Source organism: Trichoplusia ni, chromosome 7 (assembly GCF_003590095.1).
Source record: "Trichoplusia ni isolate ovarian cell line Hi5 chromosome 7, tn1, whole genome shotgun sequence".
NCBI lineage: Eukaryota > Metazoa > Arthropoda > Insecta > Lepidoptera > Noctuidae > Trichoplusia > Trichoplusia ni.
Genome location: NC_039484.1, coordinates 838051 through 910139, shown reverse-complemented (window position 1 = coordinate 910139; position 72089 = coordinate 838051). Strand labels below are relative to the sequence as shown.

Below are 72089 nucleotides of genomic sequence, written 5' to 3'. Positions count from 1 at the left end.
AGATAATAAATAATAAATGCGGACAACATCACATACATTGTTCTGAACCCAAAGTAAGTTGCTTAAGCACTTGTTTAATGGAATTCAGATACAACGAAGGTACCAGAAACACCCAGACCCGAGACAATGTGGAAAATAAATGTGATTTTTTACATTGACCCGATCGGGGATCGAACCCAGGACCTCAGAGCTAGTGACATCTTGAAATCGGCGCGTACGCCACTCGACCACGGAGGTCGGCAGATCAATGTGAACTACGTGCAACTTTGGGTTGAGTGGTAATAGGAATGTTTTAATCTTGAAGTAGCATTGCCAACATTACCGAGTTAAAAATATATACCTATCGTTAATAAATACAAAATCAGTATAAAGGCATTTCACGATTGAACTTGAGTATTTTAGTACATAAATAAAAATAATTTAAAAATAAGTTTCTTTGTTTCAAGAATGTATCGATTACGAAGTAACAATTGCATCCAAAAATAAATTATAAAAGAATTAATAGTTTATGTTTCTTTTATTTTACTTGTGAAATAGTCGCGCTAGGCCTATATATTAGACTTTAAAGAGAATGAAATGACTGATTTTGTGAAAATGATTTACTTTCGAAAAAATATATTATTGCTCTGCCAAAAGTCTTAAGATAAATACCGTGATGTTTTTTTGTGTTAATTGATGACCGTACTGCCCATTTCTAAATGGGCTGAAAAAACACCTCATAATTGTATTACACGATGTTACGGGTGGGTCCAAAACTTTAAAACGTTACTGCTCATGCCCCCCCAATGGTAGCGTTATGGTTTTTGCACACATGTTGTATCTTGCGTTCGATAATGTTCTTGCAAAATTTGAACGAAATATATTCAGTAGTTTATGAGATAATTTGATATTTGTTGATAGATATAAAAGGCTTCTGCTCATCCCCTATAATGCATAGCGAGATAATAAGTAAAAAATATGTTGACCCGACCTTTTGTAGATATTTTCTGAAAATTTGAATTAAATCCATCCAGTACTTTCCGAGATCTTTCCGGACATACATACAGACAAACAGACAAACAGACAAAAATTCTAAAAATTATATTTTCGGCTTCGGAATCGTTCGTAGACCACCCAGCAATTATTCTTTAAAAAAAATATTCAATGTACAGTTTTCACTTTTCTACAATTTTATTATATGTATAGATAAGAATTTTAGATCTACATAAATTAAAGTTCCAAATAATACCAAAAAAACTATCAAAAACATTATATAAAACAACTATTGAAAATGACAAAAAAAATAATTAAAGTACCCAAATAAATTGTCTTCGACTGGTCGTGACTATTGTGCACCTTTTTTGATTTGCAAAAAAAAAAAAATATAAATTAATTAATTAATTATCTTAGAAATTTATTAATTTTGTTGCAAATAATACATACATTTCTAAAATATACAAACTAAACCAGGAAAAAAATGCAGACGCTTGGTGTTGAAAAAAAACGCAGCGTCGTCCTCGTCAGAGGTCCCCCACGATGCGCACTACTCGCGTATACGTTTCGAAGGGGAACAATATGCGTGATGAGTTCCCTTGTTTTCCACACCGCACAAAAGATAACCTACATCACCAGCTGTATGGAGCCATTTTGAACAAGTACACGACCATACTACAGCTCTCTAATGTATTCGTGATAGAAACATCATCAAGTCTCTAAAATATTATTAATGTTAAAAAAAATCATCGTATTAAATGGAAGAAATATTTCAGAAAGCATTTGTCACGAACAAACTACGTTTCATTAAAAGCAGTGTTTCAGAAATAATATTTTGAACATCGTGTTTTAAGCTGTCCAAACAGCTACGATCGTAGCATTGTGCTACGGTATGCTACGCGTGCTACGCTGCTACGAAATTAAAAATACGGAGATAATTTATGTTTTCAAATTCATTCGGATATTAATTCAATCTTATTTAGGTTTGTTGGAGGATTCTATATGGAATATATTTAGGGAAGACCCTCATATAATACAGCGATCTACGTGTAGTATGTTATTATCAACGACGTTCATGCATATGAAAATATATAATGTTCTCTATCTTATATGCCTTTGTATGTACATCTAACATAATTACATCTTATGTTAATTTCCTGCTGTTCGATTAGCATCCGGAACTAAATTAGTATGACAATAGGCATACACCTGATAACACAAAGCACAAATATACATATGTACCATACTCAAATGACCAGCGTAATTTGACACGTAACAACTTAATTAAAGCGAACACATTCAAATAGCTCAGGGCTCAATTTTTACTGGTTACTTAGCTAATTTGCATAGAGTATGGTTACTATCTGTATCTGTTATACAAGCACAACGCATACTATACTTAAATGACCACTTTAACGTGACACGTAATAACTCCATTAAAGCGAACACAGTCAATAACATTTAAAGGTCAATTTGTACTGGTCAATCAACTTAATTAACGCTAATTAATTTTGTAAATACGCTATTATTTGCACGGTAAGCACAATGTATTCAAAGCATGACTTAACACAATAGAGGCTTTGACCCCTATATAATGTGAGCTAATTAGCCGACAATCAGTAATGATAAGACGGGCATAATTAACACAGAACCCGTTTACAATAACATAATCATTATGCAAATGATTTTGCACATCACATTTCCCTCTTTAAATTTATATGACTGCACGCATATCCTAATAGTAAAGGTCGCCACGCCTAGCCCACTGTGCGCGACATTTCGCGGTTTCGATCCCCGGGTAACATTTGTGTGATCCACGAATGCTTGTTCTGAATCTGGATGCCTTTGTGCATCAGACTTGAAGGTTTGAAAATCCGAAATTGAATCGTTTAAAAAAGGATTTGGTGCAAATTACAAATACTATGAAAAACGTAATTATCCAATAAAGTTACAGGGCTAACTTAATTAAGTATTTACTTGATATTTTGTTTTTTTTTACGAGCATATTCAAATTCAACAAGTATTATTTCAAGTAGGCCTGTTTAAGGCGCTATTGAAACGAGGCGATTTGCCTTCTAATGTTTTACTAAAATAAGAAAGAATAGTCAATTAATCAAGTTATTCAATGGGTCAAATGATTTCTAGATAGTTGAACAATATAATTGGAAACTTTAAATCTAGAAAAAAGAGCCAGCGAAATTCTTGAGGCGTCTTGAAAACCAGTCTCGGCTCTCATTAGAAACTTCAATTAAAGAGAATACACCTGATCGAGATAGCTTAATTGTTCTGGCTTTCTCCAGATCTATTCTAAAAAAGGCTTTGTTTTTTATTTTAAAGACGTAACAAGAAGCAGAGGTTTTCTCGAAATAATGAGATACTTTTCAATGATATTTCTATTTAAATTTAAATAAAATAAATGCGGACAATATCACATACATTGTTCTGAACCCAAAGTAAGTTGCTAAAGCACTTGTGTTATGGAATTCAGATACAACGAAGGTACCACAAACACCCAGACCCGAGACAATGTAAAAATGTGAATTTAAACATTGACCCGACCGGGGATCGAACCCGGGATCTCAGAGCTAGCGACACCTTGAAACCGGTGCGTACGCCACTCGACCACGGAGTTCGTCAGTATAGGAATTAAAAACTTAAGTAAAATGGCTCTACGGTGTAATGCGAGTATCCCAGATTGGAGATGATGATCAACATCAGAGCATATAAAATTGTCAAACTACTTATGAAAACTAGTTTTTGTACGCGTTATGACAGTGTAGAGGCTCTCAATACATGCCTTTGGTCCATGATAGGAAATACATATACGCTCAAAATCCCGACACTCAACTATTTATATTTAATTATATGCCTGGAATATTTAACAAAGTTAATTACACAAATTTATAGCTTATGTGATTTATAGCAACTTATATTTCTGTTCTGTGACGTTAAGTGCTTGTCGGTATGTCGCGTGTAGCACGGACTACGGCCGATAAAATGTGAGTAGATAACAATCGCTGCCGGTTTTTTGATGTTCCTAAATATTTCGTGTTAATGTTTGAAATGATTGTAATAATTACAAAATTGAAACAGATTTTTGTAGGATTATTGGTATTATACAAACTGGAACTGACTCTGGCTGAGTCGATAAGCAATTGTTATATTACCATATTTAATTGTTACTTTGTGTTCCTGACTGGCCTACTTGGTGGTTCCTGGTGGGCCACCAACTACTAGACCAGCCAAAAACTTCAGTCAAAAACTCTAAAATATTCAGTCCCACACAATTTATCATTGTGTGGGATAATTGATGGGTAATTTATCATAATATATTATGTATGTATTTAGAAATATGCGAGGGGACTATGCCCTCCATATTAGTATAGTATAAATATCTCCTTATATAAATAGTATAGTATAGTAATAGTATTACAGAGTCTAGTACTTGCTCATAACACAAACTTTGCATAATTTGAGACTAGATGGCATTGTGTGAAGTCTAATCATATTATTTTATTCATTAGTCAGGATTATCTTCATCAAATACTCGTTATTTTTACAGTAAGGGTTAAGACCTTAGCTGGCAGGGCGTCACGCGTCGCGCCAGGCCGTCGCCTCTGAAGGACGAGCGGCGCCATCACGCCGGCTCCCCGCAGCCTGCCATCATAATGACAGACAAACTAATTTTACTTAAGAACCAATAGCAAGATTAGCCTATTTATCTAGACATTCAAGACCTAAAGTTGATGAAAATTGACATCTAATTTCACGATGGGTGGGTAATATTGAGTACTGGCTGTTGCCCGCGACTTCGTCCGCGTGGTTAGAAGATATAATAAGTTCGCAATTTTTGAACGGAAGCCCTCGAAAATGAATAATCTTCCCTGTTTTTTCCACATTTTCCATTGTTTCTTCGCTCCTAGTAGTCGCAGCGTGATAGTATATAGCCGAAAACCTTACTCGGTGAGTGGTCTATTCAACACAAAAATATGTTTTCAATTTTAACCAGTAGTTCCTGAGATTAGCGCGTTCACACAAACAAACTCTTTAGCTTTATATATTGGTATAGAAGTATAGATGTATAGAATTAATAAAAAAAATACGTCTTCGTGGGTAATTCTGACTCTACCGAAGACTAAAGAAAACGCACTTACGCGAAGAAAACATTTTGATATTATTAAGGAAATATCTGTTTTCCATCTACTTAATATCTATGAAATCTTATCTACAAATGAAACAGAAGATTAACCTTTGCCAAAATCCCTTTTTTCTATTTCTTTAATTTCTCAACAACTTGCACCTATACAACACTACCTACTTCCAATGCCCTCGCCGAGATCAGTCACAAAAAAAACAATTTGTTGATTAATTTAATAAAAAATAAACAATTTAATTTTTCCACACGTATCTCCGAAGAGATATAAAAGTTAGAGATCACAGCGTCCCTGGTGTTGGCGTCAGTCTGCCGCGCGCCGGCCAAGGACACGAGGCGCCGGCCGGTCTGGACCAGGGAAACAAAGATATGAAGCCGCCATGATGGTGGGCGTAAATATGTATATTTGGGGTAATTTCGATTATTAGAAAAAGTCGAGATAATGTTCATTTAGAATTGAGATAACGAGTAAGGTAGGGCTTGGCTGGGACTCTGGATTTGAATAGTCTGAATTTGGAATTACATACAAATACTATAGGGGAAAACTATGAACCTTGTATGTCTGGATTTCTAGGATTCAGAAAGCAAAGGATAAAACTGGAACACTATTACTGAAGGAATGCTGGCTGCCCTTCTGTACGCCTGTCCCTTAAGTCTGGCTGTATATCTTAAGCTGTGATAGCTATATAGCTATAACGATTTGAGAGATACAAATAAAGTCAGAGATAACTCAGCAAATACAAAAAAATAAAGACCAAGATATTTTAAGTATATTCACTGTGTTAACTCAGTGTTAATTCTATAAGATATGGCGTGTAATAAACACAAGATTAATTATTAAATAAGTATAGACCCAAAGTTCTACCACTTCTTGAAGTTATATATTATGCTGGAAGCATCTCTTCCATACCCGTAATAATATTACTTTAACCTCCATATAGTACACCATAATGCACTAGACACTTACTTGAAAAAAACGAAATTACCGAAATTTTTACTGTCTGTTGTATCACTTAAGTATATTACTAAAATAAACTCGCATCTAGGCAAAAAAGAAAAATCAAATTTCATTAGCCAATGGAATCATAAAGACCCAATCTAAAATTCAGAAAATAAAACTTGGGAAAACATTCAAGTCTTAAAAATCTTGGTTTATTGATAGCCAGGAGTGGCTTTAAGTGGGCAGAGGTTGAGTGGGTTTAGTCGGCGCCTCTATGTCTGAGCCCTGAGAAACACTTGTGAGATAGCGTGGGAGTGTTGATATTATGAATTAGTTAGCTTTGTAAAAATGTATGAAAAATCGGTGGTCTAAAATGATGTTTCTCTCATTTTAGATCGTGCGCGTTAATTTTTAATATTTTGGTAAAGGGAGTTTTAAAAAATTGCGGAGTTTGTGTCTAAATATCTAAACTATTAATAATAACCTGTTAATTGTTAGTGCGAAAATAATCAAAGTAAAAATCAGAAAGGTTTTCCTAAAATAGCTCTCTTCTTGCGAAAACGATGAGAGCCACCAAAAAATGTAATTAATTTTTTTATTTAACTTATAGAAAAATAAACTTTTTCAAGTAAATCCAAAAAACTTAAATATGTATAACCTACTTTCTTTATTATTCCTTGCATCTAACGCACCTATTTATCTGAGTGTCAAACAGAACGAAACGCATTAAACCGTAAATAAACAAAACACGGTCTCGTATTTCAATCCTCTAAACCTAAATAAACGATACGGGGTCATATTTAAAGGGAAGCATTGCATAACTATCTGTTTGTTGGGTCGTTTCATTTGCAAGACGAGTAGATGGCTCTCGACAGGTTCAAGTACGTAAAATGAAAAGAAAACACGCCATGTTGCGCTTGCCGACTCAACGCTCACAAATATAATAGTCTTAGTGAATTTATTTTCGAATTAAATTACAGTGTCGTGCTTTTCTTCAGTTTATACTATTTTGTCATGAGAAAAGAGTTGCTGAGCGAATGTTTAAAAATTACTTTTGTTAAGATTTTCAAGAAATAGTGAAAAGATTTCACCATTTTACACGATAATTTTGAAGCAGTTTGGATTTTGTTATAAAATTAAATGAAAGTAACGCGTATTTTATATGTACTAATGAAATTAGGATAAAAGGGGAAACAAGACCTAAAACTTAAATAGAAATAATTAATTTTTTAGTAACTCAATTGCGTACCTGGAAGCATACTTACTCGTATTATTATTTACTTTACTAAGACAAGTATGCTACCGGATTGCATTAGGTACTATAGGTCTACCTTTCCCGTTTCCTTAATTTTCCTAAGAGGCAATATTCGCGAAATATATTTCTCAGCATGTATCTCATAAAATTTATTGTTGTTAAACTTCAGAGTTATGTAAATTAACGTAAGGAACATCTCGCGTTATTAATGAAACAAAAATTGCCTCAATTTTTCGCCGGTAGCTACCTTCATTTTGGTATATTAATCCACGGGGAAATTTCCAACGAAATACGCGTTATAATGGCAAGCTTGACGCCTGTTGAATCTAAATCTGTTATACTCAACAAATATTTATTTTAATTGACAAAAATGTGATTTACAAACTTATGTACGCAATTAAACCTCGTGTTTAGGTAATCTCCATCAGTAGGCTGAACACATCCGGAATCCCACATCTGGAAATCTGACAGCGTACTTAACCGTCTGAAAAAATTGTCTCTTTCATTATAAAACTCCAATAAGATTAAGCACTTTGTAAGTGTTCAACATTTCTACTGAAAGTTTACAAAAAAACAACAGCTTGCACTCCAGGAGTGCCGGCAGAAGTGAAAACCATGAATATCTCGAGTTGTGCATTTTTGATATTTTAGAATGATTAGGGAATAATTTTGCACGAATTTCTTTTATTATAAACTAGCTGTTGCCCGCGACTTCGTCCCCGTGGGTATAAGATATAAGTTATGATTTATACCTGCCCTTTTTTTTCACATTTTCCTTTGTATCTTCGCTCCTATTAGTCGTAGCGATGGTTTATAGCCAAAAGCCTTCCTCGATGAATGGTCTATTCAACACAAAAAGATTTTTTCAATTTAGACCAGTAGTTCCTGAGATTAGCGCGTTCAAACAAACAAACAAACAGACTCTTCAGCTTTATAGATTAGTATAGATATAGATTTAAAAGTAGGAACCACAGTATTTAATTTATTGCACTATCGTACACAAAGATCACTGTTTCTATTATATTAAAAAGTTTATCTCTTTTGTTTTCATACATTTGTTTCGATCAAGTCAAGTGTCCTTGACTCCACTCGAGCTTATTTCTTTTTACCCATTACAAGAACAGTCTAAAACTTCAAAAACAAAAGAATGATTGGTAGCATTAAAATGATTTCTTTGTTCATGCACTTACTAAAGTCTCATGTGTATGAAACATAATAAACTCCTTGATATTCTAGACTACAAGTATTCAAAAGACATTAAAGTGTAAGAGTACAGTGGTCGTTAAAATATTTACGGTTTATTGAATAAAACTTACTTTGACGAATAGAATTTATTTACAAAAGTAACGGACGTTTCAAATAGATTCCATTAAACTCTGCACCGTCATCAAGGTATGCACACATATGTACAGAATGCCTTGTGCAAAATGGCTGCCGCTTCCACCCTTTTTAGGCAACTGAATGATAAATATCGTATATGTAAGGTAAGGCCGGGGGAGATTCGGTAAAACTTATATCACTGATCGATGGCGAAGATTTTTTGCGAGCCCACGTTTTATGTAAATTACTTGTTTTTCTTGTTGGTTGTATTCTCATTTTTCGAACGCAAAGTTGTTATATTTATACAGAATGGAAATTCAATTACTTAATCTAAATGTATTTCTATTTTTAGTGTTCTTTACCTAAAGGATAAAAATGCCTTAATAATATTTCTTCTAGATTTTTTTTACGATCACTGTACGAAGATTTCTAAAAATAGAAACTCTCTGATAGGATAACTATGATCTTTTATAAAATGAAAACTTTAGAGCAAACAGCTCAGCGAACTTAGGTGTCTTAAAAGTGACACAAAACTTTACAGATAATCAATCTAAGCGTGTTTCAATTTTAGCGTGCCGTACCCAAAGGGTAAAAATGGAACCCTACTAACTGAGGCACCGCTTTCAGTCGGTCTGTCACCAAGCTGTATCTCATGAACCCTGTCAGTTATACAGTTTTTTTCCTCACTGATTATTGCCACTAACAATGACACAATGCTGACAAATAAATTTATTTGTACTCTCCACTTTACTTGTCGCCCCTCATTTGTTTTCTTTCAGCTGTTTGTGCAGAACCTTCAGTGTCGTCCGATTTGCACTGGAACGTTCATGCGATGTATGATGATGAACATAGTTTTGTTTTCCATATCTGTAAATTTATCAGTTAAAATTTCCTATTAAACAAAATCTAATCTTTCCTTAACCCAATTCTTACTGGAACGTCTGTTCCCAAAAATCAAAACAACAGTCAGAAACGTGCCGACAATAAAATACCCATTTTGTCTTTATGAACCTATAACCCGTTTCTGGCAACATTAAAACATTTACCGCCGAAGATGTAAGTCTGAATTATTCATGGATCACGGCTGGCTTCAGTGATGACGTCATCTAGGCCGGCTATTGTGGTGAGCTCAGCTTTGGGCCTATATTGACATTGTTGGGTCACTTAAATAGCCTCTTCGTATATCCTTTATCATGCGTAGAGGTTATACAAACTTTTATTAAAGGATTTTGAAATAAGGTTTTACTGCAGTGTTCAAAAATGGAATGTGGTTAACTGTTTTAAATGACTATTTGTCTCTACATTCGATTTAAGAATATCAATGACAGTCTGACTAACGCCGATGTTTTGTTCAGTGTCGTTATAGAATACGGCTGTTTATGATTGGCATTTCGAGATATTGTATTTTTTAGACAAGTACTAGTGTGGCGAGTCTCAAACACACAGTCCTCTGAACATTTTTCGTAAAAAGTATATTTAACTATCAAGTATGTACCTAATGAGAAAAGATAAGAACATAAGGATACAGCTTGCTGCAATCCTAAGCGTCGTATAAGAAAAGGGTCTTCTTTTTGTTCAAACCTCGTGGTTCAAAGGTTCTTCCCAATTTAGGAGTCTTAATTAGTAGGACGGTATAAATAGACGAAAAAAGTAGGACCGATAAATACTGACCATTACCAATGTCGGGAACAATATATTTTAGTAGAGAAAAACGTTTGACCTATACAATTCAATAATCAGTTCTAAACCGGTTTACTCACGCGTATTTATCGGGGTAGCCCGACTAGTTTCGGACCCAACCGGAGTCCTTAATCATGAGCAGACGCGGCGGGATCGCGAGTCGAACTGACGTCAGCGGCCGCGCATCTCGCTGCGTAGCGCCGCGCCCGCGCCGTGAGCGGCGGTGGGGCCGGCGCCGCCGGTGGCGCGGGTGGGGGGTCTGCTGTCGTCATTGGCATCGTCCGTGCTCCCGTACTGGCTGAGTCAGTGCATACTATGCTGACCGCGTCGCTCTCCAGGCTTGGCTTCATATGACATAACGCAGCATTCAGTGCTGGTTTCCACGCTGCCGGCAGTGTCCATCCACGGTCTCTGTTGAAATTCGGGTGACGGCTGATTTCTATAGCCTCCCGTACTTTTCGCGGCACGAAGTATTTCTCCTTCGCTAGTATGCTATAGAAATATATATGGCTATAGAAATCAGCCGTCACCCGAATTTCAACAGAGACCGTGGATGGACACTGCCGGCAGCGTGGAAACCAGCACTGAATGCTGCGTTATGTCATATGAAGCCAAGCCTGGAGAGCGACGCGGTCAGCATAGTATGCACTGACTCAGCCAGTACGGGAGCACGGACGATGCCAATGACGACAGCAGACCCCCCACCCGCGCCACCGGCGGCGCCGGCCCCACCGCCGCTCACGGCGCGGGCGCGGCGCTACGCAGCGAGATGCGCGGCCGCTGACGTCAGTTCGACTCGCGATCCCGCCGCGTCTGCTCATGATTAAGGACTCCGGTTGGGTCCGAAACTAGTCGGGCTACCCCGATAAATACGCGTGAGTAAACCGTTACATCATTTAATAATGAATCAGTCTCACGATAGTTATTATAAAAATACAGTTCTAAACCGTTCGTACAAGGCGTGAACCGACGACTAGTGTCTGTGTTTCTTACCAAAACCTATGTGGTGTTTATTATGTTAACAACTAATTTAATCAACGTGTCACTAGAACGAAGACATCAAGATGCTGAAAACCGATACGTGGATCACACACACTTTACTTTGCAGTGATCGAACCTGCGACACGTCGCGCATACTGAGTTTTTCGTGTCTTAGTCGAGGCCCCGGTTCTGCTAATTACATTGAGCGCTGTATGAATGACAATTGGATTATATTTTAAACCTACTCTCTTAAGCATTTTGCCAAAACAATAATTTTAAATTCATTATGTTCACTGTGAGTGTTTCGCCTCGCACATAATTTCTAATTATTCTGTTGGAAAAATGATTAAAATAATGCGAATAGTGCCAATTTAATCCTATTTTATAATAATCATATTTTATAGTAAATATTTAGCATTTCAAACGTATTTATGTCCATTTAACAACGTTAAAGTTTGTTGTTACGTACTATGTTGTAAATATGTTTACGTTTAATTATTGTTCATAAACAAAGCTTCAAATAAGCGGGTAAAATTTGGTTGAATAGTTTCAATGACGTAATTTAGGCGTTATATTTTAATAGATGGTATATTATTCGTAGCACAGTTGACCTCATAATTAATTTGATAAGCATAGATATTTGCTGAATGTCCTCTCACGGTATATCTATAGATAAGAAATCGGCTTCTAAAAATTTCTCAAAAATATTTATTTATAAAATAATACCAGCCTTATACGTCCCACTGCTGAGTACAGGCCACTTCCTACATAGGAAGGTTGGATCGATTTCAGATTAAGAAACTTGTAAATTATGTTTGCATACGATGTTTTCCTTCACTATTTATCAGAATCATTAAGAAACGGCAGGTGCCAGTGTTATGTCCATACATTATACCGCAAGGCTATCTATCAGAACTACAAAACATGTCAATAACTCGAAACAAAAAAAGCCGTCTCTCTGCAATAAAAATTCCCAAAATAAGACTCTGTTCGTCTCGCAAAGTAAATCACCTTATCTTTCTAAAACATATATTTCGGCAAGAACACAGCTCATGAGAGTATTTTCACCGAGGTCGGGGAACCAATAACCTAATCCTTGCCTAACCCTGTCAATCAATTTGTTACGACGATATTTCAGAAAATATTACATTTTTGTTGCTTTGTTATTTAGGGGCGCATGAATGGCGCATTGAAAACTCTTTTGGTACTGATTTCAAAGAAAGTACTGCAGCAAATATATATAACAGTAATTATAACATTTTCGGACTTCACTGGAAACTTGTTATTAGTAAAATAATTTAAGGAGGTCTACCACCTCTTAAGGTAATACTAAGTCTTCCACGCGGCTTCATCGTGGTAATGAAGCTAAGGTGTTAAAAAAAAACTGATTATTAATTTTGGAGTGTGCGCATCTCGTTCCCGTTTTGTAATGTACTTTATTACGGCTCTGCTCCAATTAGTCATAGCGTGATGGTAAATATCCTATAGTCTTATACAGAAATATATTTTGAAATCGAGAAAAAGTTTCAGAGATTAGATAAAAAATAATTTATTGCAATTATTGCCTACGGTCTACGCCGTATAGATATCACGCTTCCATAATCGAAGTAATATAACTTTCGAGGCCCTTTTAAAATAACTTTAAGACACTATTGACAATAAATTGAAGAAACTAAAACATTTTGTCAAAGACATAATTTGTTCTCTACATCAGCGCATTCAATAAATAGGTTAGTTAAAAAGAACATGATAAATGCAATTCAGTACTTATGCTTAACGATGCTAAACGCTTTTGCCTGCAGTACATTTTTTGCTTTAATTCCTCTTTCGCCAGCATCGAAACAAGACTTTGTAGAGCGAAACCGATAAAACTCCAGGCGTTTTTATTGTATTAACATTCGAAAGTATAAAAAGAACTAATAGTAGTAATTAGTATTAGGTGCTATACGATATGTGTCGTAAGATTACTGTAACTATCTGGGCTTTGTCATGTATTTGACTAGAATAAGCGTTTAAAAATAAAGGGCAGCAGCGATAGCCAGTCTTCTCCGAAACAAAAGAAAACATACAAACTGAAAAACAATTGATTATAACATAATTCTGTAAGAATAAAACTGGTCAAGTTAGACTCGGACTCACAGCACTAAGGGTTCCATACAACAGGCAAATGACAAATCGGTTCATACCCACCCTCAAATTGATTTTTCACTCACCAACAAGTTGATTCCCGTAGTTGTTTAACAAGAATTACTTACGTACATCGTCTGTGAAAAATTAATTTGTCTTTGCTCTTGAAATACAGCCCGTTGACAGACAGACAGTAGTAGGGTTCCGATCTTACCTAAAGAAGTACCTCAATAAAGACAAAAGAACGTCGGATCGCCAAGCATTTGCATACAATGTAAGGGTAAAGTAAATCAAGATATTATTTTTAGATTCACCTCTCTCGTTCTTGTAACGTGATGTCACGACGAAGCCTTGACAAGGGTACGCCTGTTCACTACACGCGAATTATGTTCCCAATATGACATGTAACCAAATAAGTGGATAGCTTTGTTATTCTGTAAATCCTTTTCCTGTTTGAATTCGGTTTTTGTATGACTCCGATGAATTGTTGGGGTAAATAGATGCAGAAATGTTGTATCATCCGATGTCTTGGGAATTTAGTTTTAAAATGCTTTAACAAATAATTCAAGTGGCATAATGTAACAAACTATGGAATTTTTGGATTGAGAGGTACCATTGATCATATCACTTTTCTTATTATTTAATGTGATCCATTATTAGTATAAGATTGACAATTTAAACAATAAGCTGTAGAACATAAATTTCAGAGAGATTTCTTAAGAAATAAGCAGTACCCTTGTACATCATTTATATTTATGTATGTTACTTTTAAGAACTCTTGTGTGTGTACATAAATTATTAAATAAATAAAATAAATAAATAAATAAATTAGATTTTTTTTTCTCACTATTTTTTTATCCAGGGTCAATGTTTTGCGGAAAATAAGCAAAATAAACCCAATTGGCTTCACCAGGTAATCGAATTTAAGACACGCTGTACACAATTGTGTTTGTGACTACTCAAGCGTGGTGGCAATCGATAATTCTATTGTTTACCCTTTGAGGTCTATTTTTAACTACTTTGAAAAGAGCGGACGTTCTGAATTCATGATTTAATTTCATTCATTCTGATCCTCAATTTAATAGCTGATATTTGGTCCCATAAAAAATAAGAGTTTAGCAATAGAGTTTTCGTTTTTTATGAGTATTAAATTGTTAATTCAAGCGAAGAATTTTAAAATTACTTTTAAAGTCATTCGTTCATGTGCACTGTTGTCTTTCAGATTATTCGATTAAAATTTAAATGACATAAAATAACAAAAATTATGTCAAGACCCAAAAAAAATATAACCACATCTGAATATTTCAGGCTTTGTACTAGTATATTAAAAGCAACCATATTCCAAAGACGGAATATGAATCCCAAGGTTTACGAAGAAAACGTTAGCGATAAAACAGGCATAAATATTCATAAAAGTAAATTAACTAAATATTAACGATCGTATTTATGGCTGTATCGTTTTAATATTTATTTAACAAATTATGTTACACAAAGAAAACTAATTAAATTATTCGAAATGTTAATATAGATTTTTTTTCTAACCAAAATAGAGATACACAGCACGATACATTGAGTAAAACAAGTTAAAAATAATACCTTGAAACTAAGAAGCTTATAGCTGAAATTCAAAAGAAAATTCATATTTTTTTGCCTTCACGAATTCAATTCGTAAGCGAGATCTTTACATGAAATGTTCAGCGATAAAGCTTGCAGAACTATCAATAATGCTCATTATACTTACTAATTTATACATAAAAAATATGTTGTATGACTGCGAAGCCTGGAGGTAGATGGTGTAATGCCCTAATTTGCGGGGAGCCTAACCTTAACATAATGCCTGTGTCAGGGAGATCCCAATGCTGGGCAAAAGCCTCCCTATTTTTTCTTCCAGACTAGGTATTTTGCGAGTGTACGTTAAAATCAATGTACCCCTATTGATAATTTCATTTCGTAAGGTGAAATCAAATAATTAAGGATGAGAAAGATGTTTTTTTTAACAACAAATATATACAACCGACTTCAAATGAAAACTACTAAGACAAACCTGATGAATAATTTATGGGACCAAACGACAGATATTCCATTTTTCATATCAGTCCGAAGTTTTGAGACAAGGTACATGTGAAAAATGCAGACAAATTGAAAATTATTTTTGAAATTTGTTGAAATTCAAATTTATTTAAAAGATAAAAGATAAAGATAAAAGATATTTTTATTTGTAAAACATGAGTATACATACATAGTGTGCATGCAGGGTGTTAAAAAGAAAAATAAAAGTAACAGTCATGTTTAGCCATTACAGCATACAAATATAAAGAAAGAAAAAATAATCTTATTATTTTGAAATAAACATTTTAAACCTCTCCAAATTAACAATTATACTTAAGTATTTATTAGTTTTAAGTTAATACAACAAAAAATATTAACAATACCAACAACACTATAATTATATAATTCTAGCACATAGTTGCTCTACCACTAATAAAGTTATAATTGTAAAACAAAGAAATACAATTAGAATAGAAAGTATGGAGCAGTAAATCAGCTGTTATATTTTATCCTGCAGGAACTCTTCAATAGAATAATAAGATTTATCAGTTAAGAATTTAGTTAATTGCTTTTTGAAAATTTCAATTTTTAGGTCTTTCCAGAGTGACGGTATTTTATTGTAAATTTTTGGAGCCATACAAAAAATGCTATTGTGCATCATAGTTGTTTTTGATGTTTGAATACACAATTTGCTATTATCGCGTCTATTGCGATTAATTACATCAGACATCTTTGCAAATAAATGAGGGTTTGTTTTTACAAATACGGCCGTTTCTAAAATGTACAGAGACGGAAGGGTTAATATTCTAATTTTTTTTAAATACGGTTTACAGCTATCAGTGACTGTCAGCTTGAACATAGTCCTTAAGCATCGCTTTTGAGCTTTGAAAACTAATTCTTTGTTGGTAGAGTTACCCCAAAAGATAATACCGTATCTAATAATAGAGGAAACGAGACCATGGTAAGCTGTAAGAAGAGCACACTGAAGTCATGACATAATATTAAAATATTAAAATTTCAGTATTTATTTATTTATTTAGATTTCCAAAAAAAAAACACAATACAGGCACATTTACAAAAGCATCAAACAATATTCTATGCTTTCTTATTAATTTATAGTATGTAACGTAAAATATAAAAATAACAATAGATACAAAATACCAACACATACATATTTTAATAGCCCCGTTACGGCACCCTAACTTGTTTCAGCAAATTTGGCTTTTGTTTCAAGCCCGGTTAGTGTGACAAATAATTTTAAGAGGGTCGTTAAGCCTTGGGGTCATACCTTGTATTGATACAAATAATGTTTATTTCGACATTACAGCCGTTAGAATTCAGACCTTATAAACAAGTTAAGTGGTTTATGAAAAAATAGGAAATCATTTTTATCGGAAAAGAGTAAGTTTTTGAAAATTCCTACAGTATTTTATCATAGACTGTTTTAAGGAAACCAATGGCTTGTCAAAACGACATATCTCTAAGCCACAAGACTGTCATCGACTGATTAAAATTTGGTTTTTCAGAGTTCCGTACCCAAAGGTACCTGCCCTCAAATTATTTGTCACATATGACATATGGGACAATTGGTTTCGCGCGTCCGACTCCCAATTGATCAGTGTTATGTAAGAAGAAAAATAAGAACGCTGTTTATAAAGACATTTTTCAGCGTAATTAGATTTCTCTTGATTTTCAAGATAAAATTATTTTATTATACCACATCGATGTTATTAAAAAGAAACATAAAAAAATGTAAAGTCATGATGATATCTACAAAAAATAAAGATAACGGTTAAAATCGACGTCAATACTTACAGAAAAATACTATTCTAACTTTAATATTAAATATTAAAAATTCCGACCTAAGTTTCGTAACTCAAGACCCGAGATCATTAACTTCACATCCATAATGTCATGACTTCAGTGTATTTCCACTTCATTCGAAGCTTGCCGAAGTTATTTACAAAACGGCAATGTCACTGCGCCACCCAAATTCATTTACCGGGATGAATGAATCTGCCAGTCATGCGGCCCACAGTCTCAGTAATCTATTGGAAAATGAGTAGAACGAACATTTTTTAATCATGATATTTTGCCTCACTTTTTTAGTCGTCAAAAGGAAAAATTTGTATGTCTTTTCTAATTATTTTTTTTGAAAAAGAAGTTCAATTTACGTTATTTGCATTTTATTAATATTTTGTTCATCAATAAAAAAAACTATTTGTAATATTTAGAGACATTTTAATACAAATTTAAAATGTGAAAACACACACAAAGTTCCCTAATTTAAACATGCATAAGTAAATTAAGTCTAAAGTTGAATGCGTAGTTTATTTTCGTAATAAAAAACCTTAACGTCGAAAAGCTTTTGACCCTCGGTTACAAAAACAGTGGTATTTACCCGACCCTCGCCCCAAATGGCAGTAATGTCAAAGTTTATCATTCTGTTTTAGTTGCCCTTCGCAATCACAACAAATGTAAGAACTCTCAACTTATTAACGAAAGAAGTTTAGAAATCTGAAGTAATTGAATCGGAATCACACAATTTGGCAAAGAGTCAAGATTAACACAAAGGACTTGGCCGGATTCTGCCCCAGAGTGTACAAGAACCAAAATAAAACCAATAATTATAAAAAAACGAATAAGGAATTTTGAAAAAAGCTCAATTTACTGTAGCAGCGGGAGAAAAAAACATACAATAAAAAGATTTTCTTCGTTTGTACTCCACTCAAAAGTACCCTTAATGTTGCCATATAATATTCACAAAGAACAAAGTAGGGAAAGTCCGTCACTATAGACATCGAGCTTAAAATGTAAAATGTTCATAAATAATTATAACTTACATAACACATATTTTTTTTAAGCTTTCTGATTTATTTAAATAAATGAAACCCTAAATATTATTAAGTAAATAAAACGAAGTTCGCGTACAAAGGAAGATAGTCACTTTTGTGCTGACAACATTGAAGTGATGAATATCGAGCGTCTAATGTCAATGTCAAATCACATTCTCACATAATTTGTAAACAATAAACTGGCCGGTTTGTTTTTTCGTTTATAATATGTCGTAGCCCCACGTGAGTGCTCCACTAACTAGTACTGTGTATACTTAAGGAAAATGGACCTTTTACAACCGGATCACAATCGGAGAACGTATCAGGAGACATGTTTTATCATCATTACCTCCCGATATGACTGTTCTTTTATCGGAGTGGTTAACATTCGAGGTATGTTGTAGCATCATTAAATCTTTTTTCTACAGCATTCATATTATTTAAATACCTATCTATAATCTCAAGACTAATAAAGATACTTATTTTACCTTCACAGTTATCATCTCATAGCCATGTCTGTGGTGCGTGTTATGACAAGATATCAAGATGTCTTGCAACGAATTCCAGGGAAAGACAACTCGGTCATACCAATGTATGGCTGTGGTAAATCTGTTACACATGCCAAAAGACACGAAATTCTGGAGGGAAGCCCTCTCGCCTCAGTTGTATCACTGTGGCAGTACTTACATGATGACATGTAAGTAGTACGTTTTTAAATATCTACATGTGAATAATTGTTACAGTGTTAATAGTGTAGTAGTCAATCACATTAAATAATTTAAACTTATTTGAAGTTCTAATTCAAAATGTAACAGGCGAGTCAATATAGTTACTATAAAGTAATATTTAATGCTGATTTTATATTAATTATTATTAATGAGGAATATTTTCAAGTAAGAATCAGTTAGGACAAGTCTTTACTTGCCTTATTTAGATAACTAGTGATTTACTCTGACTCCACATGGATTTTACAAATCTTTGGAACTCTCTGTATTTCTATGCTATAATATGGATGTATTATATACTTTCACCTTCCTCATTAATCACTCTATATATTGGTAAAAACTGTATGAGTATCCGTTTGATTGACAGAGATGAGATGGGGTATTTTATTTTGTAATATGTGTGTTGCTTTGATGTTGGCAATAAAATAATAATATTGTTATGTAAATACATTTAAGTTCACAAATATAGAAAGTTAAGCTATTGGTTGTCAAGTGTGAGTGGAATTAGCTTCATCTTTTTTTTTCAGGTTAGAGCAGCCAACTTTTTATGTCATGGTTGTTACATGAGAGCTAACAGAGAAGTGAGCCGAAGAATTATTACTGATTCCAACCGTTTTCGACGCCTTAGAAGATCACCAACCTGATCAAAATATCCAAAAACCAATTCCTCCACCACTTGCCCCACAACTTCATCTTGGCCCAGGTCAAGATGTTTCATTAATTGCCCTACCTAATTATAGATGTTGTGCTAATACATCTAGGCGGTCAGCAAAGTGCAGGTTATTTATTGCCTACCTTAATTAAATCAGCCTTGCTGTTTTATAATAAGCTTTATGCGCATTATAATGAATGGGAGTTATTATTGGAGAACACAAGTTTAACAAATACTTTCGCTCTTGAAATTGAAGGAAATCATCCTCTTCTATTAAAAGGACGTATTAAATCGAGACATACGTCCAGGCGTGAATATTACACGTATTTTTTTGTTTGACGAGCTTCCCTCATTTGAAGACCAACCTAGAAATGGTATCTTAAGTTATTGGTGTAATTGTGTATCTGGCAACCGGACTGTTGGATGTTGTGCTCACATTATGACAATTCTTTGGTACTTGGTATGGACGAGATACCAAGAAGCTGTCTTTTCACCAGCCGCGTTTTATAATGTTTTATTAATATTAAATGTTTCAACAATTTAATTTCTTTTATTTGCCGTCTAATCCAAAATGTTATCAGTAGAATAATATTGTTCTAACTTCCAATCAATTAGATTTACTCAAATTGAAAAATAATGCTGCTCTCAGTGTTCAAGTGATTGAATTATGAATATTAAAGGTCTAGATTAAATATTTATATACCAGGAACATAAAAGTGCTTTAACCATAGTTTAAATTTCAACCTAACCTTACTTAACTTTCAACCTTCATAACTCTTGTCAGCGACTGCTGAGCAAAATAAATCTTTTTTATTCTTGTTTCTGACGATGTTTACTATTAATTGATGTAGATTTTATTCGTGTACATGCTGGGGCACAGATCCATACAATTTCCGGCCATGTCCTTTGAAACAATGAAGACCAAACACAGCTTAAATGACAATAAAATAGGAAACCCGAACGAAATGTCACAGTTCTACATAAAGTTAATTATGATTTATAATCTAAATTGCCCCAAACTTGTCTCGTATAATTAGTAAAAAGCCTAGCTTTAGAATATTGCCAAAGTTGGAACCCTATTATGTACTCCTGGCCGACCTAATGATGAACACAGTGACGGTACTACGTTAATTAAACTTTATAGAACGGGATTTACGACTGTCGACCTAAGACGAAATAGCGAATGTTCTCAGAATAACCCTCCTAAGGGTGAACGCAGATCATTCAGATTGATACAAGACAATTTTAAGAGTACTGTTAGACACAATAATTGATAACTGTCTAATATGACGCCTCAAATCAATTCCCGCTCTTAATGAACCGGAGGTATTTACGAGCACCGATCGATATTGACTGGCCTTGTTGGTCCAGTGGTTAGTGACCCTGACTGCTATGCCGGAGGTCGTGGGTTCGATTCCCATCCAGGACAAATTTTTGTGTGATGAGCACGATCATTTGTTCTGTGTCTGGGTGTAATTTATCTATATTATGTATAAAGGTAATAATATAATACAAGCTCTGCTTAATTTGAGACTAGATGGGGTTGTGTGAAAGTTGTGGAATATTAATTTATTTATTTATATTGAAATAGCGAATGTTTTGATAATAGACCCCTAATCTTGAAGAATCCGACCAATGACAGACTTCTTAGTAAACGTCATTTGTTCTGACAAGCCAACTGGAAGTGGCAGTAGAAGGAAACGAGATTTAAGGCCTTTATAAGTCTACTCGAACGGTAAATTGTTGAAAGTAAATTGAGTTTTGATTAGAATCTAAACGAAGTAATTAACAAATGAGGTCGTTTGACAACAAAACAATTTGGTGATGATGGGAGAGATTTTTATGCATCCTTAAGCGGTGATGTGAGAGCACGAGTGGGTCAGCTCAGTGGATTTGGCGCTCTCGTAGTTCTAGGTACCTACGTGTCTAAAGTTCGATCCCCGCATAGTGCAAATATTTGAGTCTTTGTGCATGGGACTGGAATATTTATGAAACTCCCCGAGACACAAACATTAAATACCTGAAATAGAGACAAGAAAAAAAAACAACACCTAAAAATTCTCACAATACGAAACTTGCTAAAAATATACAAAATGAACTCATAATAATCACGTCACATTCAATACACTTACCTAGCTGGATGTCAACGCATTACATTAAGGACTTATTGGGCTTACACCCAAGAATACCGGGTTTACTAACGCCTTAGATAAACCGTTTTTCGGGTACACGCATATTTCTTCTCGAGAATAATACGTATCTAGAGTTACATGATGTGTTTATAAGCTTATGTGAAAGTTAATTGAAATATGTTCGGAGTAATTGTTGTTCTTGTATTGTAGTGAGTTTAATAACTTTACGAACCGCGCATTGGGTCCTTGATCCTTTATATATCTAATGTAAAGTGGGTTATCTATTTAAGATATTTTTTCTACTATACACACGTGTCTGAAAACAGATTCTATAGTCCAGTATTTTAACTAAAAATCTTAATTACAACGTGCCACTTCGGACCTCGTTTTGCCAACCTTTTTAATCAACAATCAGGTGTTCCGGTAGCTCAAGCTTCTCAGTCATTTTACTCTAGACCAGTTTATCTAGGCTTTCATTTGTTGTAGGTACATTACAACAGCTCTTCGAATATTGTATTCATATTTCTTACACACCTCACAGAGTAAGAGATTGCAGATGTGGAAGAGAGATGACGCTATACGCCATGCAGTTGTCTTGCTTCCACTACTGAAATAACATTAGTTTAAGATCTAGTGATAGGCTCCAGGAATCTATTCGCAGGTTCACCTTTCTTGGCTTAGGTCTCACGTGATAGAGTTTCTTATTTATGAAAGCTTCGATATTGAATTTTCTTTTAGGGAATCAAAATAGATATAGGAATGAGATTTTGTTATGAAACCTTGTTTACGTGACGGAACTCGTATTATTGTGTTTCGTTATAACATTTACATCTTCGATTCCATCACTAGCGGATCCGGCGAATTTCCTTCTGCAAGGCTGGTTTGTGATTCTCTACCATCCAGACAGCAATCCAAACCATAGATTAACTTTAAATGGATTGGTACTTAGATATTGATGTGGTTACTAACACATGAAAAAATACTGAACAGTCATTTGCACATTTAAAGTCTAAATACCAATCATACAAGACAGGTACCGGTAGTATTCAAAACGATGCGCCCCGATACCTATCCCAAAGAGAAGTGACAAACTGCGGCGACTAAAGTTTAGTACCCGGCGATGCGTGGATATGTACGAAACTCAATAGTCAATAGGCTTGCATGAGGATAGTAGGGTAGAGACAAATTGTCTCCTAGTAAACTGGCGTCATGCTTTAGGCCATGCGTATTAAACAATAGAACATTTCCCTTAAAAATAGCTAACTAGCAAGATAAAATAAAATATCTCCGTCGATCATCCACATGACAATGTATTATTGCAAGGATTGAGATGTATTAACTGATACTCTTCCTTGACAATCAGACCTCCTTATCCTATTTTCGTCTTAACCAATATTCTATCTCTTCACCAATTACATGAAACTAAAAACTCTCTTGATTAAGTCATCAATATTCTATTTCAGTGCTTTTTGAAATCCCAGTCAAATATTATTGCAGACACGTTTATTCTTCCCAACTTTTACACTCCACAACTTTTAAAAGGCACGACCGTTTTTGATGTCATTTCTAAGAACACTCGCACATACTTCTCCTTTAATATAAAATAAACTAAATTTAAATAGTTCAATCCGTTCCAAAGTTATGATGCCACAGACAGACAGAAGGACATGTCGAACTTATAACACCCCTCTTTTCTTTCACGCAAGCAAATATAAAACAAAATACATACATATAGATTGAGGCTATACCTCATTCATCCATATGACTCACTATAAACGTTTGAAACAAAAGTTTCCAAGGGTAACGTGAGTGGATTAGGGTCTCAATCAATCCATCAACGCTGTCTTACTTCGAGCCAGTTCAGCTAGTGCGTGGACTGATGACGATCGCTTATGCCATCTACAGTGATTGATCAGGCCGTGTACTTATGAAGGAAAGGTTTTTGCATCGAATATGAAGACAATGAGAATAATGCTTGTGCAAGGCATTGCTTGAGAGTAAATAGATAGGTTTGTCCGGTTGTTCATATATTGCTCGCTTAATATATAGGTATATATATTATATGCATAATTTCAATAATAATCTCTGTAATTTGAATTATAGTCAACATGAGGAACATAAAACTTGTTAGTGGTTGGTCAATTGAAACTAAATACTAAATAAATTCTACGCAGTCAGCAATCATAATTTGACCTAAAATTGGACAGCTAATTAGTTAGTAAATGCTATAGAAATCTGAACAAAACAGAAATTAGAAAACTACAAATTTCGACCTCAATACACTACCCCAAAACCTTCCACGTTTAGGTCAAAATAAATACATAATATTCTGCTACAAAATATAATTTAACCAAATAAAGGTAGGAAGAGCAAACAATGAAGGTTCCTATACAATTATACAAAGATCCCGAGGGCAAAATAAAACGTAATAGTCGATATAAAATGGCGAGCCGTCATAACCAGGGTAGCCTTAGGTTATATACATTAGATTAGATTGTTATCACTGTGTAATTTGACTGTCAAGCTTACATATTAACATGTATTGTGGATTACTGTGTATTTTGTTGAGTTTTTGGTTCAATAACTTAAAAGGGTGTAATTTTATCAGGATTTTAGACCGTTGTTTTTTCTAATGTACGTTTAAGATTTTTTTTTATAAGAACTGTTATTTTTGTAAAAGCGAGGTATCGTACTACACTAGGAAGCCATATCTCACTTCCTCTAAAAGATCCAACTAAAACCAAGAAAAATGTGGAGACAAAACGGATATGAAGTAAATTTACAGGTACGAAAGTTGGTAAAAATCACTAAATTGTATAGAATTTACATTAAAAACTTTAGAACCAAAACCACTACCTTATGTCCAGAGACGTTTCTTAAATCAATCACTTACGAATTCGCTACATTCGTTAGTGATTCCACAAGTACATTTTTGTCTACGGGAACTTCATTATAATTATTTTTAAAACATTTATTTAATGACGATTAAATCACGCCTATTTACAGGGATAGCACGACCAGTTTAAGATCCAAAAAGAGCCCTTTATCATAAACAGCTTCGACTCGAGTTGGTTAGGCGACTGATTAAATCCGAAATGAGTCGGGCTGTTACTAATAAATACACTTGACTGAACAGTTATTAAATAAATAATTATGAATCCGTTTCACGAAAGTTATTATTACTTCAAAAACCTTTACCAATATGTAATATATATAAAAATATAAATATAATATATAAATAAATAAATGCGGACAACATCACATACATTGTTCTGAACCCAAAGTAAGTTGCTAATGCACTTGTGTTATGGAATTCAGATACAAAGCAGGTACCACAAACACCAAGACCCGAGACAATGTAGAAATAAGATTTTTTACATTGACCCAACCGGGGATCGAACCTGGAACCTCAGAGCTAGCGACACCTTGAAACCAGTCCGTACGCCACTCAACCACGGAGGTCGTCGTAAGGCTGGAATACCTATTATAATTATAAACTACCAATAAATAATGTCTACCAGCCAATAGCAGAACTTTAACACTTCATTTTACTTACAATACATTAATTACAATTTAAAACTAAAAGTATTTACGAAGAGACTAATTAGTTCAAAAGTTTAAATTAAGTTAAATTTGGTTTGGACCCCCATAAGCTGCCACATTTGCATACTGTTTGAAGCTGGTTTCTGTCAAACTAATATTTTATATCAATATTTAAACATGAATTTTCCTCACAAGTTCGCTTCTTTATACAGGAGTTATTTTTACAAATCATTAAAAAAAGATCACTTGTTAAAGTATCAAAATACAGTTTAAAGGTCACTTGATTTAGATGTTTATTTTAATGTTATGCCTCATTAATGGTTTATTCTAGAATGTTCTACTGAAATACTAAGAAATCTTAAAATAGATACTGGCTAATAGGATTATGCCTATCCGCCTGTTAAAGAAATATTTAGATCAAAAGTTCTGCTAACCTGGATTTCTTTATTTTGTTTATAGATAGGAATTCTAGCCGATGAGGCCTAGCCGACCCCAACATAGTTGGGAAAAGGCTAGGCCGATGAGATAGGAACTATCGTGAAACTGATTCATTATTAAATGACGGTTTACCAACGCGCAATTATCGGGAATGCCCGACTAGTTTCGGATCCAACCAGAGTTTTTAATCATGAGCTAACTCGCGGACTCGCGACCCCGCCGCTTCAGCTTACATCATTAATTAAAAGTGACGCAAAACTACATACTCAAATAATCTATATTTTCCCTAATAGAAGACTGACATGTTAACGCAGAAGCACCAAAGTAACAGTCTTAGGTATTTTTTTCGATAAAACACAGAAATATCGCTTTCATCATTCTTACACGCTGCAGAAAATATTCATCAATATCAATAAATTGTTATTCTTCTACAGCACGTGATGTGACTTTTGGTTTGGGTCGCAGTTCAATATTTACATTAAAGCGTTTCAGTCCAATTTAGCGCTTATTGAAACGTTTACGTTGTTCAACGTTTACATACAAACGTAGTATAAATACAAAATAGTTAAGTGTAATTAGCATTGAAGGCGACATTGCGGTCTTTACAGCCTGTAACATCGACCTCAGAGATCCCGCCTTGTCACCAACCCTCATTGTTCGAGCAATGAAGGTCAGCCATTTTGTATACACCACAAACTCCCTGACAAAGATAGTGCGGTTTGCTGTTAATAATATCCAACAATTTAAGCTGTAAACGCTTTAATATTCTCGTGTTTGCTTTCGGTAATTATATTTGCATACAGGAGGTGAGAATATATCAACATGTAATTTATATCGTGTGAGCACACACCTATTGACAAAAGACTAGAAAATTTGGCTTTGTCAAATGTTAAAATCATTTTTGAACATCACGTTAAAGAGTCTTATTTCCACCATCAAGGAAAATCTCTGCAACTATCTGTTGAGCGAGATAAAAATTAAAAAAACGTTGTATTACGGCCAAAACAGTCTCCTATTTCCACATAACAAATTGGACAACCATTCACGACAAATACAAACAAACGCTTTCTAATACACATGAAACAAGCTTCACAATATTAGGGTGTGCCCGCAACGTTGTAAGGGTCGAGTATTAAACACGCCAGGAAAATACCCCCTAACACCTTTTGGAGAACCCCAGGCTCTTCACAAAGTCGTAAATGTTACCCCCGATGCCAGTGGCGTTATGCGGGGGAATCTTAAAGGAAATGTATGGACTATGGAATCTCTACGACGATTCCAGCTGTCTTGTAAGATGGAGTTATGTTCATCTCGTTATCTGGGGAGAGAAAAACAAACTGAAGTATTTAATATGTTACTACTTTGATACTGTCTTTTCATGTTGTTTTCTTGGTGATTAAGAATGTGTCCACCAGGGATGTGTAGGGAGGGCTGCAAGGGATTTCTTTTTAATAAAATCGACGATGTTTTTTTTTTATAAGTTATTTGAATAAATATTAAACTGTAAACGGTATCTTGTGACACTACGACTGAAATCGGTGGATCAAGGAATATCAATAGGTTACACCTACCTATAACTTGTTCTATATAGTTTACTACTCTTGATGGTTAGTAAAGCTTATGTGACTGTTATTGAGCTCATACTTAGATTATTGTTGTGTAGCGTAAGCCGATTACAGCTTCTATACATATGGAATAAGGTATTTGCGTGATCCCGATGTCTACTTTCAGTAACTGAAGCCTATTAGCTTATAAAGTAATTGAAGCGTAGCGCAATCGATACGGCAAAACATGGAGATGGCTGGGACTGCATTGGAATGCAAGAATTGTCTTCTTTCTTCTTTTAATTAATTAAATTATACTACGATGCATTACCGACAACAAAAATAGAGACACGCACAAGTTCACAGGGGTTTCGAAGAACCAAAAAGCACTAATTCAGAAACTTTCTCATATAGCACCAGGAATGCATTCAAAAAGATGCCCGTCAAATCATTGGTGTTATTTCCCGCGTCATGTCGATAAAAACATCATGAAAGGCGACAGATTTATCGATTTACAACACTCAATACATTTGATCGCTGGTCGTCAAAGATAGCGCGCGAAATGAGGAGAGATGAAAAGCGAGCTTATCGGGCCCATGCAGTGCTACAATGCAGCCTTCTTTCGTTTAAAGCCCTTGAATGGGTTATTTTTGTTGAGTTAAACTTTGTTTGTTGATGAGGTCGTGGAGAGGTGACGTAAGCATTTTTATTCGTTGTTTAGTTTCAACTGTAAGAGTCCACCAGACTATCCGCTGCCTCTCCCAAGAAGGTGGGTTGGGTAGGTCGTGAGGATTCCCCGTTCGGTCTTACATACTCGTATGTTTGTCTGTTTAAGTGTCTTGTTTTGTATGTAGACAATTACAAATAGTTCTTAACGCACTTGTGCAACTCGTTGTAATGTCTATATTCTAGACTCTTGGTTTTATATGAAAACTAAGCTGGAGTATCAAATAGGTATTTCTTACTTTCAATCATCTAAAATTAGCCTTATTGACAATTCTCCACGATTTTCCAATTCATAAATCAACGATTCTATTCTAAATCATCGGTAAAAAGTGGTTCGAACTACCAGCTTTAGTTTCCGTAGGTACTTTCCACATTTCCAAAGCTGACCCCGAGGGGCTCGCAAAGCTTGTCAAAGACAGACGACGGGACTTTAGTTCTACATGCACCTAGGGGTGGATTTGTAAGCCACTTTGAGTCTGAATGAATGATCGATTGAATTTATTATTATTTTATGTTGTTGGACATTTCTTCATGTTATTTATGTTTGTTAGTGTGAAAGGGTTTTCTATGACTCCTTTATTTAAGTTTAAATTTAAAAATATCGTTTTCCAGGATTTACATTTTAATTCAACATATTCACTTTATTTATTCCTTGCTACTGCTCTACAACAATAGTAAAATTACTTTGGTGCGGAGTTATGTTATGTCTTCCAAGTTATTCGACGAAATTTAATCATTGCAACCTAATTCAAAATTAAATTCATGAAATGCTTGACGTTTTATCTTGATAATACAGTGTGATTAGCACGATAAGGATTAAAACCTTTTGAAAAAAAACCTTCAAGAATAAGCTTTTGTATTGGAACAAAATTCACTTCCATATCAATAATAGTAATTCAACCTTTCATAATTATATCATACCTACTAAGTCATTCATATCTAGGAGAAAAGTGCATGAAGCAACAAGCAATTCCAGGAGGAGCAATGATGGGCATGTATATCGGGATAACTTATTGCCTATGCATATCAGAATTATCAGAAAATTACATATTAAAACAGTTGCTGGAATTTAGACCTGCAACTATGTGCATAATAATTCAATCTTTGAAACCCTAATTCACATAAATACTTAGACCTTTGTTTTTAGTCCTAGCTACCGCATTAGGTTAAGTATCTAACCTTTAATGGTAGATTAGTGTGATCATTAAATAAATAAATAAATAAAACATTATCCGATGACGCAGCGCATGCACAAAAGTAATAATTCGTCATTGCTGCTCTTCTATTGAAAATACCGTGATTCCTATAACCTTCCTTAATAAATGGGGCTATCTAACAAATCTAGAAATCAGACCAGTACGTTCTGAGATCAGCATGTTATAAAACAAACAAATAATAAAGCGCCCTCTCGTGTGCAATAAAACACGAGTTTGAGTTACAAGATATGTTTGCCAACTATATAGTCAACTCTATCGGTGGGTTGTTTAGTTTAATTTCAGCAACTTCCAAGTAGTTCAATCAATCTCCATGAGATGGCAAGTATAACAGTTTTTTTTTATTTGAATACGTGTCTTTTAAAGTTAAAAACAAATACAACTATAGACTTTACTACATTTTATATTAAATAAATAACATTAAATAACAACATCAAAAAAAAATATAATTTTATTTCATCATATTTTTATTAATCTTGCCGTTCAGTTCAGCATCCAACATCCACCCTTACATGCTCTTTGGTTCTCGATGCCAAATAAAATAAACTTAATTCGCAGCCTGGCAACTCTCTTTCAAAGTTTGGATCAGTCTATGGTGTCATCACATGACCCTTTATTTTGTTCCCGTGATCAAATTGTGGAAATTCAAAAATAATTACGCGCAATGGCCAAAGTGAAAATTGACGTTGATGACGTGCATGAAAATTCGCTTGATATCAGGTAATATGCAGTTAAAAACAGTGTTATTTGCATAGTGCATTATATAATTGTGATTTAAGCACCCGAAGGTCATTGGTTTATAGTTTTGCAACTTGGCAGGCGACGCAGTGTTCTCTCGATTTAGATTTTATTTTCAACTTCAAGTGTTTGCATTTAATATAATATTGCATTTGTTTCCAGTGGAGACGGTGAATATATGGGCATGGTAGATGAAGGTTCTTTTGGTGCGTATTGACTCTGTTGATTTCGTAAATTAGTATACATTTTCAATTAATAAACTGTAACATCCATAATTTGTTTAATGTTACATAGAATTAACCCTAATTGTCATAACAAGGTTCAATTTAATTATCCCTGTACAAAGTTGTGTTATTCAATTAAGGTTAAATTTAATTATAATTTAATTTCAGGAAGTAACGAGGATAGATCACAACTAGTGTCACAATCTTACTTGGATACCAACGAGAATAGTTCGTACAACTTCAAAGATATACGTAAGCCATTTAAAATACTTTATTTACATGTTTCCCTAAGAGTAAACATGACATTTCATGTATTCACAGAAATAACAATATTGTGTAGACTAGGTTTATATTAAAAACTTAAAGCTTGGCAATTATTGTTATCAATGGGTACTTATGCATTATTAAATTCCCAATCTATATTGTTGTTTACATCTACAATGTCAATATCTTTGTGATAAAACTATGTTCCCATTTGTGGTTCTTTTTCCAGTTTTTTCTTTTAGTGTTCTATTATTTTTTGATGTAGACAAAATCAGTTGGATCTCATTGTCAACTCAATTTTTACCATATTGTTTCAGCTAGTTCAGTTACCTATAAATTAATCCCTATGACAGGAGAACAATCTGGAAACACCATAACCAACTCACCACCCCATGGTGAGTAATCCCAATTTTATTTAGCTTCTGTTGCTAGCATGTTTGTACAAGGACCATAATAATATAATAAGCCATGGAGGCGTTATGGGTCCATGTATGGATATGCATGAATAAGTTGCAGTTTCAAACCAATGTGAATTTTTAGTAGCACATACTTTCTTAGTTACATTAAGAAGACACAACTGACAAATGGTGACTGGATGAAATATTTAAATTTGTCAGACCAACCTGCATAGTTAAAATAACTTTGTTTAAAAGTTGTGTACCTAAATAACTGACTGAGAAAGATTGTAAACAATCACAAGTAAAAACAATAATATTAAATTCAGCATAATTGTATGTTTACCAGGTACTTTTAGATAAAATGAGAATTAACCAAATTAACTTATACCATACCTATTAGGTTACTCACTAAAATAAACTCATTTTCCTACCATAGTAAGGAAATTTAGCGATGGTTCTTCGTGAATAGAATTATGAACTGATATACCCAATACTGATACTCGCATAAAACTTATGAACAAGATTCCTATATTGCATATGTTTTAACATTATTCTGTTAAAAACCAAGAGATTTTTTTCATCAATTCAAATAGTAGTAATTTAGTTTACTTCTCAAACATATAAAAAGTGACAGAGCATATGAAGTTTTTTAGCTGTTGAAGAGGAAATTTATTTACTCAATTAATCTTGTTACAGGTACTGAATACTATGTGATAAGCAATCCCGTGGAAGTTTTTGGAACTTCTTCACCAAAGAAAAATGCCCGCAGGGATCCTTTGCAAGTTAAAGCCGTCACGGCTAAAAAGGTTGGTTTTTGTACATTAACTAGTTGTTACTCGCGACTTCGCCCGCCGGTATATCGGTTACATTACCTTCCTTTAACTCAGTTGAATTAAATTAGCTTTTGTACTCATCCGTTCATACCAAAAGTCGAAGAGGAAGTGTGAAGAGGTAACAAACACACACACATACTTACGCATTTATAATATTAGTTTGATAAAAACTTAATATATGGCGTTAAAGCAAGCTGGCGCATTCATGAATGAAACTCGAAAATATTAATTTTTAGTTTTATTGCACAAATGTTGATTAAAAGTTTTGAGTAACTAGGATCACAGCAAGAAGTTGAAAGTCTGCCCATCTGTAGAACAGTAGATATATGTACTAATAATAATAAAGAGATTTGACTAAAATAAGTTAACACACTATTTACAGCGTGATGACAAACGGCGTGCCACACACAACGAAGTGGAGAGACGTCGTCGAGATAAAATCAACAATTGGATCTCTAAGCTAGCCAATCTAGTGCCTAATTCTGGACTACCTGACTCGGCAAGCAAAGGCGGGATCTTAGCCAAAGCCTGTGACCATATAACTGACCTTACGGAAAAACAGAAGAGGTGTGTATACCTGTACATTTTATGATTGCTTAACATCAGAATGTTTTGTATAGACCTTGACTTATAATTTATAGCTTTTGTGAGATAGATTCATAATTATTTATTTAATAACGCTTTCCTCACGCTTATATCTCAGGATAGAACGACTAGTTTCGTTAGGAGACGCTAGTTCGTCAGTTCGACTCGTAGCTGCGCCGCGCCGTTAGCTTAGCCAAGTTCGGTCTAAAACAAATCGGGCTATCCCGATAAATACTTTATTAAAATAAATATTTGACCTTAACTGTCTCATTTTGCTACAGTTCTCATATCTCCATACACTTAATCAGAGTTTGGATCTTCCCCACTCCTATTCTTTTCAAACACTAAGTTTCATACTTAATCATTTACTATTCTCCTTTCAGATTAGAAAAATTGGAAGTTGAAAACGAGAAACTGGTTATAGAAATTTTAAGGCTCAATCAAGAACTGGCCGAGGTCCGCAAAGAGAACAGCTCGATGCGCAACCAGTTAGCCGACAACTGCATAGTCTTAACACACAGGCCAAAAGTCCAGAAGTCTTAGTCAAAGATTATAGTGAAGTGTTGAACCACTGACCATACCAAGGTGCTGACAGCTGTGTTTGTGAAGTGAGCAGTCATTAGACATACCACTGAACAATTTAGCTAAGTACATGTTGGAATTAATACTGTTGGTATACCCAATGATTATGTTATTTTGTGTTGAACAGTAATACTCAACCTTTGGCTGGGTTGATAACTCACGGGGTCCAAACTAAAGTTATAATGAACAAGGCTAACCAGACAGGGATTAGGAAAGCTTGAGACTTGATAATAGTCTAGCCTGTGTAATATTTAAGTAGGAAGGTCCAGAAAAGGTTGAGATTCACTGGCATAGAATTATATCCAACCAACAATGTTTTTACAAGAATGTCTTATGTTGGTGCAAATTCAAGTTGATACCATTACAAGTAGTACTAATTAAACCAATGGTAAATCTTACAGCAGCTAGAATGTTATTTACGTCCATGTGAATCAATGTTTATTTTGTCCAATTATTTTAATTCATGTGAATGTCCACAATGAATGTTGTTATTTTTTTTTCGTTTTATGAATATAATGAATTAGTTGATGTTATTATTTCGAATGTTTCTGTGCTTTGTGAGATGCCAATGTTGCCAAACTATCACGAGAAACATATCTGCTTAGAACAGTTTTGAATGGGAATGACGAATCTATTGCAATGTTATTAATTCAGTTTGAAGTAAATAAATAATTTTGTTTGTTGTTTAAAATGTTACATATCTTTTTAATACGTCTCGTGTTTATTGAAATGTTTGCAAATTAGTTTTCATTAACATGTAGATGATGTATTTAATTTTACGTTAGAAGAATGTGTTTTAAGGATCATGCTCTTGAATGTTATAGAGAAAATCATTTTCCAGTCACATTAAAACTTGATATTTAGGTCTTAGCAGAGGCAGTAAATTGAAAAGACAGACCCGCAACAGAACGCTAGGCAATTAAAATTATAGACTTACATGGAACACAATTAAAACTAGTCAAAATCCAGGCCGATTAACTTCTTAAGACTTATTGCAACATACCTAGCAACATGCCTGCTAACGGTTGGTGCTACTTTCAAATCATTCGAACGTCAAGATGTTAATTCTAAAGTACACGCGTGCCGAAATAAACCGTCTGCACAGAAAAGATAAAATGTATAAATATCTATATATCTCAATTTTAAGACCATGTTTTATAGGTCTGTTCATAGCTATGGTTTTCATTATAGTGTGACTGATCGGGCGGTTTATGTACAATGGCCCCCGATTACAAGGAATCTTGTGTGATTACTAAGAAGTTAAAAGGCCTACAATGATGACTCATAGTGAATATAAATAAATACTATTATTGATGTGTCTGTGATGGATGGCACTAAAGTTTGGTATACAAAGCCTAATGATAGTTAATTATGACTCGATTCTAAGATGTAGCTAATTAAAAAATAATGTTCGCAGAAAACACATACAAATTGTTACTGCGGTTTTCTAGCACTGGTTAAAATTGAACAAAAGTCTATTAAGTGCTCGGCCCCATTTGCACTGAGCGACGACTAATTTATTGAAATAAAAGTTACTATTTATTCACCGACTTCGTGCTAATGGGTCCAAAATCCTGTATGAATGTTCTAAATAACTATGTATGTTGTTCTAATTATACATTTTTATATGATATACTAGTTATAAACAAACTTACAGTGTGTAAGTACATAGTTATTAAAGTAGGATATGCTAGCTTTAAGAGTTGATTTCTTCATTATAAAGTAATTGGCCGACTATCAAATTGAGAATTGACTGCATTTAAATCCTAATTCAATGAAATCATATACATACCGTATTTGTTCGTAATATTACTGGATAATATCAGTTGGTGTTTTATATTTTTTTTTATGTAGCACAGACCTACTTGAATATAATCAGGTGTTGTTGACATATTGTGTTTTATTGTTACTTTCAATACCTTGTTCTTCAATATCTTGTTATTTTTCTCATAGTAGGACCCCGCATTAATCGTGCTTGCTCGAAGCATTGACGATTTATTTCAACAATAAAAACAACAAAATGATTTTGAACATAAATTTATTGGTCATTAGATCCTTTAATTGCTCATACTTGTTTCTATGAAAGGCAACTTATTCATTATAACATTGCTCTCTTTTGGTAATTCAAGGGCTGCTTCCATTATTCTATCATTACATTTAGTATACTTAACTTCTACTTGTATTTCCGTCTTTTTAACAGGTATCTTCTCAATTACCACATCAGGTAATAAGCCTCGCTTTCTTAAACATAATTGGGATTTTTGAATGTGATTTTTCAAATCAAACTTTATCTTGAACCTAGATTCACAATATTCACACTGGTATGGTCTCTCATCTGAAAGTTATCATAAAATATGTCAATTAGTATTAATTTCAAAAGGGTACTGAAAGATTTGACACAATGTTTTTTACAGGTATTTGTTAAATGATGATAGTGATAGATTCTTTACTCAACTATGGGTGTAAATTTTGAAATAAGAAATCATAGTAAGCATAATACCACGGCCGCAAATTTGTATTTTATCACCCACAGCCTTTGTCCTCCCGCTGGGCATAGGCCTCCCCTTTCTGGTGCCAATTTTTATGGTCCTATGCCAGCCTCATTCAGACTCTACTCCATTTTTATTGTAATTGTGTATCTATATTTATTTAATTTTTTAAATACTGTTATACCTGTATGTCCTTTCATATGTTTGGCAAGCGCATCTTGTCGAGCAAACGTTCTTGAGCAGTGGATACATGTAAGCGGGCGTTCGCCGGTGTGGATTCTGCAAGAGAATAAAAAGATTAAATAAAACTGAAATAGCTAACTTAATGAAAGTGTCTTCCAATTGTAGCTATCAAGTTAGTAAGTATTGTGTAAGTTTACATTTCATGGTCGATCTAAGACTGATCACGTGATGCCACATCAGAGTGTGCCAAGTTCTACTTCAACCACATAAATAAGGAATAATACTGACCTCATATGAACCGTTAAGTCTGATACTCGATAAAACCCCTTTCCACAGTCCTTGCAAATTTGCGTGTATTTTTTTGTATGCCGCCTCAGATGTAGCGCGTAGTTGCCTACTTTGTTGAAAATAGCGCCGCAAACATTACATATGAATTCCTGAAATGTTTCGTATTGTTATTTAGATAATATACCCATATATCTAAATTTACATGTACAAGATGTGAGAAGAAATACTTAGATGATTTTTCATATCCATTTTAATGTTTTTAATACACTTTAAAAAATTGATGTTGAATATTTTTTTACATTTATTTTATTATAATAGTTACTTAAAGTATACAAATACATACCTTTCCAGTATCTTTCTTCACATAATTCCCAGTGTGACTACTCATATGCCTCTCTAACTTAGCTTGTGATGTGACTTCTAAAGAGCATATTTTACATTTCAATTTTTGGACTGGTTTCTGTAAATATAAATAAAAAATGTAAAAAAAAAAACAAAACAATTGGTCTTAATCTTCAAATACGTCGTAGAAAATTCAAAAAGATATTCCGATACCGGGAATCGAACCCGAGCCTCCTGGGTGAGAGCCAGGTATCCTAGCCACTAGACCATATCGGATGATACACAAACTTTTGAATATGTACACTATAAGCGTTCTAACTAATAAATCTATTTTTTTCTTTACGTCATATTTTGCTGAAATTTGGACTCATATTCGTACATAATTGTTTAAAAAACAAACAATCGAACTGAGAACCTCCTTTTTTTAGAGTCGCTTAAAAAGAAATACACACCGAACAACTTTTCACGTGCCTATAAAAGTTGGCATTCTGCGAAAATTCTTTTCCACAATCTGGGCATAATCTCATCTTAGGTTTGTATGATCTGGGTCTAATAATTTTAATTCGATGGGATTTCGAAAAATGTATACATAAGGCCCTTGCACTAGTAAATTGTTTGCTACACAAATAGCAATATGATTTCTCCAGATCAAATTGCTCATTACTAGTTTCAGTACTTATAGTAACCTTTTCTTCTTTATCTTTTTCTATGGAGACATCCATTTTATCATTATCACCCTCTTTTTCAGCATCCGTATCTTTTTTATCTACACTACTTTCCTCTAAAATGGTCGCCATATCTTTTTCCTTAACAGATTTAGTTAGCTCATCAATTTCAATGTTATCAAGACTCATTGGTTCTTTCAAATCCCCTATATTGATGTCTATATTTTCCTTCATATTCGTTTTGACACTTTCTATTTCATAGTCTTTTGGGTTGAAGAATTCTTCAAATATTTCGTTATCATTTTCACCGTTACCTATGTCCGTGAATGGTTCTATTTGTTGTCCTACATTTAATTGTTTGGTTGGTATTTCTAGTTTTTCACCAAATAGTATGTTTGTTATCGTTGGGGTTGACGCTGCTGATGGCATTTGGAAACCTGGAACATTATTTAATTAAATGTAATGATTAGACATCCCAATAAGTATAGAAATTATGTTTAAGGAAATAAAATTGAAAAAAATAGGAATAAGTCAGGCACTCAAAGAATTCCTACGAAAAAAACTACTTGATCCTACCTTTTGGGGTCTTCAATGTTGAATTACGTGATTAATGAATTAAAATATTTACCTGGAGGTGAAACAAGGATATCATCTAAAGAGAACTCCTTATTGTCCGTATTCTTCAAAGCCCTTTCCAAATTCTTATCAATAGTATCCTTCGAATCTTTACTAAACGCTTGTAATTTAATACTATCTGCATTGACTACATCACTTATTTTACCAGTCTTCAAATCATTAATCTGAAGTTCTGGTATGTAATAATTCTGTTCATCTATTTGACTTTTATCTAAATCTAATGCCGGTAAATCAAGATTGCTATCTGTTTTCATAATCCCGTCGATTTCGTCCACATCCAAGTCACATAATTCTTTTGTTTTATCGCTTTTGAATGCAGTTATGAAGTCATTTTCTATTGTGTTCACTTTCTTGCTGTTTAATATGTCTAAGTTAATTTGAGCTTCTTTTTGGTTTGTCTGCTTCTTCGGTGTGTAGCGATCGTTAACAGCACGTGGTGTGGAAAATGGACTGAAACTGTTAAATACATAAGTTAAATACAAAATTAACATTTTTTACAAATATTTCAGGTTCATCATCTCGTTTCCAAAGTTCTGCCATAAGATTAAGTAGTACATAGGTATATGATTTTCTGCATGACTGTCAGAGGTCCAAGGCTACCACAAAACTCTACTCTTTTTGACGCCTAATACAACTGCTTCATTGCCCTTACCTAAAATCCAATCTAAAATCAGCATCAATAGAGGCATCATCTTGCAACCAGTGGGAGTCAAGAGACTCATCCAACACATCCGCCTCTTCTTGTATAACTTCACTTATGATCCGTGCTTCCGTGTCTGGGACTTCTTCACCTTGTAGCATGTCCGTCATGAAGTTACGGATACTCGTACATGTTGAATCTGGAAGAAGAGGAAAGTAGATGTGAGGACATGTAAGGAATGTTCACAACTAATTATAGTAGTGTTCACAACTAACTAGTTATAGAGACAGTAACTGTCGTGAGAATGATTCATTATTAAATGATGTAACGGTTTACTTACGTGTATTTATCGGGGTCGAACTGACTCGCGATCCCGCCGCGTCTGCTCATGATTAAGGACTCCGGTTGGGTCCGAAATTAGTCTGGCTACCCCGATAAATACGCGTGAGTAAACCGTTACATCATTTAATAGTTATAGAGACGTTTGAAAAGAGTATGGTTTATATGAAACTGCAGCTGATTGGCTGAGGTCATCACGCTAAGCCGCTGATCTGCGTAAGTCAAACATTAGTGTGATCCACAAATGCTTTTCCTGTATCTGAATTTCTTAGTGCATGTCTTGAATGTTTGTGGTACACCCTACCACACAAGGATTAAGTTCCTCAATGTAGAAGTCGTTTTTTTCTGTCTGAATAATGTATTTTTATCAGAGTGGTTCAGGTTAATTCAATGATTTACTTAGCAGTAATATGAAAATAAAACATTCTTGAAAATGCTATTTTTTTAAGAGATGCACTCTAGTGGGTCAAACAAGTAAGAGACTGAATGGCCATCGTCCGCAGGTCATGAACGCCTCCCAGTTTAAAAATAAAAAAGCGTAAAAACTTATTGACTGCATAGTTAAGATACATATATTGTGATTGTATAAATGCCATTACCATTATCATCATCTCTACATTTATGGTTAGCTGGTGTACTGTTTCCACTCATGGGAAGTCTGAAACACAAAACAAATGATTTATTTTATTTTAAACTTTGCAAAAACTGAATATTTATCATCATCATCACCATCATTCCCCTGCCTTTTTTAATCCCATTTTGGTCAGTGGGTCATCTTAGGGGCGGAGTTTTTTTTTAATTTGGGTTTGGCACAGGATGTCTTCTTCCATACCTCTTTATATCATTATAATATCTATGAAAATTATGTTTAGGTACTGAGATGTATATTTAATTTAATTTAAAAATGCGACATTGGCATTAAAATGTATGTAGAATGTATATTTACCGTAATGTCAAAGCATCTTCAGTGGTTTTGAGGAATGTACAGAAGTCTGCTGCATCTCCGGTCTCTTTCAAAGACATGTAGTTCTTAAATCTTTTGTCTGAAGTCCGACAGAGCTTTTTAAACTTACATGCTAGCTTCATATTGAGAAAACAGTCTTTGCACAATTGGAATGTAAAAGTATCATTTCTTTTTACCTGGAAAAATATATTACTTTTATAAATTTAACAAATATATAACATTCGAGAGACAATAGCCATATTATTATCATTTATTAATATTAGATTCAAGTGCAATTTTTGTTCGCCTCATATTTTTAGAAAATAAGTGGTGGAGATTAGTTAGTGGGTGGCAGTGATATGCCACTATAATGTATTGAATACGAAAAAAAGGAATAAATCTCAACTTACTTGTAAACCAGTACAATATACAAACAGTCTTCTATTCTTTTCAGTGTATTGCAGCAGGTCCATTGGTTCGTTGTATTTTATAAGACAACCTCTACAAAAGCCCTCCATCGTGGATTCTCAAATAATTTTCAGAATAAACTTTTCCAAAGTTAACTGTGTTTACTGTTTGATAAGTTTGTTTTCATCTTTATTTTGAATGTATTCTCAACTTCACGAAACCATTCATTCTTTGATGTGATTGTGAATGTCAATTTGACATTTTAAATTCCTTTTATGTTTTTTTATTTGTGTAGGTGACAGAAAATAAACGTACCGATACATTACTTTGATTGAATAAATAAAATAATGTGCAGTTAATTATTCAGGTTTCGTTTCTACTTTATGATTTTGCTCTGAAAATTTGATAAAATTTGTTATTTTGACCTACTATAGCTGCAATGGCAATTCATTTCATTCATTTAACATGTAGTCTGTAACAAGAAACGCAATTTTGAATGAGTGTTGCTAATAAAAGTTGTGTTTTTGCATTTGTTTATGATTGGATTCGTATTTCGTAATTAGTAATTCTTGCCAGAATTCAAACGGCCCGTCTTCCGTAAACAATCTTTGAAACATTGCTGACGGAAATTTAACGCATCATTCGCCTTTAGCATGAAAAATATAGTAGAAATAAACAAGGGAGCTCTTATAGAAAAAGCTGCGAGAACTCGAGCATGCATGCTTATTCCGCTACGTTATTCTGCATTGTTAAACCCGGTTTAACCAGTCCATAGACTAAACTGTCATTCCATAATAACAAATAAATATCTTGACATTCTACGTCACTTTTATAAACACAAACGAGTCACAGGTATCAGGTATTCCATATTTATTTAATTAAAAATGGAGAATACAGAAACACAAGTTACTATTAAAAAACCGGGGAGAGTTCTTCATTTTAGTGATGGCGTTGAAGAAGAAATAGAAACTGAAGAAGCTAGTGAATTAGCTTGCGAACCCGAGGAATCCGAAGTGGATCCGGTAAGAAAAATATATGCATGTCTTTGTGTACATTTAACTAAGGCCTTGATGGATTTCGTTTCTAAAAATATCAATGACTACAGCTACTAGCAGATGCTAATGCGTAGATTATGCTTTGATTTCCGTTGATCGTCTATTAAAATACCTAAGTCGAGGAAACAGGTTGAAAGGAGGTATTGAAAGAAACCCTTTGTTTTTAAACAATATCGATCTTAACAGGTCATATCCATGTCAAGTAGTTATGTCCTATTTTTAATCTTACCTTTGCCTTAATAAGGGCTTAACATTGCCATGATTACAAAGCCTTTATTTTAATTTAAAAAATCATTATGAAACTTTTAGATATTTGATCTATAAATGAAAAGGTGTTATTGATCTTTCAGAAATCCTTAACATGGGGTCCTTGGTTCTCTCACTATGCTTGGAAGTCTGGCAGCAAGGTCCTTAATGCAGTGGATTATGCAGGGGAATCTTTAGCTGGCTTCTTTGGCATAACAACTCCTAAATATCAATTAGAAATATCTGAATATGAAAGAATGAAGGAGGAAAAAAGAAAGATGGATGAGGAGACGGCCGGCTGGGTACCTAAGAATGGGGGTGGAGATATACCATTAGTTTTAAACGAACCAGGGAAAGAAATTGAAAAGGCTGAGGAAGTGTGATAGTATTAACTGAATAATAAATTATTGAACTTTTTGACTTGTCTACTTTTGATTGCAAACAGTAGAGTTTGTTAGACATTTAGGGGCAAGTATGACAATGCTCTTTGGATGCTTAAACTATGGTTAAATTATACATAATAATTATTATTATTAAATTTTTGGCATGGTAATTTGGATGTCAACTTTAATGCTCTATGAGTGAAGCTCTATTATAATAATGAAAACACATATTGTGAGTCTTAGCAGAGACAAGCAAATTATGAACACAACACAGTATCAAATAACATTATTATGAACTCCTTGAAATAGTTTTGCATACTTTCCTTATTTTCAGTATTTTCAGTAGTTTGTCAAGTAATGTAATATTTTAGTTGACTGTTCGGTTTTTGTTTTGTCAGTTCCACCTATGTTTAAAAATAATAATATATATAATTATTTTTATCAATTCATCAATTTTGTATGTACGTATTAGTATTGTTTTGATTAGCAGTTAATTGTTAATCATTATTATTTTTAAAGGAAAATGTATAACATCCAAAAATCCAAGGGGAAATAGAATTCACCACATATTTTTTTTTTGAAAATCACCATTAAAAGAGATTTATTTTGTTGTATTATTAACATTTTATGTCATTGTTATTTTAAATTATAGTTAGTCTTAGACTTTAGACTTAATCTTTATGATCACATAATTAAGTTATTTAATGTACGGAATTAAAAGTAGTTCATAAAATTATAAATTATCATTGTTGTGACTGTTACTAACTTATTATCTTAAAAACACTTTGAAATACATTTATACTAACTAAACTGTAGTTTGAACTATATAATATTACCTTAAGTTAGGCAATAAACCTACTACGAAGAATTGGTTTAATTCTAATAAGATATTTTCTACCAAGCGTATAAGACTCATTTAAATGAGGTGCATCACTGGTCAACAGCGCCATCTATCGACCAATAGCTGCCACTAAAATGAGAGTTGTTTTTATATTCATTGCGACTGTGGTCAGTAGATGGCATTGCAGTAACCGTAACTTATTACACAAAACTTTGGTTTATTTAATTTTACAAGCAGTGCAAGCTAGTTGTTACAAAATACACTTACAAATAATGTATAATAAATCTTAAAAATAAGAAGTTCTGATATGCAGTTGATTGTGCATTGATTTCAGGTATTTTTAAGTATTATAACATTGTGCATGCCAAATTTAACCTGGCATGCCTATTGGACGTTATTCTAGTCTCAATGACTAATATGCAACTAGTCTAAATTACTAAAAATTAGATTTAATCATTTTCGTGACTTTATTTGAAGCGGAGTAAGGTTCTCTTTTGCGTGTTGATCTCTCACACATTATAAATTACACCGCTCTGAAAAATCAAAACGTTATATGTGACTGTTACATTTGCCTTTAATTTCGAACTTTATCTAAACGGAATACGGTTTATTTTAGCTTAACACAATACCATATGTTATTGTTTGTCGGTGTTTAGCATGTGATATGTCGAAATGTAAACGGTTCGAGCGGTGTCCGCAGATCAATATGCGTGTTGCGCGGCCCGTGAGGGTGTTCGCCCCGTGCGATTGGCCGGCGTGTGTGGGGCGGGGCGAGCGTGTGTGAGGCGGCGCGCGTTCTCGCACACGACGCGCCGTTTTGGCGCCAAATTGGGCAATAGGCATTCCATTTTCAAGTTTCTCGAATAAGTATGGGCCACTAAGATAAGCTAAGGCCATACTCTATGGTAATATTTAAGAATTTTATCGTCTTTGCAGTATGTGGGTACTTAGTTGACGACTTGGTATTTGTGTTTAGGTCAGATTAAAAAATTGTATGTAGTATTTTTATTCTATTTTTTCCTGTTTCTTGAGTACTATATGTGGGGTTATTTATTTTAGTTACACAATATTATCTGCGTTTTAATTTATTCCCAACCTTAATTACTTTAAAGATACCTACTTTGCCGCTGACGTAGGAACCTAAAGCTACTAAAATGGGCATTTTTTAATATTTTCGATTTATAAACTATTCGCTGAGTATGATGGTCATTTTTAAAATTTCCATTATAGTTTATTTTTTGGAAAAGTACCAGCACAAACAAATATTTTGAAATCCATTTTCTACCTATTTATTTAATTTTAAAGATTTCTTTTCCTAGCGGTTAGAGAACTTTAAAGGTGTGGTTGTTAGCAGATGTGAATATGTTTATTTTCTTACTCAGCAAGGTTTTTTTGTTTCAATTATTTTAATATACTTCACAGTAAACAATACTTACTCTATACTCCCCTTTACAATTACTGCTTAGATAGGACACCTCATTGTATTCCAATGACTAGTACCATAATATTCATACAAAAATGCATTTATTGCAGAGTAAAATCTTTCGGACGCAAAGTTGCGGTCATCAAAAATACTAAATTATGTTTCATATTTCTACCCATTTATAACAAAATTTACGACGAGCGCGTGTAATTATTAACTAATTCAATAATTCGTTAACAGTGCAGGTCATTCCGGACAATATGGCACGGGACAATAAACACGCACCAAGGTTGCCAGTTAACAAAATATTGCGAATTAAAAAGGCGCGTGGACCGTGCCAGAACAGGTTTCGAATTTCGAATGAACTTGAAATTCTGGTTTTTCGCTGGCGGTCATTGTGTTATAAATTCGCGAGGATTTGCCAAACATAATGATTTTCTATGGATATCGAACTAGTTTTAGCCAGTTCATGGCTTTGAATAGTTTATTTGTGTTGGACTTTAAAAATATGCTTGTATGGTTGTCGGGGAATTAATTCAAAATGCAGTTGGTCAGCTGTTGGTAGATTTTGGGCACGTGCATGTCTATTATTGGAGAAACTGGTTAGTTTTCTGCACCTAATCGCACTCGCGCATCATGATTTTTTTTCGTCGAAGTTTCTTCTAGAAATTTACCTGAAAAAAAACCTTAAAATTAGTTGGACATTACCTAATTTAAGCAAGCTGTTCCAAAAAAAATGTGTGTTTATTATAAACTTTACCGCCTTTCATTTTAGTACCTTATAGAGTCAATCATGTTTTTTCTCTCATCCAATATTAACTAACATAAATCAAATTCTAATAGTCAAAATCCTTACCTATATTAATAAGAATAATATTAAATAGATGCAGGTATCTACAATGTAACGTTAATTCAATCGATATTCAAATTTTTGCACAATCAGTATTCAACCCCAAGTAGCAGATGTTCTACTTTTAAAATTGCATGGATTTGCAGTGTTGTTTATTAAAAAAATCTTTTGTGGCCATTTACAAAATAAAGCTTTGCAACACAATACCTCATGCAAATTAGAATCTAACTTGACACGTAAGGCCGTTAAAGGAACCGACCTTTTTGCAAATATGAACTGTATGCTCGTTATGAAAGCATTCAAATTAAATTGCATACTATAATCTTTTTATAGCAAAAATTGGTCGAGGAGATATGAACTCTATTTAATAGGACGTACGGTTTATTATATTCTGATGGTAAAGACTAGTTCAAAAAATTTGCATAAACGACGCACACCTTTCCCGTTGATCCTTTCTATGCAATTTGACTGACAGTTATTATTGAATGCTGGATATTATTAGAATTTTATGTACGAACTTCATGTATTTCCGATTTACGATTAGTTACATAGAGTTATTAATTCCCTTAATACATTTGCCATTCGGGATCGAATCAGGAACATTTTCCATCTCTCTGAGAATTGACAAATAATTTGTATGACCATGTATTGTAGATTAGATTGAATTATTTACCTCATACACATTCCGTAACAACTGAGTACTTTATTATTATTAACTTAAAGTCCACAAGACATACCGGACCATACTCCCCCAAGAACCTTAAATAATTTCTCGTTGCCAAACTTGCCACAACTCACAGTAGTCCAACCATCTTTAAATATAAAGTGGGTCCTTGTTAAGTTCCGTAGCTCATCCAAGATGCACATCTGTGGAGGCTGGCTCCGCTAGTCGCACACAAGGGGAACATTTCCTGTGCATAAATAATAACAATAAATTGTTAGGTAACCATTAGAAGGGGTGTTTTGGCCTCTGCATGTTGTATGCAAAACAGTTGAAGTCCGTTATCGGGAATGGGTTTCGCAACGTGCGTGCGTGATCATCGGGTTCATTCCGATTTTTTTGGGATACTTTTGTAGCGTAACTTAAAAATGCATACGTATTTTGGCGTTATAAAATGGTTAGTAGGCTATTTTTGGTAGATATTTTAGCGGTAATTCTTCTTTTTGTATTTTATCGGACCTCTATTGCACATAATACTAAACAGATCAGAGACAGAGAGACAGTCTTAAAAATTCATAGGTTTTGGGTTAAATGAATCAAATATTTAATTCTCCAGCTCAATACTTTTACCAATAGGTTTATAAACAGTTCACAGCTTACCTACACTACTGAACCCAAACATTATCCTTTGCCAAAGGACTCTAATTTTTGTCATAGATAATTCCATATGCTAATAATAAAAGCACACAAACCTATCTTCAAAATCAAATCAAAACCAGTTCTGACCGCTGTCGAAAAAAAAATTCGCAAACCAGTTTTGCAAACCCTAAACTGCAGGGGGACACTTAAAAAGTTTTAATACAAACACAATGACCAGCGAACGTATAACGGATGGGCAGTGTCCATACAATGGGCATACTAGCCGATTAATTCGTTACACAATGACCAGGGGCTAGGCCGAAAGGTCATATTTAGGTAAAAGGGTTAAGGGTCAGTGAGGGTTATTGGTAAATAGCAGCGTATGCCTGAATGCCGGGGGAGTGACGCGGCCGCTAAGTTTTGGAAAACATGTCGGCGCTGACGGCAGGAAATTTATGGGTTTTCCTTTGTTAGTTTTTGGAGTGGAAGTATTTGTTTGTGTTCGTGGTCGAAATTCGATGTAACAGGTTGGAATTTAATGAATTAGTGAGGTATAAGAAATGAAACAAGTTTTAGTTTTTAAGTTTTTTATATGTAGAAACGATAAATGGGTTGCGATACATTCTTAACATCCTCATTGAATCATCACGATGACTTATAATGTTTACACAATAATATACGTTTAAGTTATACATATAGGTAAGTATTGACCAACATTTACCAATAAATAGATTTTCAAATACATAGTCTTTACTCACTAACCGACTTCTTCACAAACAATTTTATAAAGAAATCTTAAAGTAGGTCATTCAAGACAATAATTCAGAAAAACTACAAACAAAGCACACCTTCAATTTCAAAACATTAATTAAACAAAATTACACCTTATCACACACACGAAAAGTCATAAATTAAATTAAACTCATTTTATCTTAATTATAAAATCGGGACGAGTCAATAGGACCAGGATACTTGAACATAATGATATCAAATGGAATCAGGAGCGATACTTATCGACATAAATAAAGCACTCTTCTGTCAAATTGAAAAAAATACTTGCCTACGTGTGAAGTGTGAAATTGTTGATGATATCTCTTTGGTTTTGTCTGCTAGTTTTGTGCTGGGTACAATAGACCGGGCTTCATAACTTAAAGGGTTAGGCTCTCTGATAAAGATAGTGTTGTTCGGTTTTATGTGTCTATATTTTATGTAGATCAGTTTTTGGATGGCTTTTTACAAGGTATAATTGTATCAAATTATTTTAATCTATTTTCATGTAAAGAAAGTGCCGAGTAGGTTATGTTAAAGGCGTTTCGGTATTTTGAAAAAACTCCTAAAGATAAAATTGCACCAGTATTTAACAAAATCCTAAAGAAGAAAAATGTTGACTAATAATTCTATTTAAGTTTCTATAAAAATATCGAGTTTTTGTTTTACGAAACGAAAGTGTAGATAATTGTTACAAGCTTACATCAGAGTACAAAAAAAATATTGATGGGATAAACAAATCCACCGAACGCAAATTCAACTTTAACACCGATATAACGAAGCGTCACGAACCGCATTCGCAGGGTAAACTCTTTGTACGTCACATTAAAAAAAATATTCAATGCACCACCGACGTGTCTAACCCTTTCACGGCACACAAAAAGACCAATTTTGTATGCGTACATTGCGTACCCGGTGTCTCATTTCAATAAAGTGTAATAAAAAAAAAGATAAAACTTTTTTACCCACGATTCTTTGGGGTCACATTTTTTTTTAGGGTTGAATCCTTAATTTGCAACAAGGTGCATCGCAGGCAAAGTAGGGTGCATCGAGAGATTTAAATGAGTTCTATAGTGAAAAAAGTCGAGGGTTAAGACTCGGTTATTTTTTCCCATAGATATGACAAAAGATGTTATGGTGTTTGACTTTGATGTGTCGATCATGGATCACGTTAATATTGTTGACCTGTACTTTCTCATCGGGTTGAAACGGTTGAACTTTTTAATGGGTTTTCGATTGTCTATTCGGTATCGCAACTTAGTATTTTCTTCTACGTTTAGGGCTCATCTTCTGTGAATTAAGTTAGTTTGAAAGGTTCTATTCGACATTTCAATGACTTTTTCTAGTCGCTTCTGTTTAGGAACAGGGTAAAGTCCTATTCATCTTTTGCCCATCTTTCTTTGGCCAAAGTTATGCTGATTCAGTTTTTATTCAAATCAAGCTCTTTACCACTTTTTGACCTGGGACATTTCTCGTATACTTAACAAGTTAGTTCTATAATCAAATCGGTGTTCAGTTTTTTTCTCTTTGGGATCTTCAAAAGATTGTCAAAAAGTCAGTATGACCGTAGATAATATACCTATATTTAATAAAGGCTGGTTAAATTTAATCTATATTCAACTGCTTTCTTAATTCTTTACATATTTATATGTATCTCAAATTAGATATGCATGTTAATCAGCGAAATAATATGTTAAAATCTTTATTTAAAGCCTTTTTCACGTCTAAATATATTTTACATCACATACTTGGAACCATCTAGACTGCAAAATCTAACACCAAATATTAGTTCTACAGATTCCGCGACAGGATACTGCACTGCGTTTGTTTATATGATTCTCAGGTGTTAAGATGGTTTGAAGGAAATATCTTTAACATATTCCTTATGCCTTGATGTTGGTACAAATCGCTTAGTGATTAAAAGAATCAAGTGTAGAAGATTTTTTAAAGGAGCATTTTTTAATTTGGTTTTTAATTTCAGAAGGACAAAATGTAGTAGCATTAAATTTCTTCGTATTTTGGAACATTGAAGCGACCACAGCTCCAAATTAAAAAAAAAAAACGATTAGACAGTTAGAATCCAATCCATGTTTTTGTTATATTTACAACACTTTTCATGAGTCACAAACTTAAAATTATTTTTTTAAGTCAGTTAAACCAAAATCTATCAGTTTTTACTCTTCTAAATCATTAATTAACAATAATTTTTATTGCACGCCCTTTCGTAAATCACATTCTCAATCGATTTATAATTATTCCCTCTTTCTACATACTAATTAAATCATCTCCTACCCACAAAGATACATCTATGCTATTTACTTAATCATGATATGTAGTAGGTATATGTACGGCCATGTTCGACGCTCCTATCAGGTTATTTATTCATGTGTCTTGAATTATTAAGCATGCCCATTACGTTGCTATCAATCAATACGGCTTAAAATTTGTACGGAGTTGCGTGTTTAATAAGTGATTGGGCTAAGAGAATATGTGGTACTAAGTTTGTATGAAAATTGAGGCGAACATCTTGCATAATATTTAGGACACTAGTTAGATAATATATTATTTTTACATGTATTGAGTTGTGATCGTTTTAGTAGCAAGAATAATGGCTTCTGCATAGATTGCACGATTATTGTAGGTAATATAAGTTATCAATGCGACAACAATGTACAAAAATGTGTTATTTAGACCTTTTACCTTGTAACAACCTTTACCTTGTATTAATATGCCAGTGTTATTTTAGTTAAACTATCAGAAAACAATACCTAGTCAAGACGATAACTCAACAAATTTCCATTACAAACATATTGAATTATTAAAATTCAAATTTCATAAACTGACTTTTTCATCAACCATACATCTGTCTACCCTCTTATCAATAAAGAATCATCTTTCCAAAATTTTCAAAAATTCAAAATCTATCCAACTAAAATCGATGAGGTATAGGATACCTTCAAAACAACAACAGTTCCCAGTAAAATAATACAGCCATCATAATGTGAGATACCTGCGTGCTATCGCAAGCGGGCAATTTTAGCGTTCTGTCCTGTACAGGATTTCCCTTTGCGACGTGTGCCTTCAAACAGGAAAACGTTACCCCACACACCCAGCACACCCACCTCCCTGCTTAGTTGACGAATAAAGTGACGGGGTAAGTTTTGAGAGATAGCGGGGTAAGATGGACTATGGGTAAGTATTTTAGTGCTAAAATATGATTGGTCTAATCCATCTTAGGCTCAGGATTTTGGTGTTTCATTTGAGTAATAAAGTGATGAGATGGCAACACTGATACTGATATACCTCAAATGAAAAGTTTTAAATATAGCTCAAACGAAACGGGGAATGCACCATTATTTCTTTGGAAAAAGTTAACAACGAAACCAAAATTACACGACCAATCGAGGTTTGATTTTCGTGATATTAGATCGAAACGCTGTACATTTATCGCTTATTTTACTTACTTACTCTACTAGACAGATGCACTTGATTCGAGATGACTCTTTGATAAGAATTTCACAAAAGTGACGTCAATAACTTAACCAATCTCTCGGAAACAGCAAATCAATACAATGACTGCCCAACGTCGCTCATCCTGTCCCTTGGCCCAACCACCAAAACATGCGTTATACCACCCTGCTTAGGCGACCAAACAGGGTGGGTATGTACCATCGCATGATATATAGTGCCCCTTAAACTTAAACGGATTACCTTTGATATATTACGTGGATTCGCAATTCAATCTCGGATAGTCGATCTTAGATGTGATTGCTTTTTGAAAGACATTCGTTGTAATTACGTGTCGACGTCTCGCCTCTCATGAGAACTTTATTGATATTTAATATGTTTAATGGAAGTTTGAGAGGGATTTGGAGATCATAGTCTCAGTTAATTTCTTCTGGCCGTCGTGATTTTGAGTCGATGGTAGACATGATTAAAGTTTTAAAAGTTTTGGAAGAATTACCAAATTTTGGAATATTTCTAAAGTACTTTTAAATTCTTAACATTGCTTGGGTCCAAAACTAGCCGTGCGATCCCTGTAAATTCTTTCGCTTCGCTAAGTCCCAAGGTTTTTGTGATAGCTTTGTGTGACATAGTACACTAGCGTACTAAGAATGTATGGGACAAATAATGTAACGTATTGTTGCAAACATAAAACGTGTTGCAATGCTGGGAAGACGTTTGATGTTATTCTGTTGAAACTAACTGTTCAGCTGTTTAAGTGGTGACAGAAAGAGATTGACAAGTTCGGAAGATGATACACATAACCAAATAAATTTATAATATGTATGTTCATGTATGTTTTGGAACTCATGCTCAATATACTAAAACAATAGAAGGTACACAGTTACATACATGAGCACGTATCTACTCCAAAACAATACTTGTGCTACAATCTTCAACATTCTTGCTTTTAAATTAAAAATCGTGACAGACATTATTTCGCAGGAATAGCAGGTGAGGGTTGGTTCCTTGTGGTTTCTTCCCCCTGATACAGGTTGGTTGCTGTGAAACAAACCACAATGGAGGGGTACGCATCACACATCCTTTCATCACTTGCGAAGGAGCGAAGGGCATGCGGTATGCGAGCTACGAAGACACAGATACGGCATTTGATGATCAACTTTTAAAGTAATTTCAAGAGGTTGAAAATATGTTTTTTTATTAAGAAATGTGGTTTTTTAAGCACGTTGGTGGCAGTTATGAACCTCAGTAATTAGGATATGATTAAAAAAGGATCGAATATGCTTTGGTATCCTCAAGCTATGTATGATGAGTAAGTTTTGTTGATATAAAGTCTTGTTCTGCTTTTTGTTGTCAGAGTTTTAAGGCGTTCAGAGGTTTTAGGCATTTTGTGGACTAACCACATATTTAATTCAATAAAAATTGCGTAATTTGTTTGAGAGCAACCTTATACCAAAAAGCCTCAAATAGCGCCATTTGTATTCTGCCGACCATAGAAACACTTCGATAATCGTCTATAGGTTCTGGTGATTTGGAATTGTGTTTTCATTTTCTAATATTTTTTTAAGAACATTGTTATACCTTTATTGGCAAATGCATAAATAGGTTCTCGTAACCGTGTAGCTCCGACTCAAATTTCTCAGAAATCGTAACAGCCCTCGTTAATTCTATTTCGTCGTAGCTAGCGTAGCACATACTGGCTACGCTTTCATTGTGGAATTGTAATGTAATGTAATATTTCGAAGTTCTCTTTTCCAGGAATCGAGATCCTTAACATCTACGAGAAAAATCAAAATCGTAGCGGTCGCGTAGCTGCCTAATGAGTTACTTTGTTAAGTATTCTGTTCTTTTACGTCAGCTCATCATAAGAAATCGTAGTAACATTTGTTAAACCTAAAACTGTTTAAAAAACACTAGCTTTACTCGCGGGCCCACCCGATTCAAATCGTAAATGATCTCACGGGACCATAAAATCGGGATAAAACTCTGCTGTGTTAATCTTGGTTTGAAACTATACTACTAAGTTTCGTCAAAATCCATTCAGTCGTTTTTACGTGAAATGGAACAACCATGCAAACATCCATACCTACAAACTTTCGAGTTTATAATACGAGTGGGATGTTCATGACCTCACCAAAGTTTCTTCTATATTCGAAACAAGATGAGGACCACCATGAACTATTGTTATATATCTCTACAAACTCTACATTTTTCAACCAAAATTACTAAATCGAAAATGATATAAAATAGTCGTGTAGTAGATCCATGCAACATATCGGCGAGTTCCCGATCGCGTACACACGGGGGGAGCGCGGGGCGGCGCGTGGACAGGCATTCGAAATGAAGAGTGCTCCACAACCACGTCTGTCTGCCCTCTGTTGTAAAACTGTATGGAGAGTGATTTTATATTTATTAATTTTGCTTCATAGCTATCTCACTACTGGGTTTCGGATCTCTTTGGATAACGCGCACAGAAGAATGTATCGATTACTGGTAACCAGTAACCATGTTGTTATGATCAGAAGAAATTGATATCTAAAAGTATACCAAATTAAGGAAAACAGGAGGAGATGAAATGTCTGGAGAATGATACATTTGTTAACATAACTTAGTTTTTCGTTAGTATTTGCATTGATTTGAAGAATAGAACAGTTTTTCTATGAAATAACAATATATCGTTCTATTATTACATAAGCTTATTGCCTTGATTATTGGCTTCAAGTTTTAGGTATTCCTTACATAGGAAAGTTTCATTTTGTTATAATAAGCAAGCGTTAAGCAAGTTAGGGAGCTGTGGTTATGCCAAGAACGTGAAGCACGAGATGACTTACACCTACCAGCTGCACGGGTAACTACTGGGGGTTTCAAATAGGTTAATGTTGTTACTAACTAGATGAATTAATTCATCTAAAATAGCATAATTGTTTACTAACAATAATGTAAATCTATGTTTTTTTGTACGATGTCCTGCTAGGTGAAACCGGAACCTTATTACTAAGAACCCTCTGACTGTCGGTGTTTTCGTCTATCTGTCTGTCTGTCCGTCTAAATTACGATTATTCTGGATAATATATTTCTGTTATCACTATATAACAATGAATTATACAAATCATGGTTTAGCAGCTCAACGGTTGGTATCATTATGAATTAGGTGAGTTATTTTTCTGCAAATTTGTTTTATTTAGGACAGAGCTCTCGTGTTTCGAGCCCGAGCCGCAACGATCGTTTTTTCTCTCGCTTTGATACAACTCATGATTCTCCCTATCCTTAACGATATTTTTTACGAATGTTTACTAAAACAAAACTATTTAGAATACTTCAAAAAAAGTAATGTTAGCAACCCGGTACAAAAAAGAATAAAAAATCCCTGTTAACACAATCCATCTCCATACTACCGGACTGTACAAGGGTAGTTCAGCACTCATATCTTGGGCCGCGGCTCCGCCTGCTAATGGCGGACCAACGTTTATATTGAAATACTCCATCGAATTGCTGTAGCACTACACAGGAATCCAAGAATGAGGACGATGCACTCCTTGTACTTTAATACCCGCCTTTTTTTTTATAGTGCATTTTTATACGAAGTTTAGTGTAGGTGACTAGGGCTTTTTAAGCAGTCAGTAACTATTCGATTTTGTCAGAAAAATATATCGAAACTAAGACATGAGGGGAATTTTGAAAAGTTGGCCTATTGGTAACTGTATTAATATTTAAAGGGTTATTTAGGTACCAGGATGAGGTACCTACTTTTGCTTGATTTTCTTGAATTTGCTTGTCATTAGACCTAATGACGTCACTATGATGATGGGCGCAATAATATATAAAAAAGGATTTATTTTTCGGCGTTCATGAACGACAATCCACAATTAAATCAAAATGTTTAATGGCCCAAAGAAAAAACAAATAAAACTGTCATTGACATTCCTAATTCGCATGCAATACTCATAATAAACAACAAAGCGTGAAGCTATTTACATTTCAGGTAGCGAGCAGACAATTCGCGGCCGGTTGCTATGGCTACGGCAAGATGGCCGACGTCTGCTGCGGTTTCAAACTTCGCCTCTAGTTCCAAATTGTTCCCGGAGTATTTTAGAGCGGCGTATGTATGTACGAACGTGCATAATTACGTTATATACGCCGGCTATGTACCACGGTCCCACTAATTACTGGTATGGTTAGCAACGGAATTTGTATGTGGATGTGTACTTACGTAAATGTATGGATGTAGCGACATGTGTATGTATGTACCTATACTGTAAAGGAGTCAATTCTATTGATGTTTGAATATTTGTATTTAGATTAGAAACCCGTTGAGGTAATGGTAGTGATTCAAGGTGGAAATGATTATAGGGAGAGTAAGAGTGCCTGTGCAAATGTCCCACGAAAATGATATTCCTCATTCATGAAATTTGAGCTTAATAGATTGATGTTTTATCTACGATTTAAGGAAGAACTAAAGATTTTATTTCATTTTTATTCTTTGACCTTAAACTTTTGAAAGCTAGTCGTGATTGTCAGGAAACGGAGTATTAAATTAATCTGTTGTTAATGAAATAAACACTTATTTCATCGTCAATTACTCAATTAATGTACAAAGGGCTACAAAAAAAAAGAAACGTTTCTTGTTTGTTTTGCAGTCAGTACTCCTGAAGGATTAGTTAAGGAGGATTTAATAAGAGTTCCTTAGATAAGTGTAGCGAGCGCTCTTCTATCTAATGCTCATCAACTTAAACACCGCTTGGGAGCTGAGCAGGTCACCCTGTGCGGAGAGATTTTACTGATACATTACCGCGTGTGCAGGTAAATTGGTTGGTTAATGTTGAAAGTTGCGAACAAAACGCGACTTGTATTACAAATATAGGGTGAATTATTTGGAACGTCTTTAGGCTGCCTACGTTTTGTTTGGAACCATAAGTATACACGGTGATTTTTTAGTCGTCTTACAAAAGCAGCCCAGTTCATGTATCCGACGTAAAAGACCCCTAGGCGCGATTTTTTTATTATCGTCAACTAAGATAATAAGTACGAAGAAAAATTAAACAAGAGAAATCTGAAATATACTCTTAAAAATGATAAAAACACCGCCGCCCGCACCCCTCATCATTGTTACAAGGCTCGGACCGCGCTCGCAACAGAGATGTGTTTCTAAAAAACTACGAATTGCATCATAATATTGAATAAAAATTGCATTTTAAATTTATTCAAATCTCATAAATACCTTTTTTTTATCATGAACGTGTTCTAGTCATTGGATACATGAACTGGGCTGCTTTTGTAAGACGACTAAAAAAAACTGTAAACGACCAGCTACTAATATGAATAATACAGTTAATATCTGTATTTTGCTCAGTGCACTATTGCGTTGCTATACGTAATTAGTATTTTAATAATACTTCTCTAGCCGGAGTATTTGCTCATAAGTGGGAAATTTACAGCCTTGTTGATTGATATTTTATCAATATTTTCTTGTAGTGTGTACCTTAACATACCATTCTACATATTATTTTTATCATTATATCAACAACAAGGTTCATGTTCATTTCAAATCAATGTGTGAACACATTTGTCAAAGTATAAAAACATTGATAAAAACCTACTTGGAGAGTTGATGACTGTCGTAACTCATACGTTGTCGCTACAAACCAATAAAACATTTATGTTTTGTGTACGAGCGGGCGACGACGGACGGGCGAGGAAAATATGTACTGAAATATTAAGAGTCAATGTTAATAAAGAATTGGTGAAAGAGTGGAAATATTGCGTATTTTTCTTTATGTATTTAATGTGTTAGAGTGTTTACCAGCCTGGTAGTTCAAGATGGTCAAACTTCTTTCTAATACTTTTTTGTAGGGCAGACCATTTTGAAAAAATCTTGGACAATTATACCTTTATGTAGTCAATACTCAATACGTTTATTGCATTCCACAATATGAACTTAGGTGGTAGGTACACAAGATACATTAGTTTTGGAGCATTGTGGGCCCTGTTGGGCATAACAAAGTCTGTTTCCCTTGACGTGTTGCTTGAACCTAGTACTCCGCTAGCTTTAAGATTAAAGTATTTTTTTTTTAAGTTATTAGGTATCGAAGAATTGTTTTCCTCAAGTGGCTTAAGACCAAAATTTTGGAAAAGTGAAAATTTGTTACTACAATTTAATGAATAAGTATATTCAGTACCCCGTATTAAAACTATTGGCACGGTTAATTATCAAAAGAACATCGGGATAAACAGAGAAAACATGACATTTAAAATAAGGACTATTAACCTCAAAAATAAATTATTTTTAAAACAAACAAATCCTGAGTTTACGTAATATAGTGCTTTGTTTTAGTGTCGCCTCTTCAATCTTTTATTATGAATAGCCGAGTCGTAAAACTGACTTAAGAGCTAAGGTCATGAATTCTGTACGGTTTATGGTTCCTGTGAGAAAAATGAGTGTTGGATATCTCTATGTTAGAAAGGATGTACAATAACATTTATACATATTAAATAAACATAAAGGTTTTGGACATGTGCCTTTGGGGTATGTACGCAAAGAACACAAACGGAACCCTATTGCAGAGGCTCGGCTATGTGTCCGTCTGTCCATCTTTCCTTCTGTCTATAATATATTGCTTACAAGGGTATTTCAAAATGTAAACCTACTATGTAATTAGAGTTATTGAAAATAAACGGTTTTTTTTCTCTGTCGCCGAACTGTCATGTATCGTGATAGCTAGACAGTTAATAATTACACAGGTGATATTGTCGTTGCGTGACAACAAATAGAATAAACATAGAGGATCAGGAACGTTTGATATGGTCATAAATTTCATGGGCGACTAATTATTAAAAAAATGTTTTTTTTAAGATTATTGGTTCCTTGAGAGCAATATTATACACACACTCGACATCCATAACGTAAAGGTTTGGAATTTTTAATTTACAAAATAAAAGCATGAATGGCTTATTATTTCATACTAAAAATGATCTCCCTCTATTTATTAATCTTTTGAATGTAGAAAATCAAGTGCCAATCAAATGATTTAAAAATCAAAGCTTAGACCATAATTATCAACCAAGTAAATGCCAGTCACATCACATACGTCCTCCTGTCAAAACTCAACATCTCAAATATCCGTGGTAACTATACATTCATAAATGGAAGCCATACAACAGGAGACCCACCCGGATATTAATAAGCCGGTTATCCGGCAATCGCCCGGAGTGACGGCGCTTTACTTTACGTCAATATATATTACATATGCTTGTATGTGTGCCCGGATTTCGTGTGGCCTTTGAGAACGTATGGTTTATTAGATGTGGTATAAGGTATGTTGTATAAATAGGTATGTATGTTACCTATATGAAATATTATATAGGTGTGTGTATGGGTTCTCTGTAGGCATGTGAGACAGATTGAGTAGAGAGATCAGTCTTGTGAGTCTCAGGTAATTAAATAGCTGATTAAAGGTAAATTCTGTCAAGCATTTTTTTTTATATTCAGGTGTTCTGATACTGCTGTCTCAGTCCACATTTAAGCAACATATGCACAATATAAACCACATACGAATATCGAAAATTATACCGAAAATTACGCCCAAAACATCCTATCCGAAACAGAAGGCTTAACCATACATAATTGGCAAGTTCACATAACAATTACAATTATAATCAAACAACCTACCTACATATACAACGGAACACAATTACAGCTAAGCGCAACCGGTCTCACCACAAAGGCTCGCCTAAACGCCGAATTTTGCCGACAACCCCCCCTCACTCATCCCTGGAGGGGCGGGGGGTTACCCCCTCGAGCTCACACGTCTATCCATTTGCCAGCTAGTTCCGAGCTAAATTAATTTCAAAGCTCCTTATGTTACGTGCTTGCGGCTTTACCGTCTATGTGTGCGTTCCCGTTTCAGTGTGAAAGTACTTTCGGAAGGCTTAAATGAATATATATGATGTTGATGTGTGCGTGCGTTATGTACTAAGTTTACGGATAGCGTCTTGTTAAGGATCGAATTAGATGTAATGAATTAGTTTGAGATGGTTTATGTTGGACGCGGTTGTGTGATGCCTTTGTTCTTTACATGGTAATTGGTAATTAAGAGGCCATTAGGTAACGCATTAGAAACAGTGTTTATTAGAAATTATAAAAAAGTGCAAATTATTAACGCAACTTATTAATTTCTGTAAGCATTGCATTTCATATAGTCTCACACATAATTGTTGCGACTCCTGTTTTTCCATACCGTGGATTAATATTGATGATTTTCAGAGATTTATGTAGTAGCTTTTGTTCGTAAATAACAATCCCACAGCCTTTTTACGGTCAGTCTATTAAAAAGTCTGATAATTAGAATAAAAAAAACATTGACTTTCAAATTTCGAAAGGACTGGACAACACGGATTTTTTTAAAAACAGCGCGTTGCGTTCTATTCAGCCAGTTTTCCGACAGCCCTTCTTAATGTTGTGACCTTTTTTAAGAAAGAGCTCTTGAAATAAATCTATTCAGCTAGTCTTCCGTCACTCTCTATATCACTAGTGAAACTTTATCTATACTGTAGCTATTTGACGCCGCTCTACAATCTCCACACGCCCATGTTTCCACATAAATAAACTGACAGCCGCCGACGATACCAAACGGATATTGCCTCGGCCTATAGCTTACATTATGTACGTATGTTATTTGGAGGCCGGGGTTTCTGAATATAACGCACATTTGCCTGATATTATATTATATATTTTGTAGAGGAAGATTTTGTGTAGTAACAGTGAGAAACAGTTGCGGTTTATTTATGGTGCGACCTATTGCAAATATTTGAATTACACCAATAATATAAAGGCGAAAGTTTGTGACACTTTTTAGGCACAGATAGCCAGAACAACCGACATTGGACGAACAAAATTTTTGAAATAATTGGTGTAAAGATATCTGGCACCCTTTCTAACAAAGGCTTTTTCGGCTAAGCTGGTTAAAATACAAAACAAAAGAATTCATTAATTTCAATTAATTTACCATAGAGGTCTATAACAAACAAAATAGAAGCGACATCAACAAACGGTCGACAGTTGACCTCCACAATACGCATTCAAATTATAAAAAAAAATCGTTCCATTTCCATATCCATCACCGCGAGCTGACATCCATGGCCCTTTATTCCAAATATCACGATCAAAGAAATAAACTGAGATTAATTCGCGCCCTGCGAAAACAATGAAGGATCGCGCCCTAACAAAGGGTTAGGACAAAGGGCACGAATGGAGTTTAGTCTATAACTCTGCATGTGACTTCGAAACTTATTGTTTTAACGCTTATGAAACGAAAACAATGCTAGAGTAGAGAATTAATACGTTGAATGTTTTATGGCTTTTGTGCGAGGTTTTTTTTGTGTTAAATTTAGGAACAATTCTCATCGGTGAGTTTATTTTGGTTCTTTCTGTTTTTTGATCAATTATTTTTAATTAATTGTTTGATACGTTTGAATGCAGTTTAGTTCATTAAGTCTCAGGCTATAAATTAAGCATACAAACTTCAGTCTTATGGTTTAGTTTGGCAGAATAAATTGATTTAAAAAGTAAGTATATTCAAGAAATCTAAAAATAGGAAAAAAATAAACCTACATCTAACTACAAAACGAAGAAAAAAGTCAAAGAATGTCATTCTTAAAAAGTAACCGAGTCCAATCAATCAAAATACCAATACAGCTTACATAAGTATAAAATAAATACTAAGTAGACATGATTCGAAAACTGGCGGCAATTTCTTTCTTTTTTCTCTGCCGCTGAATTGCAGACTACGGCGTGGCTTCAAAAAGTCTATCAGAGCGGAATATTCAGTTCGTCAAATGGTAATCAGAGGGAGGCATTATACGTTATGGTTCAAATATCACAAGCGTAGCTTGTACAAGATTTTTGCTTTTACGAGAAAATAAGAACATAGGTAACTTTGATTGAACATAATATCTACTTTCATATTTTTATCTGTTAGAAAAAATGCGTATCTTGTTGGAAAAAGAAAGTGTATTACATGTCATGAAAAACACATTTTCTCATCAAGGGAAAAAACTTTCAGTTCCCAGGCACGTAAGCCTACTCGAAATTATTTTATTTGTGACCATGCGTGTATAGTTCTTGTGTCGTTTGGATAGGGTCGAGATTGGATTGTGCGGCTCCGACAAAGAGTTAAAGGTTTAATACACGTGACTGTGAGAACGCTAGTTGTTACGGTCGTAACAAGGCGAGCGCATCAAAGGACGTTTTTCAAAGAGAACGTGATTCTCGACCGATGCTCTAACAAGTCCGCCCTCGGGTGGCTCGGGGGAAACTCCACAATATATTTTTAAGAATTACAATTTTATTTGAATAATTGTGCGACCAATGTGTTTTATGCAACGCATACTTGTTTCTCTATGGCACAGCTCATTTTATTTATGGAGGTGATTTGGGGTTGACTTGAGTGCATGAGTGAGTTACTTTAGGTGATGTATGAACGAGTTAGTGGTAAATGGACGAGAAAGAGGAATAAAGTGATACTTTTCCTTTAGCATTGCATTCACTTATTCTGCTTCTACTATTACTACTGGTGATATCACCAAACAGGTTTTACTCTTTAACTTTCACTTGTTTTAGTTTAATCTATGTTGACGTGTACGAGATTACATAACCTTTCATGTTCGAAATTCAAAGCATCTACACACACGTCCGTACAGATTTAGCCCCTCATTTCAGCGCGAAGCAATCGCAATAGTTTCGATAGTTCTCCCGGCTGGGATTAAAGCGGGGTGGATAACATGGCCCATATGTCTTCGGCGTCACCTCGCCGATACTTCACCTCTACAAAGGTGGGGACTGATTGAAAATCCGAACACGCTATGCGGTACCTACACTACCTACTGTATTAGGCTTAATGCTTTGAATCTACGAGAGTTTTGCATGTGTGTGTGAGAAACTAGTCTTTGTTTGTGTCAGATATTCGGGTATTTCGGTAGTAGTGATTGTGATCTTATGCATATAATTTGAGGATTGATTGAAGTTGAACTGCTGGGATAAGGATTTTTATTGTACCAGGATCAATTGACCAATACATTGAATTTGTATTTGATTTGAACATGGAATATAGGTATATTTTATTATTTTTCCAGAAGTGAGATAGAGTATAGTTACATGCGAAAAATAAATAAAAAAGGAAAATTAATCTAAGCTTAATTATGACAAAAACAAGACTAATATTCATCACTTGATCTCATGGAGCCAATATGAAATCTACGCAAACTATAATTTAAAATGTTTAATAAAGATACACTTGTAAACTTTATCTCAGTAAATTGTGGCGAAAGCAGCAATGTTAAAGAATTTGTCTCTCTCTTATTGTGACAGAGATTTATAGTGGCCGTGTTCGGTCTCCCCCTGCACCGTCTCAACCGTCTGGCTACCGATCATGCATTTTGGTCTTATAATTAAACATATTATTTTGGTTTATGTTGGTAGGTATGTTCAGCTTCTTACGTAGATCGTCCTTTGTCTTTTTAATGGCTGTGTAGTAAATAAATAAAAAAAGATTTTCTTTTTTTTTTTAGCTCAGATGCAACGTTAAGTGATAATGTAATGAATCATTTGAAGGAAAGGCAATTGTGATTGTGAAACTGAAAATTTTATTAAGTAGTTTATTTTATAATTTTATTCGTTTCGAATATTGAGTATGTACTGATTCTTTGTTTAAATATAAATAGCGCAGATGTATTATTATCTAACTTTTTTTTAAATTAAGGGCAAAATGTAAAAAATATAAAGAATATATTATTTACTTTCGATTACTGATCTATATAAAAGTGATGCTTTGTCTTGGTACCTCGAATGAGCTGAATCGTTTGTACCAGTGGCTAAGATTTATGCAATAAAGAGTTCCTAAATACACAACAGAATATTAACCATTTCACCCGATAATTTGAACTGAAGCTTAACAAACATACATTTTCAAAGTTTCGGCGATCCTATAGCAGTAGTTAAGTATAGTGAGGGTTTAACTTAATTTTACGCAACATAAAATAAAGGGATGCGATGTATGACTAGTAAATGAACCAACAAAACGTTATGGGGGTCGTGCCACAGGATATATGGGACTGGGGTTAGCAGACTTATGTTTTGTTTGTTTACAAAGTATTACAGTTAATTTGGAGGAAATGTATGTTCTAGAGAATAAGGAACTTGTTTGTTCGAAAAATTGGATATTTAATTTGTGTGATGTTTAATATTGCTTAAATAGAGATGTCTCTTGAAATAAACATGTGTAACAAGTGAGTTTTTTGTTCCGTTAAGACAAATAATTAGCATTATGTTGGGCTGTAAAACATTTATTTATCTATTTATCAACAGTACAACGATAGGATTGACTATAAACTAAACCCGCCTAATTGTGCTGAATATAAATGTTTTATTTTCGGAATGAAAGTAACTTAAACTCTGTACTGGTTATTTCTTTGTTCTCTTCGACCTTTTGTTGAGTTTGGATTCCGGCAGCAACTGAAGGTGGCCCTGTGAAAAATAAAACGTATAAAGCAAACCTGAATTACAGTCTTAATAACGTATTTCAAACCGTAGTTAATGTAAAACATTTTGCATCAAAGACCTTAATAAAACTTAGTATTATAATAAAGTGTTCTTTTGACAAAAACGCGTGCGTACAACATTTTATTTAAAGAGACCCAATTTAAAGGCTTTGAAGCGTAGGGAGGCCTCTATATCACATATAGGGTAAAACGCCCACTCAAACACACACATATTATGATACGTATGTAGGTACATAGAGAGCATATAGCCTGGGGGCCCGTCAAACGCCCTGAAAGTCACGTATGCCTGGTGGCCTCGCAATGTTATTATCCAACACTTACGCACGAACGTACACTCACGCATCTGTGTGTGCTATGGATGTGCGTAGGTAGGCGAGCCCGGGCATCTCACGGCCCACACGACCCCGACCGAAGGGACAAAGCGAAACGGGTTTGTCCCAAGGGAAATTCAATATTCGGGACTAAACCTTAACTCCCCCTTAAGACACCCCGTCTACCTCCCCCGGAATGCTTATATGGCCACGACGTGTATCGATTTTCTTGCCAAATGGAAGATTGGTGTCGAACCGTTCTCGGCGGACGAATGAATGATGTATTGAAGTGGCGAGTGAATATTTCAAGTGTGTGTGTGGCTGTGTGCCACCTTCGGGGTTTTGTGTTTAGCCACCGTATCGGCTCTGATGGAAATCTCCTTCGGAAATTGACGTGAATTTTTTATTTCGGTAATGCATTGGGTAGAGCGGGGCGTTCGGTAACCGCGTATTTCTTTGAGCTCGACGCCAATTATCTCCGAAATGCTCTTTGAGGTGACTGATTGGATCGAAGCCGTTGCTTTTAGTCCTTTATTGCTTATTGTTATGAATATTGGGCTGTCTATGTGTACGAGCTTTGCATTAATATTAACACCAACTTATTATATTTGTTTCATTGAATAAACAAGTATTTTAGTTACAAAAGATTAATACGAATATTTAAAATTCTCTGTGCCTAGAGCTCTAACAGATATGAGCGTGGTATTTGCTCTCCTCATGGATGTAGTACACATATTTACAATATAAACTGGAAGGTCCCTACATGACGTACTAACTTATTCACAAGCGAATCCTTTAAGGGGAAATCTCGACTTTTATGTACGTAACATGCTATAAAGCTACGCCATAAACTTTACTCGTAAAATACGTTACTACTAAATTATATATTTACTCAATTTATTTGCAACTTGAGATAATACTCAAATGGTAAATATATCTAAATAAAGAGTTGGAATACTTAGCTTTTCACCGAAGCTAATGACTAAAGGTGTTTCGGTTAATCTAGAATTCTCTGACAACTGGTGACCAAATTATATTATTTCAATAAATAAACATCTACAGAGACTTTATAACTATAAAACATTTCTATGTTTTTTTGTAATTCTCGTAGTTACTGTTTTGTCTATTTTTTATACAGCATTTAACCTTCTTTTATTTATTTCACTTAATTTTATTATACAACTCCAAAATTAAAACATTCCTAACTTGAAATTTCTCTTCATTAAAAAAAGGTTCAGATTAAAAATAGACACTGACCTCTATACTAGACTGAACTCCAGTCAAGAATCCACTTCATTAAACCGTTTAGTACCGTTACGGTACTAAAACAGTTCGTAAGAGCTTCAACTAAAAGGCATTTAGTTTCTGATGCATCAATAAATTACTTATAGTTTTATATAGGAAGCTCTGTTCCAGATACGTAAGGTTTAATTTTATATCAAGTATCAAACGAGTAATGGATTTTGAATAACAAAGTTTTGATATCATGTTTTATTGTAGACATTTTAAACTCATCGGTAATACTTTTTAAAATCCCTTTTTAAATTGACTTTATATATAAACTACGTTTAAATATATTAATTTAATATATGTTTCTTTGTTGTCGGTTATTAGTCTTCGGGTTTCTAACAACATTTCAATTTTAATTAATTTTGTAGTCAATGGACGCCTTTAAATATACCTAATATTCACTTTGACCTAGGCAATGAGCTCTACCGAAACCTAAATGAGTTTCTTATAAGACATTAGAGTCCGAATAAAAAAAACGCATCACAAAACAAGAGCATTATCAGTCTCATCAAACAATAAAAACAGTGCCCTCTTATCACAAAACAAACACAAAAAACAAACGAATAACAAATGGAGCGCAAACAATTTTAGCTCACAACCTGTGTACTCTACATTATACACCCACACACGCTCATACGTAGAGGACATTAGTATTAGTGGGTTTCGGCCTTTCAAAGGCCCCTTAGATCGAGGGGGCATGTTTGGGGTAAGATTGAGCGTGGGTGGGACGCGGGGAGGGGGGAATTCCAAGATGGCTGCGGACCGTGCCGGCCATAAGGGTAAAATAGGAGAGCCTTTATATATTTATATGTAGTTTATATTTGTATTGGTCAGGCGGCGCCGGGATTTGTCATCGATTTTTGCTTGTTTCTCGCGTCTTTGTGAACTGGCTGGAGAGGAATTTTTATGAAGTATTTTTCTTGTTTAGAACGTTTAATGAATTCGTGAAGTTGCTTCGTGTGTTTTATACTTCGGAGAGTAGACTTCTTTAGTTGAATTGATAACACGTATCTACTTTTTAAGAGTGGTAACAGACTGATCTAGAAACAGTTTCAAGACTAAACAAGATAATTTTACTAAAGAATTGTACAAACAATGTTGGACAAAGCTTTTTTATTATAAGTACAATTTTAAATGTCAATTGAATTCGTAACAATAAATCTTGATATTCGAATAATGTTCCAATTTTAATAATATGATAAATATCAACAAAAATGATAAAATCTAACGGTTTAAATCCACAAAAAAAAACAAAAGATTACCGAATAATACTTAGAAATAATAAAATATTTTTCGGGAGCCAATAGAAAGAAACAATATTTAAGAGGAGAATCTGCGGTAAGCTATTCAAAAGTAAATAAAATGCTTATAAAACTTGGAGATCTCATTATCAAGTGGCAGCAAGTATTTTTTCTTTACGCACGCGAAGTTATGGTAAACTTCGAGAATATTTATTCTGTGAACTTGAAGATGGCAATTCTTGCATTTATTGAGTGATTCGTTTGTGTATGCTAAAGAGGCTAAAGGGCTGAATGGTTAACTTTTATTCAATGTAGAATTTGTTTGTGTGTATATTTATTGATGACGTTATTCTTAGGTAATTTTATATTTCGTAAATGATTCACTAATAAAGAACCTACAAGTCGACATAGTTCATATTATAACACATAAGCTACCTCGTCGTAGTACCTTGCAGTTCTTATTTTTTTTTATACTGCTTGTAAGAATTTTCTTTTTTTAAAATAACTTATTCTTAAATCCCGTTTACTCTCAGAAGGACGCTTGCTTTCTCTGTCCATTACGTCAAGTAATACATAATTCAATAAACCGTACATACAAAGAGGACCAAAACTCCTTTAAGCCGGTCCATCCAGAGAAGGGTTCCACTAGGTGTCATAAATTACAGCCCTGTTTATCGGGCCGGCAGGGAGGGAACCCCTCCCGTGGTTTTACAGTTTATCGTCTCTCTGTATGGGCCCTCCGTAAAGCGAAGGGTAGTGAATTACAGGACTGTTACTCAGCGGAATGTACCCCCTGAAAGTTTAGAAAAAAGGCCCCTCAAGACTGTCCGTTGTGTTTTTGTGTTTTGTGAAATTATGGTGAATAAGACTTGGCTGTCTTTTTCGTATTTCTTTTATAAGGTTGAAAAATATCAACATAAGTCAAGAATGTTAGAAAAAACATCAAAATTCGTAGTAATTTGACTCTACTTTTGGATTTGAGTAATGTTTTAATATATCAATTCACATTAAAATACGTAAAACGCTTTAATATCATAGAGACATATAGCAATAACACAATATACCACTTATGTTTCATTAAAAATTGCATTTGTAAATATAAATGTCGACTAAAATGTACGACACTTTAAAATAGACAATACAATAACGTTTCCAATACATTTACATTGGCCGCGACAAAAAAATAAAGAATAAAACTAAAACAAGAACATTTTTGCAAAAAGTACAAAATAATTTTGCAAGTATCAAGTTTGTTTGGTCGTAGTAGCGCTGCCTTCCAGTTCCATACGCGCGGTCAAGCGGATTTCGAGTCACAGAATTATTCTTTGCGTAGAGGCGACAAGAAAAAAATTGGTACTTAGTTTTTTTTAACTGGTGATTTTTTTTGTTCATTTTGATTGTGTGTAGTAGTATATTGGACTGCGATCGGTTACTAATCAGTAAGTTGAATAGTTTTTACATAGGTTTTCGAAGGAAGAAATTAAAATAAAGATATATCAATTGAAGGTTTTCAATAAAGGTTAATAGATGTTTTGTTAATTAATTGTATTCTTTGTTTTAAAATTGAATGTTATGAGGGTTGAAGAGATATTTGTTGAGAATACCGAAAGTCTGGTACACTAAGCGCATGAGTTTAGTTTCGTTTAGAACTATGTCATTTGCAGAATGCCTCCATGTATAATCTGACGCCGTCATCCGAATCCTTAGCAACACCCTCAGAGACGGTCCCTCTGTGAGGCACCTTCATTTGTTGTACGTGTTTGGCATAAAATATAAGTAAATAGAGTTTCATAAATGGTAGTCAAAAAATTATTGCAGGTTGTCAACTAAACATATCGTTAGACGAGAATAAATGTAACGATTTCAGTTACTAATTTAATCAAAACAAAAAATGCGAAACGCAAAGAAAAAAGTGTAATAACCGTTGAACAAGAACAAAGTTTAGGTTATAATATTGGGAGCACGCCATGTTAACACAAATGACACACGCAAAGCAATATCCATAAGTAAGACGAGACGATACAAGATAAACATATTGTGGCAAAAAGCACATAACATAATGCCAGTGCTATAACAATTTCGGGAGGTCTAAATTACTCTGTGGCAGTTGACAATGTAGGAGGCGTGCGGTCTGAAGGCGCGGGGCAGGGGGGTGGTGGCGGGGGTAGTGACACAGGCTACCGGTCACCACCGCTCGTATTGATTTGTTGTATCGCTCGTCCTGCAACACCCATCCCTTTCTTACTCACCTACATCAGGGTAGTGTTGTCTCCGTCTCACGTGTCCCTCCCGCGCACACGTGGGCACATACGGCGCGTATGTGAACGTGTATATGTGTGCGTGGATTACTATGTGTTTCACGTATGTGAGCGTTGGGGTCCGAACATTATGTACCTACGCATTTTCGACAGAGTTTTCCTCCTACTGTGTTACTTTGTATTAAATTTTCTTAGAAAATTGTTGTAGGTTGTAGATGAAATTACGTTGGTAGTAATTAATCATTTATTATTTTCACATCTATCATTCGCAGACATAGTTAAAGTCGTTTAAGATTCCTAATCGTTAATCAAGTGGTCTGAGTATGGCTCCAATAATATTATCGAAGATCTCAGACTTAGTGCTTAGTTTTCAACTAGAAATAATGTGCCTGGCAACACGTAGATTGAAAGTTAAAGTAATAACGAAAAAGTATTAAAGAGTTTTCTTTGTTACCACATACACATATAACCAGAAAATATAGATGATATAAAAATGCTTTATCTCGAAATATCTCTTTTTCAGTGTAATGTCATTCTATTTACCCAAATACTTGTTACCCATACATATTTATATTATTGTTACAACATTAAACTTATAAAGCGAGACTTTAAAGCAAAAAGGCCGTACTATTTTCTAGATTTTATTTATTATTTTTTATATTTGATAGTAAATTACTCTAACTCAAGTCAGACTTCGATGAATTGTAATAGTATCATAGTGTCTATTATTAGTTACTTAACTAAATAACAGTTACCTAAGTATTAGAGTAGAAGTATCAATTTACATAGTAAATGGGTTGTGGAGGTTTAATAGGTTGCACGTCAATTACCAACATATTGGCACTTAGCAACATCACTAGCAAATAAATAACATTAAAGTGAATCGAACTATGTACCTAAGGTGTAGAAAGGTCGTGCATTTAGTAACGTATGAACTTGGTCTAAAGGGCAAAGTCTGAAAGCGTGTGTAAAACTTTTTGCTGTTGAACTCTTTTTTTCTATAATAGTGAGGAAAGTTTTCAACCCCTTGTGTGTGTACTAGTTTGGTGTTATGTTTAAGTTAATGTTTTATTGATAAACGTGTTGCTATGCGTTTATTGTATACTTAAGTTTTTCATGTCTTCGTCTTTACAAATATTGGTTAAATGTGAGATGAACTACGACCCTGAAAGTACCTTAGAAATAGGCTTAAGCAAACCTATTTATAACCAGCATTTTTCACAAAACAAATTTATAACAGCTGTTGTTCGTTATAACAGAAATACTTATCTGACAATGTTAATAATCTAACTACCATGGTTACTTCTGTGATAGTTTTAACTATTACTTATTTGTTCATGATATGAAATAAAGAATAATGGACGGTCGGACGGACAAACGGACAGATAACGGAGCCTCAGTAATAAGCAATAAGGTATCGTTTTTAAAAACGGGACAGTAAATTAAAAAATCTTTTGTGTAGTCCGTAGACGGCTAACGAAAATTCTACGGTTCTACCAAGTATAGGACATATTGATCAACCATTAGATTGAAAAATAGTTACAGTCACAATATGTTTATAGATTTATCAGTACACGCTTCTATTTTCAATACAACATAATATCTTTATAATCTATAATATCCACTGTGTGTCCTATGTATAATTATGCTTGAGCCAAAATATTTAAGATACAAATTACAATACTATTCTTATAAACATTGAAATATAAATATAAATTCTTGGTTTATTTATTTTTTGAGTCTTTGCCATTTACAATTTCGAATATTTTGTCGTTCCATTTATATTTTCCACATTCCCAATCCTCATATTGCCTACAACATAAAGCGGCCTCCATGGACGTATGTGCTAATTACGACAGAACTGAACCTGCATACTAACGAAACAGAGTGCGTCGTACGAATACTAAGCAATAGGGACTGTGGGATACTTAATTGCTTACTGGTGATATGAAGAGGTCTTTAGTAAATAGTTTATATATTACAATCTGCAAGCTAAAAAAAAGGGAATATTTGAATTCTTATCCTGGATAAATTTAGTTTTGCTTCATGCGCTAAATAGTATCGTAACGATACTATTAAATTTCGTACAAGAATTTAATTTAGCACGGTCGATAAGTATCTTAGAATGTTTTTTTGGTTTTAAACAAACAGATTTTTCTTTAGAAGTGTAGTTTATCAAAAATGACTACAGCATGAAGATATTCGTAAAAATATCGCAATCTAAAATGGAACTGGGCTTGTCCCATCAGCCAAATTGCCAGTATATTTGGGCGGCCATTATTGATTAACTACTAAGCCAAATATTTGACAACAAAAAGTATTTTTCAGTACTATTCTTTCCTTTGTAGATAACGACAAAAGTATAACAAAACTTAAACCCGTCGGACTAAAATAGAAACTGTTAGGGAAGTAACCAAAACTTTTATCTCTTAAAATACTACTTTAAACAGTTACTTCGACAAAACAAAAGCAATTTGAAACCCGCAACGTTTCGAGAAAACATCAAAATAATCACAGCAGTACGGATCCACGTTACGCCTAAGAAATTGTTTCGAACCCCACATTTTTACATAACTAGTGCAAAAGTAAACAATGTAACAGAAAGAGGGAAAGTTTCCTCGTTTTTCATCCCCGAACCCTCGCGGAGGGACGTAGCTCAAATTTCCGACAAAATAATAGCGTTTGAATTTAATTTCAATCTCACTTTTTATCATGTAGGTGGAACCACTCAAATGCATAGTTCAAAAGTAATTTTCTTTATCTCATTATCAATGTAAACAAGAATAATACGTATCATAAAGCAAGTAGAGTCTAAAGTTCCATTACACGCCTCATTTTGTCTGCATTACTTTTTCTAAACGATCTTAAAGAAACGCACTCGCTTGAACTTTTAACCTTTTCACCTTTCAAAAGAACACACGTGCGTCCAAAATTACAAATTAAACGTGAAATTTTCAATATAAATTTAACCCTAAGTTAGGCAAACCGGTTTGAGAGACCAAAGCTGCGAAAATATTGGAAGTTTTGTATATAACGTAGCGAACACGAGGGTCATTCGGCCAATCAGCCCCTTTGAATGACCGTCGGCGACCCGAGCGCGCGTCGGTCAAACTCGAATAATGAAATTCAAAAAAGAAACAGGCCCGCCAATAAACAAACCGTATATCATTCGTTATTCAAATATGTTTTAGTGAATGGTTGACCCAAGCCCACGCGACCATTTGATGGTTAAATATTTTCAGTGGGCAACACTGACCGCTTGTAATTTATGAGTTGTGAATTTGAAACAAATATCCGACCTTTTTGGATTGATTTATTTTGTGCACCGACTCTATGAATATTAAAAGTGTATTAAAATATGAAGTTGTAATGTTTTATGAATGCAAGACTGTTTAAATTAAATGGTATCGCCCTAATTGTAACGATCTGCTTTATTAATAAAATGACTTGTAATTAGTTGGGGGAGAAAAAGGCGGTAAAATTGTGTTACTTTGCCTCTTAACACGAGCAAAGCAGTGTTTTCGCTCCCCCACAATTATAATTGTATTAATTGTTGAGACTGATGCCTTTTTAATTTATTTCCTCTGCTCTTAAGATATTATCTTCTAACTTCTGAGATTAAATGTGTTGCGTGATTGCGTAATTATGATAAGGAATGTTGAATTAAGAATGCTGTATTTGATACTATTAAACGCTTTAAAATCGATATGAATAAATAAATTACATCATAATTAATTTATGTATAATAATATTCTATTTATAGGACATATTACACTATCTATTATTTTCTCTTTTTAGGCCAATTCTTAATAACTGAGGCTCCGTATAAGTCCGTTCGACCGTCACCAGGCTTCATCTAATGAACTGTTGTAGCTAAACTATTAAAATTTTCAACGATTATGTAATTTATTCAGCTACTCTACCAAAATTTGATAAGATTAATTTATATCGAAGTGAAGCAACGTTCGGTAATATTATTAATTCCAAAGGTAACCAATTTTTGTTGTAAAGTTGTTTTTATTTAGACTCGCATTTGGCCGGTTTTATTTATATATTATTATCTTGTGTAGAAGAAATACTTCTTATTTTTTTTGGGTTGGTAATGGATAGGTATATCAATATTTAAAAAGCGTTACTTTGACTAACTTTACACCACTATCATTTACTTAAGTATGAGGAATACTTCAGTTTTGATTTTTTTTTAATATTTTGTTCGTTGAAGGTAACTAGAATAAACAGCGCCCAAAAACATTTTGTTTTTCTA

At 34.2% G+C, this 72089-nt stretch overlaps 3 protein-coding genes, 1 long non-coding RNA gene and 1 other non-coding gene across 6 annotated transcripts; 3 read left to right on the top strand and 2 right to left on the bottom strand.

Moving 5' to 3' along the window:
* Positions 1 to 18680: 18680 nt before the first annotated feature.
* Positions 18681 to 20050, top strand: LOC113495940. The gene is made up of 3 exons (XR_003400767.1): positions 18681 to 18704; positions 18808 to 19008; positions 19564 to 20050. It is a non-coding gene; the product is annotated as an uncharacterized LOC113495940 (long non-coding RNA).
* Positions 20051 to 29850: 9800 nt separating this feature from the next.
* On the top strand, positions 29851 to 34800 carry LOC113495652 (upstream stimulatory factor 2). 2 transcript variants are annotated; one of them, XM_026874497.1, is made up of 7 exons: positions 29853 to 30005; positions 30186 to 30229; positions 30416 to 30499; positions 30829 to 30906; positions 31606 to 31715; positions 32125 to 32309; positions 32711 to 34800. In XM_026874497.1, the coding sequence occupies exons 1-7, from the start codon at positions 29950 to 29952 to the stop codon at positions 32868 to 32870; spliced, it is 717 nt and encodes a 238-aa protein (XP_026730298.1). In that variant the 5' UTR covers positions 29853 to 29949; the 3' UTR covers positions 32871 to 34800. The 2 variants fall into 2 exon arrangements, with proteins under 2 accessions (XP_026730299.1, XP_026730298.1); XM_026874498.1 differs by lacking the exon at positions 30829 to 30906 and having other exon boundaries at positions 29851 to 30005.
* A 130-nt stretch (positions 34801 to 34930) lies between these two features.
* Positions 34931 to 40096, bottom strand: LOC113495651 (zinc finger and BTB domain-containing protein 17-like). Its single transcript, XM_026874496.1, has 10 exons — positions 39845 to 40096; positions 39438 to 39631; positions 39091 to 39149; positions 38165 to 38351; positions 37505 to 37968; positions 36664 to 37313; positions 36213 to 36329; positions 35870 to 36018; positions 35583 to 35677; positions 34931 to 35244 (listed from the first exon to the last, which is right to left on the bottom strand). Exons 1-10 carry the CDS (start codon positions 39950 to 39952, stop codon positions 34967 to 34969), a joined length of 2301 nt encoding a protein of 766 aa, XP_026730297.1. The 5' UTR covers positions 39953 to 40096; the 3' UTR covers positions 34931 to 34966.
* Trnae-cuc lies at positions 36416 to 36487 on the bottom strand. Its single transcript has one exon. It is a non-coding gene; the product is annotated as a tRNA-Glu (tRNA).
* A 554-nt stretch (positions 40097 to 40650) lies between the features above and the next one.
* LOC113495653 (protein FAM177A1) lies at positions 40651 to 42336 on the top strand. The gene is made up of 2 exons (XM_026874499.1): positions 40651 to 40864; positions 41248 to 42336. The coding sequence occupies exons 1-2, from the start codon at positions 40727 to 40729 to the stop codon at positions 41524 to 41526; spliced, it is 417 nt and encodes a 138-aa protein (XP_026730300.1). The 5' UTR covers positions 40651 to 40726; the 3' UTR covers positions 41527 to 42336.
* Positions 42337 to 72089: the final 29753 nt, after the last annotated feature.

Bases quoted from the DNA above. Each gene is read 5' to 3' on its own strand.
- LOC113495652 (XM_026874497.1), top strand. From the start codon at position 29,950: ATGGCCAAAGTGAAAATTGACGTTGATGACGTGCATGAAAATTCGCTT. The intron at 30,907-31,605 runs GTGAGTAATCCC...ATCTTGTTACAG, and splicing joins AACCAACTCACCACCCCATG to GTACTGAATACTATGTGATA. The intron at 32,310-32,710 runs GTGTGTATACCT...TTCTCCTTTCAG, and splicing joins CTTACGGAAAAACAGAAGAG to ATTAGAAAAATTGGAAGTTG.
- LOC113495651 (XM_026874496.1), bottom strand. From the start codon at position 39,952: ATGGAGGGCTTTTGTAGAGGTTGTCTTATAAAATACAACGAACCAATG. The intron at 37,969-38,164 runs GTAAGGGCAATG...TGTATTTAACAG, and splicing joins GATTTTAGATTGGATTTTAG to TTTCAGTCCATTTTCCACAC. The intron at 35,678-35,869 runs GTCAGTATTATT...ATTCTCTTGCAG, and splicing joins GACTTAACGGTTCATATGAG to AATCCACACCGGCGAACGCC.
- LOC113495653 (XM_026874499.1), top strand. From the start codon at position 40,727: ATGGAGAATACAGAAACACAAGTTACTATTAAAAAACCGGGGAGAGTT. The intron at 40,865-41,247 runs GTAAGAAAAATA...TTGATCTTTCAG, and splicing joins AGGAATCCGAAGTGGATCCG to AAATCCTTAACATGGGGTCC.